Source organism: Prosopis cineraria, unplaced genomic scaffold (assembly GCF_029017545.1).
Source record: "Prosopis cineraria cultivar Desert tree isolate PC_DT_omini unplaced genomic scaffold, ASM2901754v1 PC4, whole genome shotgun sequence".
Lineage (NCBI taxonomy): Eukaryota > Viridiplantae > Streptophyta > Magnoliopsida > Fabales > Fabaceae > Prosopis > Prosopis cineraria.
In genome coordinates this window covers 1210740-1280885 of record NW_026555335.1, presented here as the reverse complement: position 1 = coordinate 1280885, position 70146 = coordinate 1210740, and the positions used below count along the sequence as shown (strand labels likewise).

The 70146-nt window shown below is 35.0% G+C and overlaps 9 protein-coding genes across 12 annotated transcripts in view; 5 read left to right on the top strand and 4 right to left on the bottom strand.

Annotated features, from left to right (window-relative positions):
- Nucleotides 1-4980, top strand: part of LOC129308749 (protein transport protein SEC23 E-like) — an 8673-nt gene extending 3693 nt beyond the window's left edge. Inside the window, exons 4-12 of one of the 2 annotated variants that reach the window (XM_054950091.1) lie at nt 773-915; nt 1410-1485; nt 1633-1805; nt 1926-2007; nt 2836-2913; nt 3392-3553; nt 3644-3907; nt 4147-4251; nt 4374-4980. In XM_054950091.1, the coding sequence (XP_054806066.1) occupies nt 773-915; nt 1410-1485; nt 1633-1805; nt 1926-2007; nt 2836-2913; nt 3392-3553; nt 3644-3907; nt 4147-4251; nt 4374-4520 (1230 nt within the window). In that variant the 3' untranslated portion in view covers nt 4521-4980. Of the gene's footprint in view, nt 1-772; nt 916-1409; nt 1486-1632; nt 1806-1925; nt 2008-2835; nt 2914-3391; nt 3555-3643; nt 3908-4146; nt 4252-4373 lie in introns of those variants that run through there. The other variant, XM_054950092.1, reaches the window with a different exon arrangement.
- Nucleotides 4981-6233: 1253 nt separating this feature from the next.
- LOC129308313 (F-box protein At5g65850-like) lies at nt 6234-7397 on the bottom strand. Its single transcript, XM_054949389.1, has one exon. The coding sequence runs from the start codon at nt 7395-7397 to the stop codon at nt 6234-6236; it is 1164 nt and encodes a 387-aa protein (XP_054805364.1).
- A 4431-nt stretch (nt 7398-11828) lies between these two features.
- On the top strand, nt 11829-19091 carry LOC129308312 (protein PUTATIVE RECOMBINATION INITIATION DEFECT 1). The gene is made up of 9 exons (XM_054949388.1): nt 11829-12293; nt 12979-13088; nt 13177-13352; nt 13866-14174; nt 14590-15553; nt 15635-16346; nt 17152-17432; nt 17506-18172; nt 18361-19091. The coding sequence occupies exons 1-9, from the start codon at nt 11829-11831 to the stop codon at nt 18595-18597; spliced, it is 3921 nt and encodes a 1306-aa protein (XP_054805363.1). The 3' UTR covers nt 18598-19091.
- Nucleotides 19092-19420: 329 nt separating this feature from the next.
- LOC129308770 (pentatricopeptide repeat-containing protein At4g14190, chloroplastic) lies at nt 19421-21846 on the bottom strand. Its single transcript, XM_054950122.1, has 2 exons — nt 21191-21846; nt 19421-20983 (listed from the first exon to the last, which is right to left on the bottom strand). The coding sequence occupies exons 1-2, from the start codon at nt 21566-21568 to the stop codon at nt 19817-19819; spliced, it is 1545 nt and encodes a 514-aa protein (XP_054806097.1). The 5' UTR covers nt 21569-21846; the 3' UTR covers nt 19421-19816.
- A 6464-nt stretch (nt 21847-28310) lies between these two features.
- LOC129308784 (uncharacterized) lies at nt 28311-34835 on the bottom strand. Its single transcript, XM_054950147.1, has 5 exons — nt 34518-34835; nt 34066-34257; nt 33667-33876; nt 30331-32769; nt 28311-29284 (listed from the first exon to the last, which is right to left on the bottom strand). Exons 1-5 carry the CDS (start codon nt 34552-34554, stop codon nt 28617-28619), a joined length of 3546 nt encoding a protein of 1181 aa, XP_054806122.1. The 5' UTR covers nt 34555-34835; the 3' UTR covers nt 28311-28616.
- Nucleotides 34836-39544: 4709 nt separating this feature from the next.
- LOC129309162 (protein TIC 22-like, chloroplastic) lies at nt 39545-50919 on the top strand. 2 transcript variants are annotated; one of them, XM_054950564.1, is made up of 7 exons: nt 39546-40243; nt 40338-40412; nt 46689-46745; nt 49906-49965; nt 50059-50139; nt 50354-50389; nt 50497-50919. In XM_054950564.1, exons 1-7 carry the CDS (start codon nt 39728-39730, stop codon nt 50569-50571), a joined length of 900 nt encoding a protein of 299 aa, XP_054806539.1. In that variant the 5' UTR covers nt 39546-39727; the 3' UTR covers nt 50572-50919. The 2 variants fall into 2 exon arrangements, with proteins under 2 accessions (XP_054806540.1, XP_054806539.1); XM_054950565.1 differs by lacking the exon at nt 49906-49965 and having other exon boundaries at nt 39545-40243.
- Nucleotides 50920-56143: 5224 nt separating this feature from the next.
- LOC129307816 (xyloglucan endotransglucosylase/hydrolase 2) lies at nt 56144-57998 on the top strand. The gene is made up of 3 exons (XM_054948723.1): nt 56144-56572; nt 57199-57392; nt 57473-57998. The coding sequence occupies exons 1-3, from the start codon at nt 56261-56263 to the stop codon at nt 57849-57851; spliced, it is 885 nt and encodes a 294-aa protein (XP_054804698.1). The 5' UTR covers nt 56144-56260; the 3' UTR covers nt 57852-57998.
- Nucleotides 57999-58433: 435 nt separating this feature from the next.
- LOC129308139 (uncharacterized) lies at nt 58434-62696 on the bottom strand. 2 transcript variants are annotated; one of them, XM_054949173.1, is made up of 7 exons: nt 61666-62696; nt 61311-61413; nt 60621-61219; nt 60213-60315; nt 59448-60112; nt 59049-59147; nt 58434-58893 (listed from the first exon to the last, which is right to left on the bottom strand). In XM_054949173.1, exons 1-7 carry the CDS (start codon nt 62614-62616, stop codon nt 58840-58842), a joined length of 2574 nt encoding a protein of 857 aa, XP_054805148.1. In that variant the 5' UTR covers nt 62617-62696; the 3' UTR covers nt 58434-58839. The 2 variants fall into 2 exon arrangements, with proteins under 2 accessions (XP_054805148.1, XP_054805147.1); XM_054949172.1 differs by having other exon boundaries at nt 58434-58954; nt 61666-62694.
- A 3198-nt stretch (nt 62697-65894) lies between these two features.
- LOC129308302 (UDP-glycosyltransferase 75C1-like) lies at nt 65895-66981 on the top strand. Its single transcript, XM_054949380.1, has one exon. It carries the CDS (start codon nt 66049-66051, stop codon nt 66979-66981), a length of 933 nt encoding a protein of 310 aa, XP_054805355.1. The 5' UTR covers nt 65895-66048.
- The last annotated feature ends 3165 nt before the right edge of the window (nt 66982-70146 follow it).

The following is a 70146-nucleotide window of genomic DNA, read 5'->3' as shown; positions in this document are numbered from 1 at the left end:
ATGATTTCCTGTCTAACTTGTTTGTAGATCTTCTGCTTACATTCTTGTGTATTGAAGGCAAAGAGAAGTTACATCCTTCTTGTCTTGAGCGTGTTTATCAGATTGCTTAATTCATGATTTGATTAATGCAGCTCATTGCTATTTTGAAATTTGAATGACTAAAATCAGTAGGTCAATTGTGGCATTCTGGAACTGATCTCAGAATTGCTGGATTGCTGGAATTGTTAGAATCCCAAATTTCAGCAATTCTGGTTGTTAAGATGTAACAATTGGGCTGCAAGAGACCAGGGTCAAGTCTGGCTCAATACTTGTAATTTTTTTATGATGAGCCATATGACCTTGCATGTTATTAAACGTGTCTTGTAATGTTTTATACTGAGATATGTCAGAATGCTTAGTTATTTAAAACATGCAAATTATTTTACATTTTATATTTATGGTTTGGGTAGTTCATAATTCAAAGACAAAATTAGACTTCCAAACACATATAGTTTGCTAAGCATACAATTTTGGTTTTTTGTCTTGGGCAGTACTAGTGATCACGTTGATACTTTTGCATTGTCAAGCATGTTTTACCTGCTTGAGTCATAGGGTCAAGGCTTTTCAATCTTGAATCCTTTTGTTGGCCTTTGTTATACTATTTTGACTATTATTCAGAAAACGCATGGATTGCATTTGATATTTTTGTCATTTATTTGAATGACCAATTGAAGGAATTGAGTATGTGTGTTTGCACTTTCTTCTTGTGCTAATTCTTTTATACATTGAATAGGTTGGAGTTGCAGAAATGAAAGTTGCAGTTGAAAGGACAGGTGGCCTTGTTGTTCTTGCTGAAAGTTTTGGTCATTCAGTTTTCAAGGACTCATTTAAGCGTGTTTTTGAGGACAGGGACAAGTCACTTGGTCTTTGTTTTAAGTGGGTATTCCTTTTTCCAAAATTTTTTGACACTTAGTTTTATATTCAAGTCCAGTCCCCTATGAAATAATTTGTTATGCTTTTTAGATTTTTCATTGATTCCATATTACTTCCCATGTCCGGATTCTGTGATAGTCAACTTTTGGGGTTCTAGGGAATGCCATAACATTATCAATTTGATTCGTGTAATTTTGAGTTTGAAATGAGTTGGGATCTTAGTTCAATGACATTTACCTGAAGCTGAGATAGAATTTTGTAATCCTAGAACTGAGTTTTTTCATAGTTTATGCATTACTAAGGAAGTAAGGATTGCTATTGATGTCATCTTTTAGTTGTTGTTAAGAGCTGATAAAAAGGTTCTCTACTTAATTAAAAGAAAGGCTTTCCCCGCACATACACTCTCTCTCTTTAAATTTCTATCTCTCTTTCTCTCTTCGTCCTGTGCTTTTCCTACATCAGACAAAAACTTACTGGCTAACTAATATTTGTTTTAGTGGAACCCTTGAGATCAACTGCTCCAAGGAAATAAAAATTCAAGGAATTATTGGACCTTGCACATCATTGGAAAAGGTTGGATCACTTGATGTTTGAAATTTTGTATTTCTTATGCTCAATAAGACACCAGATTTGGAGTTTGTGTTGGATCTTCAAAAGTAGGACTAAATTCAATTAAAACTTACAATTCTGGACTTTGATGGCGTCAACTGCATACTGCAGAAAGGGCCTTCAGTTGCTGATACTGTGATAGGAGAGGGGAATACAACAGCATGGAAGATTTGCGGCCTTGACAAGAGTACTTGCTTGACAGTGATGTTTGATCTTTCAACGAATGATCGTTCAAACAATCCAGGAACCATCAACCCACAGTTTTACCTACAGTTCCTTACAAGGTAAGATGGACAATCCTTTTCCCCACAAGAAAAAAGAGGGATTCAAGACAAAACAATTTTATACCTCTTTTATCTTCCTTGCTTGGTATCTAATATTATTCGGTGATGTCCGTATTGCAGTTACCAGGGTCCTGATGGTCAGTTAGCTCTTCGTGTAACAACAGTAACTAGAAGATGGGTAGATAATGCTGTTAACTCTGAGGTAGTTGTAGTTGCTTTATCTTTGTATATGAGCAGCAGCTGTTCATTTTTCAATACTTGAAAAATGGATTGATCTTATATGTTTATTCTAATTATAAAATGAAGTTTTTCCCCTCAATGCATTTTTCTCCCCGCCAAGTCATTTGCTCATTTTGCACTCAATTGGATATCTTAATGATTTTACATTTGGGCACATTCATTGTGTGAGACAAACTATATATTAGCTGAGTCCTTACATTGTTAGGACTATCTTCTCTTGACAAACAATCTAATAAGTTGATTAGTTTGGCTCTAATTACTCCCAATGTATAAAAGATGGTTTTTCTTGGTTTCTGCAATCTATGTGACTAATGCCGCATGTCCATTTATGCTGAGTTTCAGATGTCCAAAAATTGTATGGGATTTAACTGTATCAGGAGAGGTCATGTAGTTTAATCAAAATTTCTGCAAGCTTTGATTGACAAGTTTTGATTCTTTTGTTTTGTGTAGTTTGTAGATCCAATAGTCCTTGTTTAAACTAAATTACATGCATCCAAAGTGCATAGCATGGTGAGGAGCCTAGAAGGTTGATGTTAATGATTGGGGAGTAGATTTGCAAATGTGTTCTCACAGTTGGGATGTTATTATCTTCTGTCTTGCGTGCTTGAAGGAAGGATTTTTTGTGGTTTACTTTTTAAATTTTGCCATTTGTTTATTTATCATAAGAAAATAACAATGTTGGGTTTCTTTTGTATCTACCTTTCATTGGTGGACTACTGTCTTTTTGTCAACAAAATGCAATTCTTAATTTATAGCACTCTTGCTAAAAAATGGAAATACTTGGGTTCAGGAACTGGTAGAAGGATTTGATCAAGAAACAGCTGCAGTTGTAATGGCTAGATATGCTTCTCTGAAAATGGAGATGGAGGTATGTCTCAAATTATACTGTCATGTTGATCTCCTTGGTATTCCTAAACTATATCATACCATTTTTTGTTCCATGCTAGACAACTTTTTTCTTGAGTTTCTGTAGTGTTATGTTCTTTCAATCAGGGGAGGCCTAAAATTTGGAGAAACGTTTGATATTTTTATTGTGTAAATTTCACTTTTGGGACCATTTGTCGTATCTTCTGAGACCCTAGTTTTTAGCCCCTTTTGAGTTATAAATTTGAGTGAACGAGTTTTGAGCTACTTTTCTCTCACTTTTTCTTCTGTGATCATTATTTTTCTGTATTCAAAAACTGATTGTGTCATTATTCTACTGTATTGCTTATTTTTGTGCCACAAATAAATATTTTTAAACATGCCCTTGTTGGGCATATATTCTTGTTAAATTTAAGTTTTAATTTAACGTTTTTGACTTTCAACTGAATTGCTTTGCTAAGCATCCTTTTTTGTTTTCCCAGGAAGCATTTGATGCCACACGGTGGTTAGATCGACACCTCATTCGTCTCTGTTCAAAATTTGGAGACTACCGCAAGGATGACCCATCATCATTTACATTGAACCCATCATTTTCATTGTTCCCTCAGTTTATGTTCAATCTGCGACGATCACAGTTTGTACAGGTGCCATGTGTAGTGATTTTCCTCCTCGTCCAGCTTTTCAAACTTTTTTGTTGTTTAACTTTGGGACATGGGGGTGAACTGTGTTGGCAGGTTTTTAACAATAGTCCAGATGAGACTGCCTACTTCCGCATGCTGTTGAACAGGGAAAACATTAGTAATGCTGTTGTCATGATTCAGCCATCTTTAATATCATATTCATTCAATTCACTGCCTGCACCGGCATTGTTGGATGTATCTTCCATTGCTGCTGACAGGATTCTGTTACTAGATTCATATTTCAGTGTCGTTCTTTTTCATGGGATGACAATAGCTCAGTGGCGCAACTTAGGATACCAGAACCAACCAGAACATCAGGTATATGCTGGGACACGTTTAACAAACTAAATAATTGTCACCTGTCTATGCTGCTGTCAAATTGGTCTTGAATGCCTTTACAATATTCGAATTGGAAGCTTTATTAGCTTACTGTTTCCTTATGATGGAAGTTGGGGTTCTGATCAGAGCTTTATTGTATAGTTATGTACTCAGGTTCCGGGGTCTCATGTACCTCTGCTCTTTTTCTTCTTCCCTAACAGTTTTTAAACACATCGCAGGCATTTGCACAACTATTACAAGCTCCACGTGATGATGCTCAAGTCATCATCAGAGATCGTTTTCCTGTTCCCAGATTGGTAGTTTGTGATCAACATGGTTCCCAGGTCAGTAGATGAACTTGAACCAGAACCGGTTTCAATGTTCATCTCCCTGATCGTTGGTATGTTATTGGTCCATTCTGATTGGGTTACGAGAGTCTTACTGGGGTTTTATTGATGTGGAACAGGCTAGATTTTTATTAGCAAAGCTGAACCCCTCGGCAACATACAACAATGCACACGAGATGGCCGCTGGTTCAGATGTGATATTCACTGATGATGTGAACCTTCAAGTCTTCTTCGAGCATCTTCAAAAGCTGGCTGTCCAATCTTGAAGAGTTGATGGTAGAGACTGACAATGTTTCCAAGTCTTGGACTTTGATTGGAAAATTCACCCGGGATGTGTCCCGTCGCATTGTGAATTGTGATGTTACATTCAGTTATATTCCTTTCCCTGTTCCCAGAGGAAATTAGAGGCCCATGCCAATTGAAGAATAAGGAAAGTAAATCTGAAACGCGTGATTCTTATGGGGTTTCCGATCGGGTTGTTTGGGAAAATAAGGCTTCAAAAGTTTGTTGAGTTTCGGGTGAAAATGTGGAAAGAAAGGATCATGGGGAATGCCAGAGATAGCTTTGCAGCAACTAGATAGATGAGGCCATGAGGGGATATTTTTTGTCTTTATAGTTTTGATCCAATTATGAATTTTGGGTTTTTTTTCCCTTCGGATTTATTTTTATAATTTGCGCTTGCTTGCTCCCCAGGTTACAGAGTAGTGAAAATAGATCATTGTCTTATCATTGGAGTTTGATATCACGTCTTCTCTTCCCGATTTCATCATTCTTTCAGTCATGTGTCTGTTGAATTTAGCACGCGCGCAGCTCATCACCATTGTATTAAAAGAATGCGTGTGGAGGTACAGTATTTTATTTCAATGGGCTATTATGACGGCCTGGATTCTTGTGCATTTGATTTGATACAGATTAAGATGTGCAATAAATATATAAAATTATTAAACTTGTCACTCATTTATTTTTATAAAGTTACCACTTATTTTAAGGATAAATTCATAAATGTTATTTAAAGTTCTTAGAAAAAATTTCTAAAAATTTGTGGCATGTGCCATTTGTCCAAGTGCATCGTCAAGGCATCGCCATGCGCCTATATCCTTCACATCAATTAAGCTTTTTCTTCTCCAGCAAAAGGTTAAGTTGCCTGGGGCCCAAGAATGTTTCGTTTCTTTTAGATTTCATGGTTATGGAAAATTTGCCAGAAATATTTAAAAGTTATAACATATATTAAGAATCACTTGGGGCCAAAAAAAATATTTACATTAACTGTCAAGTCAAAGTGGAATGATGTTTCTGCAAATTCACTTTTATTGTTGTCTTTGTTGCATGTAATTCCATTTTTCAGGAATTAAAATAGAATCAGAATCACAGGAGTTGTCATTTTATATGAACACTCCTAATTTTTAATGACAGAAAATTAAAAGGTAAAAAAGAATCACGAGGGTGATTGTTGTAAAATTATGCATGTCTCATGAATTTTACATGAGAAAAGTATTGTTGACCGTACAAAGCATGCAATAGATTTGTATATTATAATTCCTCGTAAATCGTATCATACGAAAATAAAATAAGAGGTTATGTTAATGTGTAGTGACTGTTCACGGTTTTCTTGAAATTTTCTCGAAGATTTTCAATTCTAAAAATATAAAGAGGAATAAGAAAAAAACAAAACTATCTTTTAAATTATATATAAGATAAGGATTCTTTATTAACGTTTATCTTCCTCGTCAACTTTGTAAGTATCATTAGTGCAGAGTTGGTTCGCTAAACGCATCCTGTTGTTTCGTTCAAACTTTCAAATCGATAATAGTGATGACAAATATAATAAACAGAAAAAGAAAACATAAGAAATGAGGGATGAGATGTTACTGTGAAATCAAAAATTAATTTCTTCACGGCTTATAACTAGTACGGGCAGCGAGTTTCAACTACATACCCCTAAACAAAACAAACAACATGACACATTAAAGCAAAGAAGATCAATGTTGTTGCGGCAACGGTAATGTTGCAGCACCGTCACCACAAGAACAAAGCGTATCAGAGTAGGCAGTAAAGCGAGTCGTGTGGCATCCAAAGCCATGCTCACAAATTTCTTCAAGCTTCATATAATTCTCTCCTCTCAATCCATATCCATAAACCTTCTCTTTTGTTGCAAAAAACAATTGCTCGCCGTTCATAACCGTGAATCCTGTCACAGCGATAGGATCTTCTTCTTTCATACCCATTGCCTTCACTCTTATTTTCAAAATCTTTCTCCACTTGTTAGCCTCGTAATCAGTTAAAACCCATACAACAAAAACTTTCTTTCTTAATCTCACCAAACAAATTGACTGATTTGAACTTGCTGATTTCCCCCATTTGTATATTCTCATTTGGCAGGTCAAGTGCTGAGATCCAGCCTTAGCTTCTCTTGGGATTCTAAGCATTCTTGAACTTCCATCTTCAATGCTGTAAGCCATTATATATGGCTTCTCCCTAGAAAAACCATAACAAATGGACATGAAGTGAAGGGCTTTTTTATGATAAACGTGCGTGTCAAATATCAGGGGTCTATCACCAATAAAGAAGCTTGTTTCAATCCCTTTCCACATAGCCTCTTTTGCAGAGTAGAATTTCACGTCATGGTATTGAGAAGCCCAATCATCTTGAACTTCAAATAAAAAAAGCATGAAATCGTTTGAATCTTCAAGACTACACTCCAATACAATTTTCAAATCAGCACCAGGATATTTTTTCAGATAGTCTGGAGTGGGAATAGGAATCCATGACTGTGTTACCGGATTACAAATGAATAACTCTATATTACTCCGACCAAGAATCAAGCCATTACTTGAATCCACAATCCTACAAGCCGGGTATTGTTCTAAAAACTGTAAGAACTTATCAGAGACACCAGAGATCAGGTTCTTTGTAGATGAATGATGAAATTCATGTTTTGCACCATAGCTCTGACCCCATTTTGGTTGGAGAAAGAAACATGAATCATCATCCTTTGACAAGGAATTGTGAACCTGCTTCTGGACAAAATAAATCTCTTTTGAAGTGGAAGTGTTGAAGAACTTGTTGACACATCTAAACTTGCAGATAGACTTTGCAGGTAACCAAGAGAAGATTTCAAGCAACACATCATCTGGCATGTCCATAGCTGCTGAATCAACAAAATAACAAGTTAGCGAGTTTTGAAAAGGAAGGGTGGGAGGGAACCAGAATATGATGTCAACAAAAGTCTCTAACTTGATTCGGTATTATGATCTATCTTGATTTCTATTATAGTGGTGGGTATGTATGAACCATGATTCATACAACTGGTTGAGATAAGAAAAAGGAAATTACAGTAGTTTAACGTAATTGATCATTGATCCATCGGATCTAAGATAGATTAGGAATAGGAAATGCGTGATAAAAAAAGAATGGATTAGGAAACTTATTCAATAATATATATTAGAAAATTAAATCACCTTTTCTGCAAATATTAAATTAAAAAATAAATCCCATAAGATATTTGACAGGTTTGGCCTAACAAAAAAAATTAAGCTGAAAGGGAAAAATAGAATATTTAATTTTTAAAATTTAAAATATGCATCCTTGAGTGCACTATGTTTAAATCAATACGTGTATTCAGGGGGAAAAAATCTTGTGATAAAATATATTGGAGAACATGTTATTTACAAGTCATGAACAAATAATGCTCATATAACTTACCTGAGGAGAAAATATGATAGATGAGCCTTGCGATTGAAAACTCTCTGAGAAAATTTAGAAGCCTTCTTCAGTCGTAAGCCTCGACTTTGAATTGAATAGAGACTCGCAATAATCTTCTCACGTTTACTTACATTCACAAGTCAGGATATATTTATAGGCAAGAATTATTATTTATCTTGCTAATTTTCTAACTCAAAAATTACAATATCCGATAATAATTTTTTATCTTGACCAGAATCTGATAAGGATTGAACGCTAAGATCTTTATGACGAGAATATTTGAATTTAAACTAATAAATAAAAACGTATTGATCGTTATCTTTATTTAAATTTTAATTTAAAATATTAAAAAATGAAAATACAATTTAAATTAAATTATAATGTATAAACTAAAAACACTTGTTTCGCTACAAAAGTTCCATGCTCGCTGGCTCGCTGCTTTCCTCGTTCAAATAAAATTTTAAATATTTTTTATCGTAAATCTATCATTATATTTTTATCAATATATAGATTATCAAATTCATAATCAACTTCATTTTATTATCTATATTTTTATCATTGTTATTTAATTTTTTAAATGATTATATAGTTATTAAGACAATGATTAAACTTTTGTGCTTACAAAACAATTATGAGTGATTTTGTTATTAGATGTTTATTTTTATGTTTTTCTAAGACTGTTTGCTTGAATTAAATAGATTAAATTTAAGAGTTCAGTTGAAATATATTAAAGTTATAAGTTAAAGAGAAGAAAAATACTTAAATAAATCAAGTATATTACGTCATTTATAGTTTATCTAATAAAAATAAATTTTTTTAGGCTTCGCTTCTATGGTTCTCTCTTTCTCTTCACTTTTTTCTAAATCTTGGTTGATTTTCTTTCTTTCTTTCTTTTTTTTGGTGAATGATATTCTATGATTTTCTTGACAATAAAAAATCATATCAAACGAACAGGGGGTGGCAAGGGCCACATTCCCCTAACTTTTTTTTTTATTTTTTCTTAGTAAAATGAAGGAGTTATACACTTTTATTATAAAAGTTATGAAATATTAGATGAAATTTTTACTTCAATTCTATATGCAGTCTTTTATGTATGTATAAAGTAACTATTTTAGTAGTTCAAAAATTTGATTGTCATAAGATCTACTTATTTTTAATAAGATAATATTATACATGCTCTTAAAGTATTGGCGTCATCTTATTTTGCTTTCATTTTATATTTAATGAAATAAATTATAAGAATTATTGTAAACAAAATTTCTTAAGCATTGCAAGAAAAATACTAAAATATATTGAATGCTATATGCTTGATATCAATTATAAAATTACTTATCCAGAAATTAAGAAGTTTGGTGAAGATATTCTTTTAAAAAAAATACTTTTTTTTAAATAATTAAGCTATTAAAATTTATGATATAAATAATTTTTACTCTAATATAATTAAATTTCATTGACGTAAAGATTTTATAACAATTGAGCATTAATATTGAGTTAATATATTTATTTATTACAATTATCAATTAAAATAATTAAATAGTAAATTCAATAAGTAAGTAATAGAATTTATTATATTAAACAAAAATTTAAATTTCAATGATATATTTAAATCATTTAATGCTCATAGGGTCATAAGGATGATAAAATTTTTACCATTTTAATGACAATTTAAATTGAGAAGGAAATTGCTAAAATATTTATCTTAGACATAATAATTAATAATTTTTATCCCATAAAAAATTAATGAGCAAAACTTAATATATATATATATATATATATATGTATGTATGTATGTATGTATGTATGTTTATATTTATTGTTATATATATGTAAAATTGAATATAAATATAAATATATATATATATATATTAAAATATTTATATTATGTTAGTGATATATATACATATAACTTCCTTTTAATTATTATATATACTTTGTTATATCGACTTTCTTAATAAAAATTTTTGGCCCTGCCTTTGTAAATGAATTAAAGCTTTTCTGCTACCAAATAAAACAGTTTATTTTTAAAACTAAACAACTATTGTTATTATATTTTGAGAATGTTATCATGCGATGTCATCGTGAGATACTCTTGTTATACAATATTAATATATCAGTTTGTCTCTTTTATTGATTGGATAATTATTGTTGATAATATTTGTTGATAACTAGTTATAATTATTGTCCGCTAAGTTTCAATGTGAAGGAATAAGATCAATTGAGTTGAGATAAAATTATTTACAATCCAGCGACAGTGCAAGTTAGGCTTCAAAACAAGTGATGGCATTGATGCTCCTCTAGTTGTTTCTGACAAACCAGTTGCGAAATTATTGAAATGGATCTAGGGTTGAGTGGATAAACAGACAGATGAGAATCAGTGATGAGTGACAGTACACTATGATGCAAGCTTTACGTGAGGGTATTATTTAGCACCAAATCTCATTCTTTTATAGTTACTTGGGGTCGAAGAAACTACTTGCACTAATTATCAAGTCACAGGTAGAATAAATTTTTTGCAATTACACCTTCTTTTATAGTTATTTTCGTTGGAACTTGAAGGATTTGTTTAATTTACAGGACTACTTAAGCTAGCTTGATGTGATTTCGATTTAAAATAGAATCATAATTACGAGAAAAATCATTGTTGTACTAGCATCCTTGATTTAAATAGGAACGTAAAAAAAGTCAACTATTTTTTAACTAAATACAAATTTAAAATTCCTTATTAACTTTACTTTCTTAACATTCCTTCTAAACTTTGCAAGCACCATCGGTGCAGAGTAAATTCATAAAACATATATTGTTATAGCACAGGAAATAAAAGAAACCAGAATTAAAATATAAGGGATGATATTATAAAGTCAAATAATCAGACTAGCACCATGAATTGGGAATCAATGCTCAAGGTGGTTCATAGCTAGATCTACTCGTTGAGGTTTGAAGTAACGAACTTCCTCTTTTTAACCATAGCTAGCAATAAGTAAGAAAGTTAATTTAAAAATAAGAACATAAAATTGTGACGGTGTGAACATGAATCCCATTATCAATCAAAGAGAATGGGATTATATGATGGTGGAATATGGAAAGGAAGGGCCAAAAAGCTGCTTTGAAGAGGTCGGCATAGGCAGTAGTCATGTAAGCCTGTATTAAAAGAGGAGGAGGAAAGACAAAGGAGTAAGAAGAGAAAGAGATGTTGTTGATGGTTTAAAAGTTGTCGAATTTCGTGATGGAGATTAGAATTTGGAGGGAAGAGGGGAGAGAATTTGGTGAGGACATTTTGATTAATTTGAAGCTTAAAATTAATGCCACTGAAGGACCTCAATTTGTAATATGCCCTAAGTCCTTTTTAGCAAAATGAAATTTAGTCATGTTCTTTTTTGATAATTTTTTCTAAATTTAACATTAAATATTTAAATAATTTTTATAAATTGACTATTTAAATGTGCTTTTGGTAGTTTAAATTTAAAATTTTTAAGTTGCAACCCTTTTTAAATTTTTTTAAAGTTTTAGTTTGAAGATTATATTTATTTAGTTTTTTTAATATTATATTTATTAAAATAAAAATTTATAAATTTTTTTTAAAAAATTTTAATATTAAATTCAGATCATTTAAAATATATTTAAATAATTAATTCATAAAAAAATAAATATTCAATTGGATCGTCGAGATTGATAATAAAATATATTTATTAAAATTTTATAATTTTTATAATAAATATAAAATAAAAATATAAAAATAAAACTTTAAAATCTGGACAGATTGCTCATCATGTGCTCTTTTACAAGCAGAGTGGCGCCAATAGTTCAAAAGTACAAAATTCGGCTCTCTCCCCCTGTCTCTGCCCCCCGCGCTTGCCTGCTTGCTTGAAGAAAGCATGTACTTGAAGTGCAGGGACTCGCAGGACTTGGATCTGGATCCTGACTTCGACGACGATGGCCTCTCCTCCACGTCGTCTTCGTGCTCTCAAGGTCACCGATCTTCTCTCAACCTCCACACCCAACAAGGCGGCTCCATCTGCCTCCTCTGTTTCTCCAACCTCCTTTCCAATCCTCTCTCCCCTACCATCCACGTCTCCTACGCTCTCTCTCAGCTCTCCCGTGCCCTCTCCCAACCTCTTTTCCTTCATTCTCTTCTCACCTTTCATCCTCACTTCCTCACCTCCCCTCTCGTTAATGCCCTTTCCTCCTTCGACGATGAACCCATTGCCTCCCACCTCACCCAGCTCATTCTTTCTCTATCTTCCACCGATCATCCTTCTCTTTACGGTGATTTCCTCTCTAGGATTTCTGATCGCCTCTCTTCTGGTTCCTTGGCTTGGAGTTTCCGCCAATTACATATGGTAATTCTTTAATTTCTTCTTTCCTTCGTTCACTTGATTTTCATCATCGTTTTAGTTCCGCCATCGATGCCAGAAGCTATAGTAATCGGCGTACTGTGTTCTAATCAACTTCTCCATGACAATCGACGCAGTTAGTCACTGAATTTTTTCATGCATTATCTAAGGGAATAGTAGACGATAAATAGCGATCAAAGTAGTTTTTAGCAAGTTACGAAAGTTACATGACCTTGAATTCTTGTCTGATCCGTTCATTAATTATCATACTAACGTGACAGTTCAATATTTAATGCTTCCAACATTAGGCCGTGGTATAGCTGTAGTGTGCGCTATCGAGTAGTGAGATTTAAGAGTACACACAGGCATAGCAACAGAAGTTGTGCCTCTCGTTGCTGAAGTAGTTACGGAAAGAGCGTTTCATATTACATGGCGTCCACTTCAAAGTAAAATGTCAGGGCCTAGGGAGAGATGTTGAATTTAAATTCCGTTGCGGAATTCATCGTTTACGAGGAACCTATAATCTATACATGACTGAATAGTGTGTGAGGTTTAAAAGAGTTCAATGAATATAAATACATTTATTACAAGACACTCTGCTTACTGCAAAAATAAAACAATTTTTCCTTTAATTAATTTGAGACTACATAAACAATATTTTATGGACTGTTTTATTGTTCTAAATGTACAGCTCCACTGCTTAGGGGCTCTTCTGAATTGTCTGAAGGATGATCCTTATGCACACATCAAAGATATACATAGCCTCATCTCCAATCTTGCAGCAGGCCTTAAGTTGCCGAGGTGAAAAATATTCAATGCCGTCGACTTTTTGTTGCTTCTTATTTATTTTACATATTATTATTTATAGCCCTCGGCTTTATCGGTGCAGTGAGGACATCCGCGGGGAGATCGTTTTTGTCCTTTATAAATTATCTATTCTCCAGAGTACATCCGGAGGGGGAGATGGAATTGATACTTTAATTTCTTTTTGTCCCAAGCTCTTGTACTTGCTGGGAGAAGCCCTCATGAAGACTGAAAATGATGATGTTCGCTTGAATTGTGTTGGTCTGTTGTCGATTTCTCTTTCTTTTCTTTCTTCTTCTTCTTCTTCTTCTTCTTCTTCTTCTTCTGGTAACTTCTCTTTCTTTTCTTTATTGTGTACTATCAATTTCATTTTTGGTCGCTCGTCGTGCCATTTGGGTATCCTATTTGGATAGGTAGTAACTATTAAGATGTGGCAGAGGTTTTCTCCAAAATTAATTTCTTCCTCGTCTCATAGGTGCAAAGTTGATTTAATATAATAGACTTGTTATTTGGAGCCCGAGGTCCAGCATGTTGATAGCATCACTTTTTATGGCCATTTTGGCGCCATGAGTATTCATAGTAGTTAACAGTATCCCTCTACAGCCCATTTGCTAAGCATCTAGTTTATCGACCGAAGAATGGTAATTATGTTAGTCTAAAAGCCATAGGTAACAATCTTACGCCCCCTACCGGCACATTGGCTTCGATTATTTTCATCACTTTTGATTTTGTCTTTTTTCCCCCGTGACTAACAGTTTGATATATTTTTATTAGCACTTTTGACTGTGTTGGCTCGAAGACATTTGTTCACAGAAGCCTGTGCATATGATACTAGTAGCATGAATTTCTCTGGAGGACGTCACTCCTCAGAAACAGAAACCGGAACCAAGGGGTCATCTCTTTGTGCTCTCTTTGCTGAAGCCATCAAAGGTCCCCTGCTTTCATCGAACAGTCAAGTCCAAATCAACACGCTCGATTTACTGTTTCATTATCTGGCTTCAATGGGCACTTCAGGCGAACATATTCAAATCTTGGTTGAAGAAAATATTGCAGATTATGTTTTTGAAGTATTAAGATTGTCCGGTAAGAACAATCTCCAAAAAAATCGTAGAACCCAGCATATGGCTTTGGTGAAAACTTGCTTCCTTATCAGCATCATAATTTAGACATACTACAAATTGAAAACTTTGGCTTCTTTGTTTGGATTCACCGTTAATTGGTTGAGATTGGTGGTCTCATATCTGGAAAAGTTACCACTATTCTAGCTAGCTTTCTTTGCATATTACGCTTATAAATTTGAAATGTTAAACTTAATTTCAATCTTGCTGCTGGCTCAAGTTCTTACGTCATCTCATGGCACCATGACGGTGAATTCACTCAAAGAAGACCGTAGCTTTCATTGCAGTTATTAAGTTTCTTCGTAATATTATTTCCAAATCGTGAAAATTAGGCTCCATTGTTGCATAGTGTCATGGGCTAAATTTTCTCTCATGAACAGAATATAAGGATCCAGCAGTCAAGACTTGTCTTCGAGTGCTAGATCTATTATCAACTGCAGAGGAAGTCTTTAAACTAAGGCTTGTAGTTGGGTTTTCAACTCTGATTCCAGTACTACAATACATTGCTGAAGTTCCATTTCACGCAGTTCAATTTGAGACACTGAAACTCATCTTCAAGTGCGTTTCCGAGTGCCCTGGAACAGTGTCATCCTCTCAACTGGAGGAACTAGTTCTCGTCTTGACAAGGATGCTTAAAAAACATTCTGACGGGGAGATGGGGGTGCTTCCTGAGACGTTTATAATGGCCTGCTTAGTTTTTGTAGCTCTTATAAGATCTCCGTCTCGTCAAGGAGTTCTAGATCTGTCAAAATCAATGGAAGATGCAATAAAACATGCCACCTTAACTTGTCTTTTCATATCTGAAAGGAATACTGAGCAAACTTTGCATTTTTTGTACCTACTTAAAGAGGCACATGCATTCAGTCAAGAAGGAAACTCCACCAACTCAAATAAACTGGAACTTAAAAGCTGTATTCTAGATATATGCAAAACACATTTACTTCCTTGGCTCTTAACAGATGTTAACGAAATGGAAGAAGAAATAGTCCTGGGATTGCTGGAAACTTTTCATTCCATATTTCTTCTTCACGTTGATGCCGATGCCTTGGAAGTTGCGGACACCATGATATCATCTTCTTGGTTCAGCTTCTCATATGGATGTCTGGGCTTGTTTCCAGGACAAAAGATGAAATACAGAATATATTTACTATTCAGTTCTCTTGTGGATGTTCTTCTAGGTGACGATTCTGGGCACACAATAAGTGCTGCTGCTTTACATTTGCCTTCTGATCCTATTGATTTACTGTGTCTACTCGGTCAAAAGAGTACCAAAAGTTCAGAATTAGCGTCTTGTCAATCTGCTGCTTTGTTGATTTTATACACCAGTTCATTATATGATGAAAGGTAGTTAAGCCTCCTTTCTCTCGTTATCTGTTGACTAGCATATTTTTTTATTCCTAACCGCTTTTATGTTTGAATCGCCAGACTAGCAGATGAGAAGTTGGTGTTAGCTTCTCTTGAACAATATGTTCTTGTTAATAGCAGTGAACTTTTGGACGGGACTACTGATAATATGACAGTGATTCGACTGGTAAATCTTTACAGTTTATTCAGGGGCCTCGGCAGGACGAGCTATCACGTTCCCTATAGTCGAGAAGCCGAGGGGATTTTATTCCAACTCATAAACGAAGATGGATGGGATATACTTTCCGCAAGAATTCACTCTGTATCATTGAAGTGGTTGTTCCAACAAGAGAATCTGCTCAAATCATTGTGCCGTCAGATTTTGAAATTCTGCAGAAGCTATAGCTCAGAAGGGACTGGCATAATGATCTATGGAACTCATGAGCAAACTGTAAACGTACAGACGCTAGCTGAGTTAGTATCCTCTGGGGATAACTGTGGAGCAAGACTCTTTGTATGCCTGTTGGCACAACTCGTTGATGAAGGAGGATATGAGCATGACATAATATATGCTCTAAATCTTATAACAACTATTGTTCGCATCTGTCCAGCTGCTTCAGATCAATTGTGTTTGCATGGATTTGGAACAGCAATTAGGACTATTTGTTATTCAAGTCATACCTTCTCCATGGCAATTTTCATGCCTCTCTTGGTTCTGGTTTTCAACATTTTGAGTTCAGTGCACTCCGAAACAATTTCTACCGATCAATGTTGGGCTGGCGTGACCATGAAGGTGAGTGGCTAAACTTCTAATCGCACACATCACATGCAGTTTTGAAAAAACAAGATGTCTCGAGTATTATTTTAGTTGTAGCTTTCAATTCAGTCGCTTGACTGGTCAACTTGCCGCAGTGACAATGATGGTATAATAAACAGACTGCTTCCAATTTTGGAGAGCGAAATGCCTAATGTATTATCTTGGCCCCTTCAATTTACTGTAGCGTTCAATTCGGACGATCAGTTATTAGTTCTGCCAGTTGTTGTCCTTTGTTCTTTTTCTTTTTTTCATCAGATTTGAACTTGATGGACTCAGGAAACCCTCAGCAAGATGCCATTTGCTATCCCTGTGCAAATTAATTATACGGTCCCGCTGCTGATTCTTTTTTGCCAAAAATTGTACCAATCAAGTTGTAGTTGTTTGGGCCTCCCAATTTTCGCATTTTGCGATCCTCTGTTGAAATCCTAAACGGTATTAGTTTTTGCTTTCAGAGATTAGGAAAACTGGATTCATTAGTGGCAAAGCGTAACTGATACGTACATGCTCCGGTTTAGAAAAGCATGAACAATTGATGCTTCATTATCAATATAGCCAAAACATTACTAAAAATAATAAAGGTGAGTTATGTATCCTATTTAAAATATCAGGAATATACAGATTACCGAAAATGTAGGAATTAAAATGGAGCCAGATAAGCTGGAATAAAATTTTGATCTCATAACGATAGTTCTGTAACTACCAACTGCTCCAAAACTATAGTTATTGGAGAAGACGGGATTTTTGTCAGTGAATTGTTAATAGTTCATTACCACTTTTGCAGGTGACAGAGTACAGCACTACACTAGAAACTGGTGATATCTTAACAAGTGAAAGTCTCTTTGTACTTGGCATTCTTTCCTTAATTTTGCATCACTCCACTAACAAAGCACTTGAAGAAGCTTCGAAGTTCATACTTTTTAATACTTGTATAGTTTCTATGGTGAACACTGTAGTCCATGCAGCTTCTTCAAAGGGACCCGCTTTTCTTGACTCCGATGAGGAAACATGCGCCGGAGAAACTCTAACATCTGTTCTTTTACTTAATTACTTCTCACTTAGAAGGTATGTTGGTTTCCTTCAGTAGTTGCATCGATACAAATTGAAGTTGTTAATGCTAAATATTCTGTTATTCTAGTTTGCATGCTATCCTACCAGGGGTCGTAGATTGGCAGAACTTCCTCGTTACAACGAATCCAACAGAGTCTCTCGCCTTTATTAGCATCCGTTGCCATGAGCTGTGCAGACTTCTACATTTTGGTTCTTTGGTGGTCAAGATTGTTGCTTCCTATAGCCTGTTAGAGTTGTTTAACAGAATATCAGATCAGGTAAACAGTAAACATGAAGAGTTAAAATGTTCGATTGGGTATCTCATGTCTACAAGGATTATTTTGGAAGGCCTAGTTTCTTACAATGACCTGAGAGTGGCTACAAATTGTGCCCTCTGCCTGTCAATGATTATGGAATGGGAAAAGCAGGCAAAGGAAAAAATACCATTTGAAAAGAGCAATTGGTGTAGGTTTATTGTGGAAGAGATGACAGTGTCTTTGGCAGCTCCTTGTTTTACATCTCAATCATACATCGACAGTCAAAGGCCTTCTGTACTTGTGGCTATTGCATTGCTAAAACTGCATAAAGTTCCCGAGTGGATGAGATCTGTGTTCAATGATTCATGCATATCCGGCATACTGGAGAACCTTGGTGCTAGTACCTTGAGCACGGAGATAGTGGTTTTATTCCGAGAACTACTTAAATCCGACTTCTTGAATTCGGATCACCTCGCGACCATAAATCAAGTTCTCCAGGTACCTCTCGTGGCCACACTGCATCATCAAATAAGTATGTTGATACTTGGGGTGCTTTGGAATTTAAAATCTAATTAACAATAAACGGTGATTCTGGAAAGAAAAAAGATGATAAACATATGGGCCTGCGAACATATTTTTATGATATATAAATTCCGTAGTTATGTTACTTATTATGATATTTGCAGGGGTGCCGGCAGCGTTTGTCCGTTAATGATGGTCAAGATGGCCGGCCACTTGAACCAGGAAAGGCGCGCACAGCGTCATATGCCATGGAAGAAGTTTGTGGATATTTAATTGACTTAATGCCATCAGAAACATACCTAGAGACAGGTTCTATGGGATTTCATTTGGGCAATAACTCACTCCTAGAAGAAATTGAGCTGTTTTTCAGGACCTTAATTGCATATGATAGTAGGACATGATAACTAAACGTAAATAATGGCTAAGGTGTTTGATAATTTTACTTAATTTTAACGGAGGTGCATGTATATTCATCTACTACGAAAAAAAGCAGTGGCATAGGAACTCAGATATCATTAATGTTTGAAGACACAGCTAATAGGTGTGGTTGGGGAAAAATACATGACACAGGTATCAAGGAGTTGGCTCGTTACTTCATAGTCTGACAAGCAGGGTAGTCAAAGGCCAGAGGTGTCCTCAAGGCGCTAACTTGGGAAACATGCCTCTAGAATCTTGGTAATATGTTATTAAGGATATATGTATATGATACAAAAACACACCCATATTGAACCACTTTGCCAAGCCCTTTTTGTCTTGCCTTCTTTAACAATGGCATTATGCTTTCATATTTTTGCCCAAACTCCTTTTCATTTGAAATATGTTAACATTAATATATGAGTTGTCCCATGTTGCTATAAGTAGTTTTTTCACAGACGCCAAAAAATCCCCATATTGTAGAAGGTTAAACTGGAATACAAGTTGTGTTTCATAATTTCTAAATTTGGCTGTTTCATGAGTAAGACGCCAAAAGGTGTATGCCTTTCCTCGAATGTTATCCTCACAAATATTAGTAGATAATGAATGAATGTAACATGAATAACGATTCTATCGCCTCATTTTGGCAGGGTCAGAGTGCAGGTACCAGAAAGATGTTGATCAACCAACTTGAGATTTAAATCTAATTCCCAACTACCTGTCACCATCAACAGAAACCCACCGAATACAAAGCAATATGTAATTTAACAGAAAATTTGAGATTATCAAACCGCATGCAAGAAGACTGAATAGAGAGCAAATTGAATTATCTTTGTTCATAAGCTTTGTACATGTGTGCAAAAGTAACGCTTGATATTTCCTTTCATTGCTTCTGAGTTCATAAGCCAAGAATTCTCAGCTCACTGAAAGAAATTCCCTAGTTTCCTTAAACGCTAGATTTTCTTCACTCTAACATCACATCGTTTAAATTTTTATTCAACAATAATAACAAATCTTATCATATTAAGTGAGGTCATAGATCCCATAACGGATGCCATTGTGTTCTCTCAACAACTAAAACTTTGGATATACTCATTCCATAATTTATTTAAACTTTTATTCGTCACCGCTGAATAGTGGGAGGTAAGCCATTCCAAATATTCACACTTTGTTTCATTGCCTTTAATAAAAACCAAAAATGGGTCTTTATTTGTTTCTCCTATAGTGGATACTACCTTCAACATGTTCAGATACTAAATCAATGAGGCCACCATAAGTCCATCTTTTTCTTTCTCTATCCTCAGGGTGCAGAGAAGAGTACACTTCTTCGCAGGTTTTAAGAAAATTACCTTTCCCAAACGCATTAAGGACCAAAGAATCTGTTTCCATTTCTACAACTCTATGAAGATAGCCCATCCTTCTCCATCTTTCTAAAGTTGCACTGCCATCAAAACCCATTCTAGTTGCATCAAAGATAATTCCAATAGTGACTATGTCAGGCTTCACCCCATGGGTTGCCGATTGAGAGAGAAAAATTCTCAAGTGCTTGAAATCATTCATCTTCACATAAGCCAGCATAATGATATTTGCAAGTGTAACATTCAATTGAACTTTGGCTTCTTGCATTTCTCCAACAATGATATCCATGCCTTTTCGACTCAAAAGACAAGCATATGAAAGGAGGCGCAGACACCAAACAAGTTCAGTCCCACCCAAAGTCGAACGTAAATCAAGCCCCAAATCTTCTAATCTGGAATACATATAGTCCTCAATATAAACTTCTGCAAGTTTTCTTATTAAGTCATCCTTTAAAGGGGTTCCTGAGTTCAAAAGTTTTCTATAAACTTTTTCCATCTTTACAACTATCCCAAATCTGGCATAAGCCTCAAGCATTGCAACCAAAGTAGAAGAATGCAGACGCATTTTTTTGGAAAGCATTCTTTGATATACTGATTCCATTCTCTGAAGCAGTCCACCTTTTGAATATTCTCTTACAAGTATGTTATAAGTTGTGTGAACAAGAGAACATCCATCCAACTCCATCTTTTTCACACACTTGCCCATCTCATCATACATCTTAAACTTCCCATAGCCTTGAATTAAACTATCATAGGTTTCAGTGTCCGGCACTACACTGAATTCTTTCATCTCACTAAGAAAAAACAAAGCATCATTGAATTTGCCTGCCATGGAGAAGCCATGAATGATTGGATTATACGCACCTGAAGAAGGCTTGAGTCCATGATTTTTCATCTCCTGCAGTGCAGCCACTGCCTCTTTCAGCAGTCCTTCTTCAGTCAACACACATATTATCTTGTTATAGTTGAATTCATTAATCCGTGAACCCTCAATTTTCTTCCACATATCAAATACCTATTCAAATACTCAATAGTCAATCGCTGCAGAGATGCTAGGATAACTCTAAAAACTGTTATAGTTCAAGAATTTCACCCTAATCTTTCAGTTTCTGATAGAACAATAGTAGCACGATGCAAATTAAAGGTAATCATTTTAGCCTAATACAACTAAGACCTATCAGCGTCCTAATTTTCCAGAGAGCAGGTTCAAAGGAGAGAGAACCTGAAGGATTTCTTTGGATCTGGAGGCAAGTTTAAGAAACCTGACGACGGCCCAAAACTGGGCTTTGGACCAATCTCCGTCTTGTTCGAGTATCCAGAGAGGGCTTGAATGTTTCTTCTGAAGCTTTTGCAGTAAGGATTTGAGGGTGCGATGCTCATGGTAAATCTCAACGAGAAGGGTTTTGTGCTGTAGAGAAGCACTATCTGAAAACGTATCAGTTGGCGAGAAATGAACAGGCGTCGGACGGATTTGAGTCTTGAGATAAAGGAATTTGGGGAAATGTTTAAGGAAGAGGGGCTCGCAAGGTTTCGCAATTCTGCTGCACTCGAAGCGGAGATGCTGAATGGGACTTGGACTCACCATCACCAGAGTCTCCATTTTAGTCTGTAACTAAGCTCTCTCGCATTCCTCCTCCTTGGTCTTGTTGATCAGAGGTTATACTTCGACTCACAACATAAACATATGGTCAATGGCTCAAAGCTCACTATCCAATCGCATCTTGTCCGTCGCCAAATTTCCTCAATCGAATCGAATCAGTATGAACACAACTCAATGCAAACCCTGGAGTTCTGCTGCCGCAATTAAGATAAACCCCAGTTGTCTAGATTTTTTTTGGGCATAAAAGTATTGCATGAATCGTTGTGAGTACATGAACATAGTGGTTGTATAAATCATTAAATAAATCATTGTGTTATGTGGACTTAGGATGTGTTCGATTAAACAGTTAAAGGGTGGAGGGTTTAATCATCCATGGTTTGGTTCAAGAATGAAAGAAGTAGTAAATAATGCATCATCATATCCTTATATAAAAAATTTTATTTTTTTATTTTTTTTATATAAATTAATTTTACATCTCAATTCAAATTGTATAATTTTTAAAAAAATCACTTTAATATTAAATATTTATTTGTCATTATTTTTTCATTTTATTTGATGTTATCATCCCTTGGTTCAAAATTAATTAAACCTATACAAAAATTTACATGTGAGAACAAAAAATAAAAATAAACACCAATATAAAGTAATTGTTCTTGCGATAAAGATATTGATTAGTGATTTAAAATTTCAAAACACATCAAAACTAAATTTTAATGTAAGAATAATTCTCTTTTTTCTTAAAAAATCAAATAACATTATCATCCATACAAAATCTTATGACAAGTCATATTTAGTACATATCAACAAAAGTCATCAATCATCCTCATTATCACCAACAATTACATTTTGAGCATATAACAAAATAAACTGAATTTATCAACATTCTCATTATTAGTTGTTTCGGTGTTAGAACTGGACATTGAATTGTTGTTCTCAGCTTATCAACATCACCCATTCTTTTAGCACCACACCCACATTTTTCAAGCAATTTTCAAAGTTTTTCAAATGACAATCATGGACAGCATTGAAAAAGTGAGGATTCATATGGATAGCATTGATAATATGAACATCACTCAAATATATCAAACAAGGTAGAAGTTCCTCAAGTGACAGCCATGAGGTTTTCGAATGAATCTGTGGCATGTGGACTGCAGAGGAAGTTTATTAAAAGGTTCAATCATGCCATGCCTCACATGATTCAACAATCTGAATATTCATATGACCATCATGATCTAGAAGATCATATAACAATCTAAAGTACACAATGTGAATCATTCAATATCTGAATCATTCCTCATTCGATATGAATCATTCCTCAATCATTATGTTACTAACATGTTTAAGTTTGGCCAAAACTACCTGTGAAAATGCCATAACAGCATGCTCAACAATAATATTAGAGTATGATTTAACTAACAAAGCCTAAAATACATAAACTGACAAGATAGATCAAAACCACCATAGGACAAAAGGAAAAATGTAGACCCGTAAGAATTTTGCACATATTCGGGAATCATGGCCAATAGAAACTCTCAAGTGCTTAGAGGGATCAGCTTTCTTTTTATCCACTAACCATCCAGCAAAGGCTGCTTCTATTGCTTCAGCAACAGGTTTAGTGAGGTTAACTGGTTCACAGACCATTTTTCTGACATATGAGCCATATATACTTGTTCTTTCGTCAAGTCATCAAGCTTTTATCAAATTTCACACAAGATCTTTTGTTATCACTTATCAGCACTGTTTATTTCCGTGTTACTACCCATATCCATATTCCATACCAGTCTTCATCCATCCTAACTATAGGCCAAAGCTTCAGCCACGGTTAGTAATTACAGATGCTTTGTAAAACAAGAAATACTTTGCAGATAAGGACCATCTAGCAGCATGATTTTATTATCAGTCCAAGAAAATTCAGTGAATATTGTTCTTTGGTGAACTAATGTCCTGTGAGGAGGGCTTCAGAGTAAAAAAAGAAACGACAATAGCAAGAAGACGGAAAGCTCAGCATAAAAGAAGAAACGGGTATGTGAAACCAGAGCCATCAGGAAAATTAGATCCATAGACAACATTCAGATTCACACCCAGATGATGGAAAACATATAAGAATGACTCTCCAAAAATTTAGGTGTGACTAACACGGGATATACCAGCAAAACTCATATTCCTTAAGTCTTGATTAAAAAAATTCTTAAGTTAATACTTTGAACACATTAATAGGATGATTAAAATTTTTTACAATACTTTTCATATAAACTAGAAGTCACAAACTTCCTAAAGAAATTTCAACAAAGGCTACTCTGAGAATAAAACCTCTTGCAAATTTCTGCAATAGCAATTTACAATATCAAATCAAATATTCAATCTTAAAGGAAATATGACGGTCCTACCTATAATCTATATGGAGCACTTAGGACCAAACTCTTACAAAAATACAAGGTTCAAATTTACATCAAATTGAGATTTTTTTGAAATAATTCTTCTAATCTAGTTTAGCAATAAAACTTCTCAATGATCACCTCAAATACAAGTTCGGTTATATCATCTGAGGCCAAAAATATATTTTTTAGTGAATAACATCCCAATTTACAATTAAAGAAAATGAAAGAAACAATTATGAATGAAATAATTATGAGTTTAACTAAATTAATCATTTAGAACAATCAGAATGCATAATTCATAAATCAAATAATTTCATGTAAATATTTGATGCAAAAGCATCTTCATGCAGTGATAACATATCAACTAGATTTTACTTTCTAACTACCATATTCATATCAAATAAATAAAAGTTGCATAGCTCATTATATATATATATATATATATAACTATAACGCCCATTCATAAAAATCAACTTGTTTAAGAAAAATTAGTTTATAAACAATAATTTTTAAAATATTCTTTAACGAGATTTCATCAGAACGAATAATAAACATGAAAATATAGTCCACAAGAATAAATTACTAATTAATCATGGTTAAAAGTCATAAAATAAGTATGGATATACAATTCAAAAAGATAAATAACTAACAAGTATGGCTTAAAGTCATGAAATAATCAAATGCAGCTAAAAGGCATGACATAAGTATAGGTACGAAGCCCACGAATAACAAGTGTGAGTATATTACTCACAAATACCAAGCTAGTCACGATTTAATCATGGAGCACCAAAGATTAATAGAATTATTGTTAGCAACTAGCATTCTATATTCAATTCCACCGAAACATTTTTCAAAAATGCATGGAATCAAATAAAATTTTTGCTTTAGACTAAACTATAAATATCAATTAAAATGATATAATTCAAATAAAATTGCCTTACTAAAATCTGCCTTAAGGATAGTTTACTTTAAAAACATGGCAAATGGTAAAAATATCATCTTTAAAAGTAATTATTATGAATATTCATTTGAAATATAATTCCAACTCTTTCAATAAAATTTAATATAATGGAAGCATTTCCATATATAATAGTTAATAATAGAATTAAAACCATAATATCATAAATATATATATGTCTGAATATGCTCAATCAATATTTTTAAAAAAATAAATTTGCTATCAGTCATTGGGACGCTAGTCATTTAATATAATGAACGCCTTCGTTTTCATTTACCAAATGAGCAATCTGTCTTCTACTTCGATAGTGATCAACTTGATAATGTGATGCAAATGGAAAGTATTGATGAGTCAATAATGCTTTCATGGATGCAGTACAATGCTAATAACTCTAATGGTCTAGACTTGACATATGTTGAATTCCCTATAAAATTTGTTTATGATCATAGGAAAAGGGGATGGCATCCTGATAAGACAGGAGTTAAAATTGGTCCGTTGAGTCATGTGCACCCCAATGTCGATGAATTAAATTTCTTGCGTGTTTTGTTGAACAACGTTAAAGGCCCAAAATCATTAGAAGCAATTAGGACTGTGAATGATGTTGTCTATCCAACCCCTAGAGCTACCTGTTATGTGATGGGTCTATTAGATGATGACCAAGAATATGTAGATGCTATCAAAGAAGCAGCTATATGGGCATTTAGGCATTGTCTGCGTCGTTTATTTGCATAAATGCTTATGTCTCAATCACTATCCAGATCAGACTTTGTGTGGAAGGAAACTAAAACATTCTGTTAGAAGATATGTTACACATACCACACGGCAATGAACATTTATCTGGTTAATATTCCTTTTCTATCTTTCTTTTTTAGTAATCCATTTTTTATTCATACAATTTAACTGCTATAATTTTTTATTACAAAGGTTAATTTCTCATCAACTGAAAAGGAGATTGCAGTAATTGAAGAGATTGATAACCTTCTTAGCAAAAATGGTAGAACATTCAGTGATTCCATTAACCTTTCGCATTTCCTTACTGATTCTGATTATTTGATGGACCATTTATTTCTTGAGCATTTGAACATTGATCATGAAAGGTTGCAGGCAACATCAATTACCATGATACAATCATTGACGGTTGAACAAAAATCAATTTTTGATGAAATTATCAATAGCTTATTTGATAGTGGACCTATTTTTTTTTCTTCTATGGACATGGGGGAACAGGAAAAGCATTATTGTGGAATACTTTAAGCAGCCATATCCAATCAAAAGAACACATAGTCTTGACTGTAACATCAAGTGGTATTGCTGCGATTCTTTTACCAAACAGGCGAACTAGTCATTCAAGGTTCGCGATGCCAATCGACATTAAGGAGGACTCTACCTGCAACATAAAACAAAATTCCCCTCTTGCACATCTTATTCGTAAATCAAAATTGATAATTTGGGATGAAGCTCCTATGTTTAAACGACATTGTATTGAAGTTGTTGATCAGACGCTAAGAGATACATTGCATGTTGATGATCCGGACAGTTATCTTTATCCTTTTGGTGGCAAATGCTTTGTTTTAAGCAATGACTTTAAACAAATTTTGCTTATTGTTGCAAAAGGATCGCGAGCCGATGTTCTTAATTCATGCATCAATAAATCTGATTTTTGGGCTCATTACAAGGTGTTTAGACTAAATAAGAATATGTATTTGCAATCATCTTCATCAAACAATCAAATAGATACCGACTACTTTGCTAAATGGATCTTAGATGTTGGTGATGGGAAATTAGCGCAGCCTCATGATCGGTATGCAGAAATTGACATTCCTGCTGAATATCCAATCATAGCATATGAGAGTCCAGTTTATATTATAGTCAGTGCCATATATAATGATCTTTCGCATAATTTCTCTGAGCCTTCTTACTTCACATTTGGAGTTTTTTTGGCACCAACATATGAACACCAACATATGAAGTTGTTAACGGGTTAAATAATCACATATGTTCCATCTTCCCTGAAGATTCAATTGATTATTTGAGTTTGGATTCAATTGCCCCGTGCTCCTCTGAAAATGATTCTTTCAATCAATTATATACTCCAGAATTTCTTAATTGCATTGATTGTTCAGGTCATCTTAACCTTAAAAGTAGGTATGCCTGTGATGCATTAGAAATGTCGATCAATGCATGGGCCTCTGTAATGGGACAAGCTTATTATCGAACATCTAGCTAATCGTGTTATTGAAGCTAGAGTTCTTAACGAATCAAATGTTGGTGAAAAAGCTTTGATTCATAGAATAGATATGACTTCATCTGATTCAAAACTACCTTTCAGATTAAAGAGGAAACAGTTTCCAACAATCATATCTTTTGCCATGCGAATTAATAAAAGTCAAGTGCAATCATTGGATCATGTAGAATTATATTTGCCTAGCCCTGTTTTTACCCAAAGACAATTATATGTTGCCTTATCTAAAGTTAAGAACAAACACGGGCTAAAAATCCTTATACATGACTCTAAAGAGCAACCATTGACAACAACAAAAAATGTTGGCTTGTTCTTCTCTTGTAATATATACTGACGTGTCATGTAAATTATTTCATATTGCCTTATTCTTTATCTTACAATTATTAATTTTCCATATCAACTTTTATTTACTTGCATCATATTGTCATGCAGGCTCTTAAAGTAGCTTCTTCGAATGATGCTAATTTGGGAACTCCAACGCAGCCACATATACACATGCATGCTTACGAAAAAAAAAAAAACACGCATACATACATGTGGGAGGGGCTGCAAATGGACAAATCACAAATGGGGTATATGACATTTATCATTTTGAACCTAGTACTCTTAACATTATAGTAATCAATCTATGAACATGTTTCTAATTATATATAACTTGTTTCTTATTTTGAAATTATGATTTATCTTATGTGCTCCTTTGGTTATTTAGGGATTTGTAATTATATATAATTATGATTTATCTTAAGGAAGACATAAGATAAATCATAATTTTAAACAACTAAATACTAGCCAGTGTCGTGCAATAAACACAAATGCCTTTCATTAATCGTTATTATTGATCTTTGTCCTTGATGATTAAAAATTCTTGTGCTTAACCAACGCCTGTTTAATTTAAAACACAAAACTATCGACTCCTCTCACATCCAAAACTTTACCTCCTTTCACCACACCTTCTCATTGTTTAACTCTCTCAATTATTTTTCAATGGTACTTTATGTTCTCTATTCCTTAATAGTGGCTGCAAATATCATTTTCCACAGTCCCTATTGCCGTTCACTTTCAAAGGCAGAAAATGCAAAGCATATTCCTACACGTAATCTCATCATATGATCACATTTTATGAACTTGTACTCAAAGCACGCGCCAGAGTTTTGACAAGAAACATTTGAAAGGCAAAGCGGGATCATCTGTACCATCAAATTGAGGCTGCAGCAAAGTGAACCAAACCATGATATGAAATGTTCAAGTTTCGTAGCAGAAAAATATGACTGTAGATCCACAAAATATACAACCATCTTCCTAGGATCCTAGGAAGACAGATACATTAACCAAAATATGTACCTTAAATCTAAAGTGAACCTTACTTTAAACCAACTATAACACCACGACCAGAACTAATAAGCAGATCATATCATCAGGTGGAGAGGATTAGAATAATTTCACCACTTATGTCAATCTTCTACTTCACATTCACCGAGGATCCACAGAAGAGCAGCATACAAACTGTACCCAATATGGTCTGCTCTTGATTTTCCTCTTTTCCCTCTTGATGTCAGCAGGATATCTTGCCGGGGAGTTCCATTCTTTTCCAGCCTTGTCTCTCGCAGCCTGTGCAGCAGGGGATTCGGGACCAAGAATGGAGTTAACAGTTGTCAATCCAGAGTCATTATCTGTTGCAACTTCACCATTTTTGGAAGACGCTAGATTTCCGTCCAACTTCGGAGACTTAGGCTTGTTGCTATTGGCAGCCTCGCCCAGGAGGCTCTTCAAAGGTGTGCTGCTCTGTTTACTGGTGCTCCAGTTAGTTACCTTGGCTATAATTTCTTCATTCTTCTTTCTCCCTTGAGACTCATTAACAACATGAGTAAGGGTGGGAAACCAGCCAGCCTGCGAAGACATAGGATTTGGTTGTTGTGGGTTCTGTCCTTTCTGACCTTCTGAAGCAGCAGCTTTTGGGCCAACCATGTGTTCATGTTCGACCAGAGTCATGAAAGATGGTGGTTCAAATATATCTGATTTTTCAGATTGCAGTCCCTGAGCTGCAGCTTTAGAACTGTTCAAGTTGGATTTCCCTGTTTCTGCTGATGGTAAAGCTTCACCATCCGTAATAGCTGGCGCATCAGATTGGACAGAGAGAACTGATTGACATATCATGAAAGAGCAAATCAATTGGTACATCCCCCTCCCAAAAAAGTGCAAAAAATTATTTAAGCTTTGTATAGAAAATGCAAGTTGCGAAGGAGAAATAAGATCTCTTTCCCATTTCCCCAAAGATTCTAAAAGAGCAAACTTAGAATAAAGAAACTTCTGATATGCAACCGATTAAACCAAGTAGTAGTGATATTTAGCAGTCAACGTGTGAGATATGACAAATGGAGAGAAAATAAACGGCACACATTAGTTCGAAGTAGACAGAGTTCATAAAGATTGAAACTGTACAAGTGTGCTATGTACTCTATAGATCTACACCATTATAAACAAAAATATAATTTGCAGTAACAGTCAATTAATTATCCTGATATATATATGAATAATAATCAGTGTCATGCAAAATGAAATGATGATAAAGTACTTATACAGGGGACTAATCACTTGTTTCGCCATAGTTCTAACATACATCATCGTTGGGTAAGGACCACCAAATGAGACTTGAAATTCTATACCAAAGATATGACGAACACAACTAAACTATCTATGTGCTGATTAAAATCATTATTATAATATTTGACTTCTCATCAAAACTAAAGTTCATTAAAGTTATGCACTTTCCATCCTTTAACTTAGTATGAAGTTTCACCAAGTCCCTCAAATTTTGTCTGTTCCAAATATATGTATCTCTTAAGCTGAAAATTAAAAAATCAGAGACACGAAAATAGAACTGAGAAAATGTTAATTTAGGTTTAGCCTAATTTATACTGAAAACAGTAACTGGTAACAGCAAACAGCAAGTTAAGGCACTTTCTTTCCCTTTTATCTTCTCACTTAAAATATGTTACGTGATACTATCTAATGTTGAGTTGAGCACACAAAAAGCTACAAAAACTCGAATGACATTAATCTCTAATTTAATAAGCACAACATATAGGAAGATTTCATTGACCATTCAAGCACGTTGTAAATCCACCAACAGTCAACTCTTTATGGTGCAGGAGGCTTTCTATTGTAAAGCAACAAACATATATACCTGAAACAGAACCCCAGTTTCCTTCCAAACTGTCACAGCGACTACCAGAGTCAACTGAAGCATCAATAACAGATGAACCAAATTTAACCAAGTTATTTCCATTTCGATCTGAAGCAGTCACAATACTAGTTCCAGAGTCATCCCCACTAGGTTCAACAGCTGTATTATCTTCAACAGCAGGAACAGATTGAGCAGATTGATCAGTGTCCAAATGAGAATGTGGAGGAAGTTCCTTAGCATGTTTTTCCACAGCCTTCGATGGCTCTGTATCCTGTGCTTGAGGTAAATTAGAATAAGTATTGCTAACTGTATTACATTCTTCTTTTACTTTGCTATTGTTAATGATTTCATCTACTTGTCTGTCTTCCTTAATACCTGGTACTGCATTTACAACTGTGCTGTCAATACCTGTTGGCTTCCTTGCTTGCCCATCCCTTACATCCTCTGAAACAATTTGGGATTCAAATGGGATGCTACCAGAATTGGGTGACAACGTATCTTTTACAGGGGAGGCTCCCATAACCTGAGTATCATATTTATCACATTTCTCTGTTTTGCCTGTTTCACTAGCATCACTACTCTTAAATAAATCACTTGATGTCTCCCCTTCCAATTGCAAGAGATCACTAGGCTGAAAAGTTCCCACCTCAAATCCAATATCACTTTCCTCATCGCCTCCTTTGCATTTGCTGTCTACAACTACATCATCCAAATCATTTCTTTTTTTCTCATGATGACTTGTTCCGTCTCTGCTAAGTATACTAGTTTGACTGGGTAAGAAGTCAATTGATACATTTCTGAGATTCTCCTTAGATGAGGCCAGGATACCATCTTCCAGTAAACTTTTCTCTTGCAAAGTTTTACAGGCATCATCGAGCTTATGTGCTACTGAGAAGCCAACTGCATGGCTTTCATTCTTCTCAGTGTTCACAGTATTCACTGAGCCTCTAATTTCATCTGATCTTTGAATACTTTCAGCTGTCAGTGTGACTGGATAAACTACAGCTTGCTCTTCAGCAAGTGCATCTTCAACCTGAGACTCATCGTGGACCAGCTCCTGCTTAATGATATCATCTGAAACACGCACATCTGGAGAAATAATCTCCCTTTCTTTGCTCAATTGGCTCAACTTGAAATCAGAACGGTTTTCCTCATTAATGGTATCCTTCAAGTCACCTTCTTTAACTTTAAATGCTTCAGTTGAGTGTAGATTGTTGAAAGATTTTCGTGAAACTTCTTCCTCACAATCTTTAAAATCTTCCAAATCATCAGATGAGACCATAACACTACCTTCCAATAAATTTCTGTGCTGTAGATTTTTACCAACATCATCAGATCCCAGTTCTTCAGAAGAGCCAACAGTACAAGTCTTACTAATCTCAGACTTCATAGAATCCTCAGAGGCTCCAACTTCTATTGATCTTTGATCACCATAAAAAATGTGCTTCACAGGAGAAACTTCAGCATGCTCTACAGCAGTCACTTCAACCAAGGGGTCACTGTTAATACACCCCTGCTTAATGCTATTATCTAAAGCATGCATATCAGGAAAGAGAACCTCTTTTTCTTCAGTCAGTTGGTTTGAGTTGTAATCGGAATGGGGCTCCTCAGTCACAGACAAAGTTATCTTTAAGTCATCCTCCTCATGCTTCAATGGTTCAGATAAGTGTAAGCTTAGAGGATTTTGTACTGCCACTCCACCTTCCTGACCCACACAATTTTCAAACTCACTCTGAGAATGAGCTAAATCAGGATTAGACAGTGTAAAGACATTAACATCTCCTTCTCCCTTTTCCTGAAAATCGTTGACTGGATTACTAGAGGCAGCAAACTGTGGCATATGTTTTGATTCCATCTGAACAACAATAGCAAAAGCATTTGTGACAGAAACAGAATCTGCATCAGAAGGAAGAACATTGTCTTGAGACACCACAGAAGATAAATTGGCATTGTATTTTTGGTCAAGTGCAGCAGCTCCTTCAGCCATTTCACCACTTGAGGTTTCCTCATCACCAACCTCTATTTTAGAAGATTTCTCACTTGTTTCATCTACAGCATTACTGAAAGATTTTGCAATCTCAACCATGTCTCTGTCTGATTCAATCCCATCCAGTCCTTTCAAATTAGTCTCTGCAACAGAAGTCAAATTGCTACCTGTCACATGTATACCCATTTCTGGAATTACATCTGACATGGCTTCAGCTTTGCTAAGATGTGAGTTACTTGGAATACCAAAGGAATCATCACTATCTACAACAGTTGATGCCTTAGTCGTCAAATCTGAATCAGAAAATGAAGATGGCTCCACAACAAAGCCTGATGGTTGACCCAGCAACTCTGGTGTTTTTGCTACCTCAACCTCTTCACTTTTCAAAGCTCCAGGACTTTGAACTTGGAAGCCCTCACCCGACTTGACAATTAACTGGCTCACACTTGCAGCTGTGAAAGCAATTATTAGTACAGAGATGCGACATGGAAGAAACAAATCTAACATTAAAAAAATAAAGATAAGAAGAATGTGTAATAGACTCAGGTGGCTTAGTGCAAAACAGAATCTATTACTGAATAGTTAATAAACTCTAAGATGTTAACATGCTGATTGAACATCAAAGTTTTATTTTTTACTGGCACTTCCGCATTGGACAGCTGATCATCTAGATGCGATACGTAAAATGAAGAATCCTCCTATATGAATGTGCTCACTACGACTGAATGATGACAAGAAAAAAAAAATGAAGTCAAGAAACTTCTCTGCAGAGATTCTGCAGTCATTGTTCTTGAATCTTGATAATCATGCATCAAGCAAATTTATTTTCCGCAATTTCAACTCTTTTCAGACACAAATATTACACCCTTTCAAAAGTATTGACTCTTGACACACCAAGCACAGTTTCCAATTAACGATAATTATCATCAATACGCATAAAAAACATGTCAAGAAATACCCACAATTATCGTTGAATTCCTTACCGTAAGAACTTTATAAATAAACTCTTAGAAGTAGTTTTAGTATTCCGTACAATAAAGAATCAGTATACCACGACAGTGATGAATCTTAATTAACATGAAATAGTCCACACCCAACTTAACATTGCTACTTAAAAGCGTGATACTATTAAGACGAAACAGAGAAAGAAAAGTAAGTGCGTAATTCCCTTGCAAATCATAGCTGCATGCTGGAAAAAAATGAGAAATCATGAAAAACCAGATATTAAGTTCTTAATTGAACTAACAAATCAGCTAAATCAGAAATAACTTAAAAAATTTATCTGTTGATGAGAGGGGGAAAAACTGCAGACACGTCGATCGAGTATTCCAATTAATGTTGAAACTTACCATCAAAACATTTATTTTCAGATAGCTCTGAAAGTTTTGGAACCTTTCGGTCCATTTTTTCCACACTAATGGCTGAATCCGAACTTAATCCACCATCTGAAAAGTCTGCAACGGCATCTGAAAAAACCTCATCTTCTGATCTAATTAATTTTTCTCCAATCCCACCAACACCCTTCAAATTTTTACTCATTTCCATGGCGGGTTTTGGACCTGACACATCAAATTCCACACACATCAAAATATTAGTGAACTTGTTTCTCCCAGAGAATACAAAATTCAACAGAAATCGACACAAGATTAATTTATTTGGCGAGAGGGAGTCAAGCTCACTTAAGAACAAAAAATAGTTCAGTCACAGGTATTTCAAAGTAAACATATAAAATATATTGTTAGACTGACTTGGCATCTTGTGATCATCGTCAGAATCATCTGAAGCGTTGGAATGGGGCTGTCCCTCTGAGTCGAACAGTTGATAACCTTCAATGGTTCCACAGATCTTCTTGTGAGCACGCCTGTGTTTGGCACTTGGATGCGGATTTGGAAAGGGCCATCCACATTTGTGGCATACATAGACTCCATGACTCTCGTGCCCTTCAAAATCAACCAAGCACCATCAAAATTTCCAATTCCAGAAACTCATAAAACTGCCCAGACACAAGGTTCTCTTTCAAAAAGAAAGTAAAAGCGAGAGACAAAGACTTTCCCTTTAGAAAAACCAGAAAGACAGAGACTTCTCCGTAAAAGAAAGCAGAAAGAGATATAATATAAAAAGAGAGAAAGAAACTGCAAGATTGAGAAAAACAAGACAGGCTCAGAGACTCGTTAAAATAAATGGAAATAGCTAAAGGCACCTGGAGTGTGAATTCGTCTATGATCTTGGTTATCCATGTACAGGAAGACTAGAGCAACGGATCAGATAAAGGCGACCCAACAGCAGGGGAGAAGTAAGAGAAGGAATGGAGCAGACTGTGATGAAGCAGATGGAAGAGGACTTGTTGGTAGAAGAAGGGACACCAGAGTGGGGAGAGAGACCACACCACCAGGCCAGCGAGAGTAGAAGGGCACACTGATACGGTAAGCTTCAGACAAAAGGAAGGGCCGCCCATGTGGACTCTCTTGTCATTACACACGCCCGAAACAAGCACGATTGACCTACTCCCTCTTCTTCAATGGAGTATCTCCGAGACTTTGCAGTGATATCATGCAGTTACGACTCAGTGATGCGTGGGACACGATAAGCAAGTTGGAGCGGAGCACAGAGGATAGAAAACTTTCCCAAGCACGTGCGTGGTGCCCGTGACAACATTTCCGCCACCGCTGCGGATGTATTGCAATCAAACCCCTTTCCAGCCTTGATCCGTTCTCATCGCAAATGCTAAAACCACGAGACTGTGACATTTCATATGATGACGGCCAATGAATGCCTTAAAGCTGAACTGGGCCGGGAGTGTGAAAATGAAATAGTGTAAATTTGGTTTATAATAGACAGTAACATGTTTTGTATTTAGTAGTGAGCTTCCCAGTTCCAACCAAGATTGTACTCTCTCCGGGAATAGCAAATGTCCCACCCACCATATACACATACTATACATATCCCCTTTTTCATATGACAGCTCAGTCCAAACGCTATAAATACTTCGAACTTGTTTGATTGACAGTGTCTGTTTATTTTTCTATTTCTTAAAAAAAATAAACGCATGATTGTTTTGATAATTTAAATAACCTCCATTCCCACTTTTTTGCCAGGATACTTCTCAGTATATATCAAGCACTGCGTGAGTGATTTAATACTTCTGTTACTTTTCATTTTCGTCTACTTAATTAAACATGCATATCTTGAAATGAATCCAGTATACTCCTTCCTGTTTCTATGACCGCTGGTTTCATCTTAAAAAAAAAAAAAAAGGTTATCAGTGCTTGATATGAGTAGAGATTTTTAATTAGTATTTTTTATTTTACCCATGTCAAAATTATTAAATAGAGAAATTACTTTTAATTTAATGTTTTTATTTGGCCATCTAATGTTGTATTTCTCCCTCTTTTCCTCAAAAACTTTGTTTTACAGGAGATACTCCCTTTATCAAAATATATATATATATATAAGGCACTTTTTCTGATATAGTTTGTTCAAAAAAATAAGGTATTTTGGACCTTTTAGACTTTAGTATGCAATTAATGAGATTTTTATTAAAATACTCTTAATTAAATATGTCTTTAATAAAAAAATTTATCAAAACACCTTATTAAATTGAGGTCAACGTGAAAAAAATGCATAATTTTAAAAATAATTAACTAACATATTGAGGATATGATTCCTTAAAAATAACTTATAATATTAAACAGGTAACATTGGGAGTTTTTATTCTTTTAAATCTAAATAGGAGTAAAATTGGGAGTTTTTAAATTTTAAGACCAATTTAGCGAGTTACCTGTTATAACAAGGATAGGGGGTGCCATGTTATTTGTAACCCAAGAAAAAAATAAAAAAACAGGTAACATTGGCATTTTTCTCATACACAAGCGCCCATACAAACAGGTAACAGGTAACTTTATGAATGTCTGAGAAAATATAAAAAGTGTACGACACATGTTGAAAATAAAATGATTATAAAACAAATACCCAGATACAGTTTTGCTTGGATATAAATTGTATTACATTGCTTGGTGTTTTTGAACAGGTGGAGACTTGATTTTGTCATTTTCTACTCAAAGTTACAAATACATGTTGAATAAATTAAATAATTGCAGGGTCGTCAAAGGAGATGGGGCAATCAAAATCAAGATTAGAGAGTAGAATATAAAAATGTAAATATAATATAAGTATAGTCAGACGGCTGCTATTTAATTGTTAATTGTGTTTGATAATAATACGTGTGGCGAACTGGCGATGAAGTACTTACGTACGTCAACATGGACAACGCTACTGTGTCGGCGACAACACTTGACTAACATATCAAGATGGAGTCCAAAGTCCAGGCATGCCGGACAAGACCGGAAACCAGCAAGCTCGCTCCTTTTTTTTCCCCGTATTGTCAAAACCAAAGTACTCCTCATGTGTGCAGCAAATGTTCATGTATTTGTTTAAATATTTCACTTGTTTATTGCATCAAATTTACAGTAATCGCTGCTTAAAAAAAGCAAAAGAAAGTTATCAGAGTTCAGAAGATGAAGGAAAAAGGGGGGCAGAAATAAATAGGGGGAGGCCACAAGCCAGCACGGTTGTTGACCTGTTGTCGTCCACGTGGAGAGGAAATGGAACACCACCAACAGCATTAATGATAATAATAAATAATAATGGTAAATTAAGTACAATTGAGGTGGGTAGGCTGGCGGTGGGGGAGCGTGACTTTGAAGATAAAACAAGTGAAGGAGTTAAATATGGTTATTAGCTTTAACTTATAAGCTGCATCACAAGTCATTCCATGAATGGAATGATTGGACCATGTTTGTCTCCTTCCACAATAACTGGGCTTCTCACTTTCTACTACCTTTTCCCCCATGCCCCTCACTCCCCTATTATTATCATTGTTTATTGATTTGTTGGTAAAGTTACTCGTCAAGCCTTTTCATTTTCCGTCTGGGTCCCCGCATCTTTTGCTCCTTGCCTCTCTCATTCAATTTCAATTCTTTTATCGTCGGAGAAGCATCATAACGTAATGATAAATATTTGAATTTTTATTGTAAAATATACTTACATTTAATGTTTAACAGTGTCTTAAATAAAATTGCCTCACTGCAGGTGAAAAAGAAAGAAAAAAAAAAAAGATCAATCCATCATTTGCTTTACTCTCAAGGGATATCTGATTGTTACAATATTTTAATTTCAAGAAATATGGAAACATGTGAACTTTTTATGACTTTCTCTTCACTCTCTTACCTTGCCACTAATCCACATTATAAGTCCTGCGCATTACTCAGCGTTTAAAAAACAGGATGCATCATTCATCGCATATGAACAGTATGACTTTTTATAGATTATACTTTTTTATGCTAGATTTTTTTTTTTTTGGGAATTAGCGGTATCCTCCACCTACAAAAAGAAACTAATATGCTAGGATGATAATTTCAGTAGCGTTCAGGTTTTTACTGCTAGTGTTGAGACCATTAATATGATTACTAGACGTGATTCTAATAAACATCCCTCTAAAGACATTATTAACAAGGCTAGATTACTTTTGCATAAGAATTAGAATGTTAGCTTGGATTTCATGTGCAGACAGGCTAACACATGTATCCATTGTTAGCCACACAAACCCTTTCATGGCTGATGGTATTTTATTACCCCTGATCAACCCCAAGTTATTGCATCGATGTAGTGGACGATGAAGGATAAATGACTGAGAGGCTTGCTTAAGCATCCATAGTTAGCCACACAAGCCCTTTCATGGCTGATGGTATTTTATTACCTCTGATCAACCCCACGTTATTACATCAATGTGGTGGACGATGAAGGAGAAATGACTGAGAGGCTTGCTTAATTTATACTTTTTATGTTGTAAAAAATTGATTGTTTCCTCCGATAATTGGGAAAAGAGTTCGCGAGTCGTGATGCTTTGCCGGTCCAGGCCCATTTAACCTTCCTGGGCTTTTTAACATGGCCCACAATTCTTACTTCACGTTGCTTGGGCTGATCGGATAGGCTGGATTTGTTCTCTCTCAACGCAGACGCGGTCTGGGTCCGTTCGTACAAATTCATTTCCGCGCATGCTTCAGGTGACGTTTCCTCATATATCATTATTTTCTTTATCAGTATTAGTGTGAATTTCATTACACCGTCCCACAGGATTCAACAAACGTGTTGAACCGTTGGTGAATTATAAGCAATGTGATTTTTAGAATTTTTTATACGGTAAATAGATTAACGTAGATGTTTTCTCTTGAACCGGCCACAGTAAAAATAATAAATACATCACAAGTGACACTTTCCCCCCTTTATTCATACATCAATATATTAACTATGATAAATATATGTAACGAGTTTTATAAAACACCATGATATTTGTAGATAATGTACGACATGACTTGTTTATTAAACTTATCATATTATGACACTATATTCAGCTGATATATGTTATTTGTGATGTAATATTTTTGTTGGGAACTGCCTGCTGTGATTTAATGATTTCCTTTCTTTAAAAGAAAAGTATAGCTTATTGGGTGTATGGGGGAAAAGGCTTAGGGGAAATCTTTCCATAATTAATACATTTAATCTCTAACTAGATCTTACATAATAATTTAGATTTATGTTTTGGTAATATATAATTTTAGAATTAGAATCTATCAAGTGATGGCAACTTAAATTAAACGAGGAATACTCTTTACTTCTCTCCCAATTATCTCTCCCCACATTGTTCATGCTATTCACTTTAAATATCTTTTGCATTCTCTTAGCTTCATGACATGAAATGAAAATTATGGATGAATTAAATATTAATTAATCAATGAATAGTTCTTCACCTTTTTTTTTTAAAAAAAAAGTTTAAATAAGTTTAAAAAATTTTAGGATTTAGGAGTTTAGATTTTTTTTTCTCTAATTTTGTTCAAGTTGTTTGAATAAACTCAAAGAAATTTGGATCAAGTTCAAGTTCAAATGGATTAGTCCAAATACATAATTTCCTTTTTTATTATCAATAAAATAATATTAAAATAAAATAAAAACTAAAATTATTAATTTTTTAAATAAAAATTAAAATTAAATAAAAAATAAAATAATATCTAATAACTTAAATATTCAGACTAATTTGAAGAAGCCTAAAAATTTGAGAAGTTATAATTAAATTTAATTATATAAATTTTTTTATATGTTAAATTATTTTGAGTTCAATTTAAATAAGCAGAGCCTAAATTTAACCCAATACGAATAAGCCGCCACGCTTGATTACACGGTGAGAAATGCCTTGTTGTGGCCTGATTGTCTCGTGTTGGGGCATTTTTGCTTTCGTCTTCCCAACAACTGACTTTTTTCTTCGCTTCAAGGCACTTCTCAGTGTCTCACACTCCACTCACATTCTTGGCTTCTCTCTCCACCATAATTCCCTCACCTTTCTGAGTTTCTCACACTATGAACTCCGGCAACTCCGATAGACCCAAAGTTTTTTCACTATCAGAGCAACCCCAGCTCCTCCTGCGCAATGTTTTCGCCGACCTTCAATGGCGCTGTTCTTCTCTGGCCCACAACCTTACCCAGCTCCCGTTTCTCGACCTCCGAAACACCCTCTCCAACCTTCAATTTCATGCAAAGCATGCCTTAGATGCCGGGATGACCAACTTTTGTCTCACTTGTTCTCCCGGCAGAAGCCCCGCTTGGGCGTCTCTGGCCCAAAACAAAACTGAGTTTCGCCGCCCTGTGAGGGCATTGTCGACCGAAGCCATCGAAGAACGTTTGGCGGGCGTGCCTGTCTATGCACTCAGCAATGCTGCCGAGGAATTCGTGTTGGTTTCGGGCACTTCGACCGGCAAGAATCTTGGGTTGTTTTGCTTTAAGAAAGAGGATGCTGAGGCTCTTCTTGAGCAAGTTAGAAGTATTGACCCGGAAATGCGAAGCGGGTCCAAAGTGGTGCCTGTTGCTTTAAATAAGGTTGACGCTTGCTGCTATTTTTGACGTTGTGATGACTTTTTTTTTTTTTGAAAAAAAAAGTGGACTCTATATGTCACTCTTGAGTCTTGTGCAGGTCTTTCAGCTCAAGGTGGATGGAGTAGCCTTCAGATTGATTCCAGAGTCTTCTCAAGTAAAGAACGCTCTGAGAGTGAGTGGTTCATAGCTTTGTCATGTTTTCTTTCCAGTACATTGTTATGTGTAGGATTCGACTTTGCTCTAGAAAAGATAAAGGCAACAATAGAAAAACACTGCTCAATCTTATTATTCGGAAGGACTGTACAATCTGTCTTTTATAGGCAGAAATGGGTAAAGAGAAATAAATGCACCTCACCTACCCTTGCAATATTCTAGAGCCAATATTTAAATAATAAATAAAGATTAAACAAATGTAATAATAACATTAACTCCCTCCTTTACTTTTGACCTCTTGCAATATTCTAGAGCCAATATTTAAATAATAAATAAAGATTAAACAAATGCAATAATAACATTAACTCCCTCCTTTACTTTTGACCTCCCTCTTCTTCTTCATTACAGAAATAGTAAGTTCTTGGAGTTTCTTCTTGGATGGGGTGATTGTAACTCCAAGTTTGTCTTGTAGGCTCCAGAATTTTGAGTGATGTAGAGGTTTGGTAAGAAAATCAGCAATTTGCAAGTCAGATGATGCATATTGAACTGAAATGATCTTCGAGAGAACTTGATCTCTTGCAAAATGAGCATCTATTTTGATGTGCTTTGTTCTAGCATGATGAACCAGATTTGAGGCCAAAGCTGCTGCACTTGTGTTGTCACGCCATATCATGGGAACACGCTTGATTTTGAACTTCATCTCATCTAATCCAGCATACTTCAGTAGATATATCAGCTAATGGCCTGTATTCAGATTCAATATTGAATCTAGCTACCACTTTCTGTATCTTAGATGACCAAGTGACAAGAGAATCCCCTAGAAAAACATAATAGCCTCCAACTTAGCGTCTATCATCTAGGCAAGAGGCCCAATTTGCATCTGAATAAGCAATCACATCTAAGACACTTGAAGGTTTAATGTGAATGCCATAGTTCATAATTCCTTTTAGATATCTCAATACTCTCTTTACTGCCTTCCAATGTTCTGATGTGGGGTTTGACAGAAACTAACTCAATTTACCAACACTAAAACTAATGTCTGGATGTGTGTTTCACAGATATTGCAATGCACCTACCACATTTCGATATTTATAGGAGTCTGAGAGTGGTTCACTAGAATGCACAGATAATGATTTGTGAGCGGCCATAGGGGTTTGACAAGGTGAGGCAAAACTCATTTCAAACCTTGATAGCAAATTAGAAATATATTTCCCTTGGCTGAGATACAATCCTGTCTTATCTCTATGAACTTCTTTTCCCAAGAGATAATGTACAGGACCCAAATCTTTCAAAAAAAATGCTGTGCAATTTTTTGGTGAAAAGCTTTAAACTTTGAGGGTTACTCCCAATCACAAGGATATCATCCACATAGATTAGAATCAACATGATTTGAGTTTTATCAGTATATATAAATAAAGAGGTGTCACTCTTTGAGTTTGTAAAACCCCATTTTAACAGAGCATCTCTGAGCTTGTCAAAAAGCTCATGGAGCTTGTTTTAATCCACACAAAGCCTTGGAGAGTTTGCAAACATAGTGAGGTCTCAAAGGATCCAAAAAACCTTTTGGTTGTTCCATGCATACAGGTTCAGACAAAGCTCCATTAAGAAAGGCATTGTTTATGTCAAGTGGATTTATATCCCAGTTAAAATAAACAGCCAGAGAAAGAACAATCCTGATGGTAGAAAATTTGACAATTGGCCTGAAAGTTTCATAGAAGTCAATACCTACTGTTTGTTGGAAACCTTTAGCCACCAATCTAGCCTTTCTTTTGCAAGATATTGATTTGCATGATACTTGGGTTTGAAAATCCATTTGTTTCAACCACATTCTGATGTTATCTCCAAGGCACTAGTGTCCAGGTTGCATTTCGTTTGAGGGCTTCAAATTCTTCAACCATTGCCTGTTTCCAAAGAGGAGAGTTGAGAGCGGCTGTTACAGATGTTGGCTCAGTTTCTGTCGAAACAGTGCCATTTGCAAGTCCAACATAAGGGACTTTAGGCTTGGAAATGCCTGATCTGCTTTTGGTTTGCATAGAACGAACATTTTGAGCTGTCACAACGGGTTGAACAGGAGCTAAAATGCCATTAGATAAGTCTGTTTCAGCATTGGTAGCCTCAAAATGAGGTGATTCAGAAGGTATATCCATGTACTCAGATTCAGATTGAGATGTTGGGGTGGCTGGATCTGACTTTATAACAGAAAAAGGATGAGGTTCAGATGATGTGACATTTGTTTGGGAGATTGTACCTGATTTATGGTAGGAAAACCCTGAGTCTGATTAGAACACTCTCTTGTAGACTGAATAGTAGGAGAAACTGTAGAAAATGCCTCAACTTGTGTAGGAAAAGGACTTGATGAAGTCAATGCTTCATTTTTCTGAGGTTGTTTCAGATTGATAAAACCAGCAGAAAAAGGGAACTCTGCCTCATTAAAGATCACATATCTTGAAATATAAACTCTTCTAGTAGAGCTAAGGCATTTATAACCATTATGTGACCCATGATATCCCAAGAAGACACATTTGACATTATGAAATTGAAATTTATTCTGGTTGTAAGGCTTCAAGCAAGGAAAACTAGCACAACTGAAAGTTTTAAAACCTGTATAATTAGGTTTCTTCTCATACAACATCTAATAAGGAGAAAAATCATCTAGCACAGCAGTGGGAAGTCTATTTATCAGAAAAACAGCAGTTGAAAATGCTTCCCACCAATAAAACCGAGGCATGGTTGGGCTAGCAAAGTTGTCTCAACAATATGTCTGTGTTCTCTTTCTATTCTACCATTTTGGGGAGATGTGTGAGAACAAGGATGTCTAAAAATAATTCCATTAGAATCAAGCAAAGGCTTAAAAGATCTGATCTCTCCTCCCCAATCACTTTGAAGAATTTTTATCTTTTTGTCAAATTGGTTTTCTACCATTTTCTTAAAATGAGTAAAAGCATAAAGAGCTTTATCTTTTGTTTTTAAGGGATATACCCAAGTATATCTGAAGTCATCCAAGAAACTAATATAATACCTGTGCCTCCCAGTAGAAACAATTGGAGATGGTCCGCAAAGATTAGTGTGAACAAGCTCAAGAGGTTTTGAGGCATGAGATTGTGATACTAGGAAAGGTAACTTGTGAGATTTGCCCAATTGATGAGAGTCATAGAAATGAAGATTCTCATTAGATTGAAAAGAAATATTACAATCTTTAAGCACTCTATGCAACACTTTATTGCTTGGGTGGCCAAGTTTCCTATGCTAGGACTCCAAAACAGAAACAAAAGCTCTAGAAAGACATTTTTGATCTAAGTCAGACTGGCTTTTAGCAAAAATAAAATTCGTAGCATTAAAACAACTTGCAGGTAACACTTCATTGTCTATCTTGTAAAGCCCTTACGTTGGTCTTCCATGCAGCAACACTTCATGCGTTCCCTTGTGCTTCACAAAACACTTCTGTGAGTGAATTTCAACAAAGATATTCTTATTATTAGTTATGAGTTTGTAGGGTCTAATTAGCTTCTTAGTTATTTTGGGGACCATTAAAACATCATTAATAGCCCTATTTTTAGCATTGGAGTCACATAACAGCATAGAATTCCCAGTCTTAGTCACATGTAAAGGCTTTCCATCACCAATGATGAGAGAGTCAATACTTGAGACATTACCATTCCCAGTTGTTAACATTTTCAGCATTGTCTATCACATGATGAGTGGCACCACTATCTAAATACCATTCTGGATTAGTCAGTCTTGGGAGTAGCAACATAAGTAGAAGTAGAGAAATTTTCTTGCTGAGACTGTGAAGGTCCCATATAGTTCCTATTGTAGCAATGGTAACATTGCTTCGTGTCATGACCAAACTTATGACACAACTGACATTCCTTGTCTAAGTGGCCATGACTGGTATAATTTCTACCTCCTCGTCCCCTACCTCTTGAGCCATGATCTCTCCTTCCATGCCAATTGTTGTTGCTGAAACCTTGTTGACGAGTGGAGCGAATAGAGAGATTGGCAAAAGGCAGAGGTAATGTTTTGTTGTGTATTAGAATGAATTTGCTCTAAGTGAGCCTCATAGGTTAGTAACTTCAATTGAAGAACAACCCAAGATATGTCCTCCTTTTCTGTAAGATAAACAAAAATGGGAGTGTATTTAGTGTCCAAACCAGCAAGAATTTGAGTTACTAGATCACTTTGAGAGATTGAGCGGCCGGCAAGTGTCAGATTGTCATAGATGTTTTTCATCTTGGTCAAATACTCCTCCCTCTTGAGTAGTCCTTTTAGTGTGCATTGGAATTCACCTTTTAGGATGGTGATTCAGGATTTGCTACTAATTCCAACAAGATCCTTGATGCCTATAGTTCAATGGAAGTCTTGCAATGAGCAATTTAGGATGCAATCTCAATAGTCATCGTACTATAGAGCCATCCAAGGATCAGTTGATTAGTATCTTGCCATTCCTCATATTCAGGATTTGGAATGACCTCCAAAATGAACATAAGGAGAGAAAGGAGCAAAGAGTGGTCCATTCAGGTTGAGGGGAAGCACGGTTTTTGTGGAGGAAGGAATAGAGGTTTGGGAAAAAGACGGAGAGGGAGCAAAAGTTGTGGATGCCGCAAGCAACTGAGGAGGAACGTTAGGATGTGAAGGGGTGAAGGTAAAAAGGGCAAACAAATAAGGGAATGGAGTACAAGGGAAGTGACTAGGGTTAATTAAAACAGGAGTGAAAATAGATACAGATTCACACGGTGTTGAGATGGACGAAAACGGAACAGCGTTGTTGAAGGTTAAAGAGGAGGTTATGGCAGTAGAGGGATTAGATCTTTCGAGATTGGAAGTCATGGTTGAAGGCTTTGGTTCTGGTACCAAGAAAAGATAAAGGCAACAATAGACAAATACTGCTCAATCTTAGTTTAGGAAGGATTGTACAATCTGTCTTTTATAGGCAGAAATGGGTAAAGAAAAATAAATGCACCTCACCTATCGTTGCAGTATTCTAGAGCCAATATTTAAATAATAAGTAAAGAATAAACAAATATAATAATAATATTAACTGCTCTAACTTGACTTGATTGTATGTTATTGTGAGAACTGAGATAACAATGATTCATGTTTCATTTTTGTATCAGTTGTAAAAAAATGATTTAACATGTATTTGTTTATCATCTTATCATGCTTTACTATTATTTCTCATCATCACCATTGTTGCTGCTGCTGCTATTCTTATTACCATTATATGTTCGGCGATAGATAAAATTGAATTTACTAAAATTTATGCTTAAATGATTCTCAAGGTGCATTCTGCAGTTTTCATAAGGTTAATTATTTTTCAAGCATTCAGATTAGATTCTATATAAAACATGCATTTTGATACTTGTGGTGCTCTGGTGATTGGAAATTAAAATCAAGCCATAAATTATCTGCTTGAAATTGAAAATCTAACAGTCAAAAGTTTACTTTCCTGTGGTGCCTCTAAATAAATCTGCCTGTGATCCTTCTGGTACTTGAAAAAAACATCTAGAATATACCAAATCAAAGGACACCATTTATAGTGATGAATATGTCTGCTGAAGAATGCTTGTGTGGAAATCAGTTGATAGTTTTGCAGTCAAAATTACATATGTCATAGACATGAGCTTGGGTACTTATGCATACTCCATTGCAAATTGTCTTCTGTTGCTTCTTTCCTTCTTGTTCTCTAAACGCCATTGCAAATTTTTAACTTATTTGTGTTTAATTTTTGGAATGGTCTTGGTCCAAAAAGAAAATCTTGGAATGGAGTCAAATCATCAGATGATGTACAGTGTTCGGCCATGTCTATGCAATGCTTTCTATTCCCATCTGTGTGAATTAGTGGGAGCAAACTAAGTAAAAACTTTAGGTTTTCACCAATTCTGGCAACTTGGGGGGGGGGGGGTACCACTCACAAAGCCCTGAGAAGTCCTTTTAAAAAGCACATTTTCTAAAAGCTTGTTCGGGTAGAAGAAAGATTGTTTTGAAAGTCCATTCACAAACCCTAAAAGCTCTGGAAAAGTCAGTTTGGCAAGTGCAAACAAGAGTTACTTTTTATTATTTTGAAGGTCAGTTTGGCAAATTTACTTTTAACTTTTGAAAATCAAACACACACTAGTTGTTGACTGGACAGGTTGGCAGGTCATATCTTTCTTAGTTAAACTGGTCAGTGTGGTCCATTTTTCACAACATTGATCTTGCTTGCTGAAAATGTGATGGTTGTAAACCGGTAAAGTTAGCTGGATAACCCAATACTTGAGCTATACAGTGATGGTTATGACTGCGTTGTGATTTACAGGAGAGGGAGAAGTCTGGCTTTTCGTCCAACAGCTTTTCTGGAGTTCCAGTTTTCCAGGTTTTGTTTTTAATCTGGATATGTTATTTGCGTCTTACTTTCTATGCCGCAATCTATTGGCAGGATTCATGAATGTTTTGAAATAGGCTTTCTGTCTTGGATCAAAACGCTTTGCAGCATGTTAACGTTATATAATTGAGTAAAGGACATATATAGTTTTGAGGACGTAAATAGTTGAAGGTATAAAGAAAGGATTGGATAATAGAGAGAGAAGAGTCCATCCTTGAAGTTCAGGTTCTTGTTGTATCAATAACAGTCTGAATTCTGGATAATTCTTTTATAGCATAGCTTCTGTTCTTACCCCTTAAATGGCAGAAATTGAGGATGACGTGCATAATTGAGTGAATGATTATGGTATGTGTAAAGACATATATGCATACAAGAAGTACAACAATTATTAGGTGAACCTTTAAAATCTATGATGTGTATCTGTTGATAAACAGCAGGGAATGGTGTGCAAAATTGGATGAAAAATTAATGACATGGATGGGGGCATTCACGCATATAAATATGTTGATGGAACATATTTGCATGGATGATGATCATTAAAAGGAAAAATTGTCGAATCTATGTCTCTTGGAAGCTAGGTTGCTTATCTATTGATAGAGATAGGCTGGGAAGGTTGTGCAAAATTGGGTGGATGATTAAGGACATGCATATAGACGTGTGCATACAAGAAGGATGGCAATCCTTAAATTGGTTTGGTGTACCTTTGATGTACTAGCTTGTTACAAGGAAATCCCATAAGCTTTAGAATTATCTATATGTTTCAACAGTCTACGATTGTGGTAAGTCATACACCAATGAACGCATAATTCGAAATCACTGTACTAATAAATGTATTTTTGCCTGTACTTTAAGTGGTATGTCTGAGTCTATGTACTAGAAGGGGGAAAATCTGGGAATATGTGCCTCTTTCCCTTGCCTTCACGCTCAAGTTAAAGGAGAAATTTAGTGATATTGAAATCTGCAGTATTTAAAAGAAACACTTTGGTCTATTAGTATTGACATTTGCAAGAAAGTAATCATTCCTTTGTCAACTTATATATGAGACATTCTATTTACTTGTACGTACAACACTTTTGGTTTTAATGCTATGCCAATCTAGTAGCTTGGTTGTGGAATAAGTAGTAACTGCTCCATTCTGAATTGACGACCTTTCCAGAATATACTGATTGTACGTGGAATGAGATTGAATGAGGTGCACAAAAAAATTTTCAGATGTGAAAGTTGAAACTCTTGCAAATATTACCTTTTTTCAGGAAAGATAACAACTGAAGAAGCTGAGTTTCAATGTGATTGCAGTTATGCGATGTGTTATTTAAAAGTTGTACATTTTGACCTTGGAGTGCATTCTCAAACCTTCAATAAGTGTGTTGATTTGGGTTTCTTACTAATCTTTGAGTACACTAGTTAGGTTTCAAAGTCTCTAGTCTCATTCCTTGCCTCTATGGCTCTATTCTTATTCTCCTTCTTATTTTATTTTTTTCCTTTTTTAAGGAAGGGTGTTGTGAATGAAGTTGGGGTGCCTTTGGACTCCAGTTATTATTGATCATGCTGTTTGTTGAATTTCAAGTTTTTTTTTTTCTCAATTGGCTGCCATAATAAAGGATAGATAGCTCATATTCTGGAATTTGAGTGCTTCTTAATGTGTTATAATTTTGATAGTCATGAAAATTGCTATTCATCCTATAATCTGCTGTATTCTACATTTAAGAACATATTATGCTCTCAGTAGTTCCAATTTGCCAGTGCGTTCATGCAGCATATGAGTTTATTAAACAAATTTGACAGCGTTGGAAACTGAAGGGTAGCTTTAAATTATGAAGGTTTCCAATCTCAGTTGGACTGGTTTTGCTTGTTGGTTCATGTGCTTAATTTGCTTATTTATTTGAGAATCTTATCGTCTTTTTTTTTTGGAGTTTATTCCTGAATTAAATCTTATTTAGTTAAGGAAGCGTAGTTATCAAAGTAAATAGGGTTGAGAACTGCGTTTACATTATTTGAGTTGATGAGATTTGTAAGTGTAAGTCAGGAATATGGGTCGGATTATGTGGGTTGGCTCAAATAACCGGTCACAAAGATCGGGTCGGGTTGGAAAATTGACTCAAATGAAAATGAGTTTTTTCTAACTCAAACCATATAACCTGTGAACTATATAGGTTAACCCTGATGGGTTAGGGTTGGCTCGTTTAACCCATATTATTTAAAAAGAAAAAAGAAAAAAGGAGAAAATTTTGTGGATGTAAACCATATTAGTCATGACTTACTTAGCTGTATCAATTTATATATTTTGTACAAATATTATAAATTAATATTTTGGTATATTTAGAATAAATCATGAAAAAAATATCAAATTGGAACTTATTATTTAGGTGCATTTTTAAAAAAAATAAATAAAGGGATTAGCGGGTTTGCCCATTTAACTTGCCAACCCTTAAGGCTTGGGTTGAGTTGGGATTTCTTCAACCTTCCAACCCATATAAAAACGGGTTGAACCTAACCCAACTCATATTTCTCTAAACTCATATGAGCCAACCCATATGGGCCGGGTTGGCTCATATTCTCACCTCTACTTGTGAGCCAAGCTTTCTTACTTTCCCCTGTCATCTCCCTAGCTATTATTTCTTGCTGCCGTTTCCAATATATGCATGAGCGTGACATCCTGGAATTCCTTATGTTATTGCTTGCTGACAGCCTAATAATAAAGTCTCTCAAAGTATGCAAGCATAAAATTCTTCAAATGTTTTGTCCATAAAACCCTAAATCTAGGCCATCTGAAATTCTGTTTATTTACTGCCTCTATCTGATTCCCCTAAATCATGATCCATGTCTTCTGCAATTATGGTTACGACTCTTTTAGAAGCTGTAAACACATCTTCAATCCAGGATAGACAGATTCCCTGTTTCTGTCTTGCATCTATTCTCTTTATGAGGTGTGAACAGTGAATTTAAAAAGAAGCTAAGTCTACTCTCATTGTCCTTGTGGAAACTTAAAATCCCTGAAATAGCACTAGTGACATGAGAGCGACCACACATGCATTTACAGTAAGCGATACTTGCTGAGTATGGTGGCTTGGATGTACCCTTGTTTAGTGTTTGAGGGTGCAGGAATTTCTGAATCTGGTGTTCTGAATTGTATCCTTGGTTGGTTTTTCAGTCCAGAAGTCTGATATTAAAGAGTGAAAAGAAGAGATATCGTCCATTTTTCTTTAGAAAGGTGTGGTTGAAGTACCTGTCTTGAATTACCTTCTGTAAGGCAGTAGTATTCCAACTGAAAATTATGTAGTTCTCATCTTCTGGAATTTTGCAGGAGGATTTGGAAAATTCGCTTCAAAGGGCTTCCAATCAGCAGAATCAATTAAATCCTATCTTCAGACCAGGAGAAATCCAGGTACAGGCTACATTAACAGTGGTAAATAGACACAATGCTCATTAAGAGTTCCCATTGAAACCAAGAAAAAATAGGCCAGTCTACCATCTAGACCAGGATAAATTAAGTTTTCTTAAAGACCTGCTCGTGGAGAAAGGCCTTACAAGGACGAAACAGTCCCCTAAATGGCTGCCTTGCTGATCTAGTAGATTAATCTGTGATTTATATTTTCCAGGTTGCTGTACTCGAGGAAGTAATAAAGGGAATGAAGGTGAGCTTGAATTCCACTTAAGAAGATAATATAAAAGAAAAGATCATCATAGTCTGAATTGTTATTCTCTATTCTAAATTGGCAATAACAATTAAATGACTTTGCAGGAAAGTTCTACATGGGAGGATGTTGTTTTTATACCTCCTGGATTCGATGTCTCTACTGAATCCAGCGAACGATGAGGCATGATCTGGGAATGAAATTGATTATTCTTATTTTTCGCATTCTCTTACTTCTGGTATAGCCTCAAATACACCAAAGGATTGCTTAGAGTAGGATTTGTCCATATAACTTGTTCTTACTTCGAAGTTGCAACTCTTAAATAATGCAAGTAATGAGATATGTTATTGCATTATATGAGAGATAGATTGGATTTTTTGTTCTCAATTGGATCAGAACTGAGTCCTTATTTTTCTTCGGATTCATGCGAAAACTCTCATATTGTGCAAATGTACACCCACTGAAAGTGAGATGTGATGATTGACTGATTAAATCTGAGAACATGGATGGTGGATGCACTATTGTTTTCATTTTTGTTTTTTTTTTTTCCTTGGACATAGGGTTCATGTGAGATGCTATGCCAGTATGATTTGGATGTTATGACGCGTAAGAATTAAGATGTGACAATTTTGGGTATTTCATTGTCAACAAATCCTAGAAATATCACACGGCATCCTTTTTTTTTTTTTTTTTAAGTTTCAGGCGAATAAAAGGAATAGTTTTGAAGGTGGTTTTTCCCGGTTCAATAAAGACATGAAAGGGTCTGTGAATTGGAAGTGAAAAGATGTGTGAATAATGGTAAGTTACTGGGCTTTCTATTGAAAACGGTCCTGCTCTTGAAAGTGTTAATAGCGTGGATGGGAGGGCAAAGGAGAGCAAGTCACGGAAGCATTGATATGGAAATTTGGAGTTTAGCTTGGACAGCTTTTTAAAAATTGATACATGGCAGATGCCCCTACATGCCCATTCTTTGGAAGGAAGTAGTCTTGTGATGAGCGATTGAGCGTGAAATTGAACTCAGAATGTGGTGCTCACTATAAAGATTATTAGTCATATTAGTAACTGTTAATACTACGGATTGGGTTCATACGATTCAAATGTTCTATGAATGAAATATTTATTTATATGTAATTTATAAATATTTTTATAATTACTTTTTTAGATGTGAGGCTTGTCTCTGATATGTTTTTAATTTGTTAAGGTGAAAAGGGGGATGTCATGTAGTATAATCCCCCCATTCAATATTATATGATTTTTTTAAAAGTATTGTGTTAAAAAATATAAGATTTTTTTGGATCTTTTAATATATAATTAATAAATTAATTTCAAAAATATCGTTAATTATGGGTATAATTATTTTAATTTTTTAATTGAGGCATTTTATCAAATAAAAATAAACAATGAAAGAGTATAATTTTAAAGATATAAAGTGTAATTGTTTAAATATATTAGCAGTCATAAAAGGCAATGATTACTGATTGGCGGGCCATTCAACCTGCCCTCATGCCATTTTTATTTTAATAAATATATATTATTTAGGCATTCATCAATCACCTTCATCAAGCACCGCCTCTTTAATTATGGTTTCGGCGCCTTCTACGCTTTTTTCCTTTCCGTTATATTTATAATTTTCTCTTCCTCCCTCCATTTACTCGGCCCCCCTTTGAAGAAGTTTCCTTGGATTTGTCATCTTCCATTTATTATTTAAACCCATTATTATTATTCCCTCGTGTTTGTAATTAACTATTTTTTTTCATGATTTTTATTATTATTCCATGGTTTTTTTATTGATACTGATTGAAACCTGTCTTCAATTTATTTGCTTATTTATCAATCTTTTGATTTATGTACTCATCGAATATACATGAACATCTTTGTTCCAAGTTTCAACTATTATGTGTTGAATTGAGTCAAAAAAAAAAAAGAAAAGAAAATGTTATATGTTCAATGCACTCTCAACAACTCAGCAATAAATAAATTAATGTAGACCCACCACCTCTTCTCCTCTTCCTTGTGATCTCTTAATTGCTTTCCTTTATTCGGTTTCATGGCCTTTCACTTTTTTCAAATTCTAAAATATCTTCTCTTCAATGAATACCATTAAAAAAATAAATAATAAATTGACTTTTAAATTATAGGTTCAAGAATGTTATAAATTTTAAAATAAATTATTTCTTTTTAATTTTTAAAAATGATGCAATATGCCTCTATCATTAATAAAATTTAATTTTAACCATTAGTTACAAAAAAAAACAAAAAAGATCTCAAACATTACAAAAAAAAATCACAGAAAAGGATAAAAAATCACAGATAGAGACCTAAAAAAATTACATAAAAGGACAAGAAAATTTAGGTTGGATCTGATAGCTACATATTTTGTTAATTTTATTAGTGTTTTTTTATGTAATTATTGAGATCCTTTTATGTCATTTTCTGATCAATTAATAATATTGCATTATTTTTAAAAATTAAAAAAATAAATTTCAAATTTCAAATATTTATGAATTTATAATTTAGGAGCCAATTTGTTTTATAACCCAAAAACAATAAGATCCCTGATACATTTAAAAAACAAGAGATTGATGGGAACCATGGCATGCATGTTCTTACGTAGACAGAAAATCTATTTACTTTTCTTGAGTGTAGTTCTGCACTACAAATTGAAATTTTGAAAAGAAAAATAAATATTAGAAAGAATAACAATTAAGTTTCAAAATATTGAATTAATATCAGTTAAATCCTAGATAATTTTTTTAAATAAGTTAAAAATATCAATATAAATTATTACAAATCTAGGAAATTCAATTGCAAATAAGTATTTAAATATCAAATGTAACTTTTAGATTGTAGTAAAAAATTTTGTTTGTAATTGTTTGAATTGATATTTGTAATTCATTCAACAACAACAACAAGCTCTATCCCACTAGGTGGCATCAGCTACATGAATTATATAACGTCACTAGGTGGCATCAGCTACATGAATTATATAACGTCATTGTGCTCTATCATTTATTAAGTTTTTAAAAATATTGTTAATTAAAAGGTCTCGCTCAATAACCTCTAAAAGTATTCTCTTCTATCTTCCTTTCCCTTTTTTGATAGGGCTCAAAGTCATCCATTTCACTTTTCTCATAGGTGCATCTCGTGGTCTTATTTATACATGTCCAAACCACCTCAAACGATTTTCTACCATTTTTTTTAATAAATGCCACACCCACAATAATATTTATAATTCATTATTGTAAAAAATTTTATCAAAAATTTAACTGTCATTGATTCATTCTTTTAAAATTTAACTGTCATTTATTTACCCTCTTTTTCTGTAAAGCAGAAAAAAAAAATCATTTCCCATGATGAATAATCGTACACAGAGGGAAAAGGTGAGCAAATTTTTGACGAGAGAAGCCGATATTAATGTTCATTTCGTAGGAACGCTTAATGGTGCCAAATAGCTGTCATAAACCTAATTAGACAAGCATCATCCCTAGTAATTTTATATCACGTTTTAGTTGTTAGACCATATTATAGCTTAAATTTTTGAACCAACGTGGGGTCTGATTTGTCTAAACCTCCTGTCTTATTATCATACTCGAATTAAAATCCATGTTCTATTATGTTGATTGTGACCTCAAAATGTCACAACGTTATCTGGTTCTGTTTGGAGATATCTGCCATCGGTGAAATCATATCCAGGTTCAGGAAAACTACAATTCTTGCTAATTAAACAATGGTGCATTTCTGAAATATGATTGCACCATTTAGTTCATCATTATCACTATAATTAAGCAGAATGTGACCACTTTAATCTTCATTAATTAAATCTCAAATGCCATGAGTCTCGTCACTGAGCTCTGGGGATATAAATCACACATTTTATTTTATTTTATTTTTTTAATAATGTCTTCGTCCTCACTTTGAACACAAAGCTGTGATTAAATTAATGCAACAAACAATGAGGCCAATCTCATTCCCCAACCATCCAATCGTTATCATCATTGTCAGTTTAGTTGTATCCAGCAATTACATTTCACTATCCGTTTATTCCATATTCACATTCATCTCGTTCATTTGTCCTTTCATTATTCTTCAGTCCAACCCACCAGACTTTGAAAGAAATGTGAACATATAATTAACAGGAATCAGTATCTGAATACAACTATTGTATTTGCAACGCAATTAAAAAAAAAAAAGGAGTGATATTAGTGTCTGTATTTTTAAAAATTTGCACAATTCTCTACGAAAAGATTAAGATAACCATAGTATATATTATTGGATTTTACTAAATTTGCACAAACTTCGCTCTTATTTTTAGAATTCATATTGGCTTCATTCTCCAAGGATAAAAAAATAGACCCGACCCCCAAAGCTTCTTTAAATAAAAAGGAAAAGAGGACATATATAATGGCCGAAAGCATCAATCATATGAAGTGGCTTGGTACTATACCATCACCACCATGCTTCTTGTTTTCTTTGCCAAAAGAGTCATAAGAAAAGAAATGAAGAAAGCATGCTTCCTGTTTCATGGATGTGAAATAAATTAAAAGGAAAAAAAAAATTAAACCCCAATATTAGCCATATATACATAAAAATCAGGTCCAATAACTTAAAAAGTCCTCACATGGTTTTATTAAATTAGGTGTCATCATTTCATTTGAGATGTCTTTTGCAGCAAAGGTTGGAGATTCTGTCTAGTTTTGCTAGCTGGTGATTCCCACTCACTTATACTATGAATCTCTCATTAGGTTAGAAGCCACTCTCCATGGTGGTTTCACTATATTATAATCATAATAATGAAGCTGTTTCCTGCATAATTCAGCATAAACACACAATTAATAAAGCTTCATGTTGCCATATTTCAGAAAAGATTTTTAAGATAAACTCAGCTCTCAGCCTAGCAAAAAGCTGCATGCTTTAGTAAATTTACTGTCATTATTAGTCCAGCTGACATATCCCTCATTCCAAGGTCTTGCTTTTAGAGCACTTCCCCATCAGTATCTGGACCATCCATGTGAAGGATATCCCTTGGCTTCTGTAGAATTCAATTGGCACAGTGAGATATAGTTTCAGGTTTCTGGGTTTCGTTTGCTGTTTGATCTTCTCAAAAAATGATGGCTAGTGGATGCTGATGATACAACTGTGATTTTTTCTGATTAATAAGCTGTCTTGATCTCATACACTAATCGCAGCAGGAGATTCATATGAGAAACTGTGTTGTGTAATTCAAATCCAAGAAGTTTTGTTTTTATTCAAAGTGATGCTGATGCAACAGCCAGAGACAAAGGGAGCAAAGGGGTTATCAGTTCTCAGTATCACACAACTCAACTGGATAGCTATGCCACCCCATATCTCTGCCACTCTCGTGACTGTGTTTTTAAACTGAATATTATAATCAACATGTTTGAATTCCTTACAGTTGAAGAAATTGGAGGAGGATGCTGACTCGGAATTCACCCTCACACGTGGCATCAACTTAGTGGATCCACACTTCATGATTGATGGTCCCTGTGAAACATGTAACACATAATATGCCTCGGTGGCTTTATTCTCCTTCTTCTTCTTCCCCTTGTCTACGTATGGGCATAAGAGCCTTAAATAAACAGAGCCATTGTGCATAGCATAGCATCCTCTGAATGAACCCAAAAGAACCTAATAAAAGTGTGTAACCAATGCCCAAACAAAAGCTTCCAGCTTTTTTCAAAACTCTGCTAAGCTGGCACCAGCTTCATCCATCCATCCATCTCTATCTCTCTGTTATTGCTCCCTCACGCGTCCCAACCCCACCCATTCTCCTTCATCCCTTATATATACCCACCTCTCTCTCACACACACTTGTTCACATCACAACTCACAATCTTCTTCTTCTCTACAAAAATGGCTTCTTCTTCTTCTTCTTCTTCTTCTTCTTCTTCTTCTTCTGTGAATAGGTTTTTCGTGCCATTACTTGTTGGCATAGTGGTTAGTTCAATGGTGGTTGCCTGTGCTGGTAACTTCAACCAAGATTTTGATCTATCATGGGGTAGTAACAGAGCTAAGATCTTCAATGGAGGCCAGCTTCTATCTCTGTCTCTAGACAGAGTCTCTGGCTCTGGCTTTCAGTCCAAGAAAGAATACCTTTTTGGGAGGATTGATATGCAGCTTAAGCTCGTTGCTGGCAATTCTGCAGGAACAGTCACTGCTTACTATGTATGTTTACTTGTTATGATAATGATCTTTGCATTCCAAGCAACACTTCCTCCACTTCCATTATACATATTCCTTTCTTCACATTTCATTATACTTTTTTTGTTTGAAATAAAAGCAGCTTTATTCTTCTTCATTATTGGATTGCTTTATCAAGGCACATCAACCTTTTTAAAGGAACCGTACATTCACGAGAACTTCTATTTTACTGTTGCTATCCCACCGAAACAAGTTATGTTACAGGATTTTTATTTTGCGTTTTTTTCTCGGTGTTGTTAAACTTGAGAATTTGTCAACTTGTCCCTATTCATGCTACGTTTGTGACTTCAATATTCTTGACACCGATAGTTTAATATATATATATATATATATATATAAGTTTATAAGTGGTATAGTAATTTATTTAGCAACTAAAATAGCTGGCTGACAGAAAAGAAAAAAGGACTTGTGCTTCAAAAGGCTCTCTGTTTCTGAATTAATTTCTTGTGGCGGAAGTTATATATATATATATATATATATTAAACAAATTCACACTTTACAAGAAAGCTTCTGTATTTGTGATCCTTGTCTCATGCTGTGACAAGAAGAGCAATCAAAGTAACAATAAATATTTGCATGTTTTGGTGCAGTTGTCATCCCAAGGGCCAACCCACGATGAGATCGATTTTGAATTTTTGGGAAACTTAAGCGGTGACCCTTACATTCTTCACACCAATGTCTACACTCAAGGCCAAGGCAACAGGGAGCAACAGTTCTATCTCTGGTTCGACCCCACCAGAAACTTCCACACTTACTCCATCATCTGGAAGCCCCAACACATCATGTAAGCAAAAAAATAACATAGAACGTCTCAAAAATGGTGTCGTTCATGAATGCTAATCTTGGGATGTTGGGCTTTTGCAGATTCTTGGTGGATAACATCCCCATCAGGGTTTTCAAGAATGCAGAGTCTCTGGGTGTTCCTTTCCCGAAGAACCAGCCGATGAGGATCTATTCAAGCTTGTGGAATGCTGATGACTGGGCCACAAGAGGAGGATTGGTGAAGACTGATTGGTCCAAAGCACCCTTCACAGCTTATTATCGCAATTTCAAGGCCACAGAGTTCTCATCCAAGTCTGCAAGCTCGTTCTCTGACGCAGCATGGCAGAGCAATGAGCTTGATGCATATGGAAGAAGAAGGCTGAGATGGGTTCAGAAGTACTTCATGATCTATAACTACTGCAATGATCTCAAGCGATTCCCACAGGGTCTCCCCACAGAGTGTAGGCATCCGAGGTTCTGATGAGAGGTGAAGAATGTTTATTATGGCTTTCAGTCGGGCTTTGTAAAATATTATATGGCTATCTTATCGCTATTCTTTTATTTTAAGTTTCGCTTATATAGTTATTTACTTATTAAGAGGTTCTGAATAAATTAATTCTTCGTACCACTTTCTCTTTTTCAAGTCCTTCATGTTGGAATGAGTCTGTTAATAAATTTAGTTGAGCTTAATAGTCTTACAGCATGTTGGCATTGACAATTAGATCTATATAGATTTTAATATTCATGCTAACTTTGTAAAAATGGGATGAAAATCAGATATATGGAAGATAATTTTAATTGCCTTTAGAAAGTCAAACGTTGATTATTGAAATTGAAGCCGATACGTGACACAAAGTTTCTTTCTTTCTTTTGGAATGGAAAAAGTTTCTTTATTTCAAATTGAACATAAACATGCCAAGAGCGCCGTTTATTTTCCATGAAGAGGGCTCCAAGCTTTGTGTGGAACCTTGTTGCTATTGATTTATTAGAGCTTGGGATGCAGTAACATGTAAAACGCTATTCATTTTTTCTTGCTTCAATGTCAACATATTAGTTTCTTGACTTTCTTCAGATAACTTTGGACATTAATTAACAGTTTACAGCATTTGAAACAAATAATAACGTCCAGAAGCATATTTCAGCCTTAATAAGCTCATGGAATTCAAACTCGCCTAAATTTGAGTATAACAAATGACAACATGACCTTCAGGTGTCTCCTCCGCCCGTCAATAGTTCCTCTATGTCACTACATCCAAACAAAATGAATAAATACAACATTTAAAGAGTCCGATCTGTAACCCTGAAGATCTTTTTTTTTTTTTTTAAGAATATGCTTCATAGCTCCGGCCTCCGGACACTGAACAGAACTCTGATATTTTGGTTTCTTCAAATACCAATCATAATCCACTCCCATGTACAAGGCATTTCCGTACAACTTGGAAAGGTTACAGTGCGCCATATACAAGTCATTACTTGTTACTTGCTTGGAAGTCGTACTTGCTACTTTTGCATGGACAACCTGCCTGGTGAAATGACTTTTTCTTCAATGTAATTTGCGAATTTAACCCTTGGTTGATGAAAGCTCTGATTATTAAAAAAAAGAAACTCTTTTTAAGAGTTTTTTTTTTTGTGCACAATCTATTGAAAATGACGCTTAAGTATACAAGTAAGGGCATACCGTGATTCTACTATGGATGTTGAGATCATCGTTCATCTGGCTAAGGCGTTCCTTGGCTGATTGTTCTGCCGCAAATGCTTTCAAGCAAGCTTCCTTTACCTAAATCAGATAGCAGAAGAAACTGAGCCAATATTTCCATTCCACAAATGCCATTTCCAGAGATTAGAGAACAAGACATGGTGAAATTGAATACGATAGCAAACCTTAATGAAAAAAAGGGGACAAAACGCACTATACTATTGGTGGGGGAAACAAAAATGAGATACCGTATTCAGAAAAGCAGAAACGCAGAGTACGTAAAGGCAAAAAAATATTTTAAAAATTAACATAAAAGGGGTGATCTTGATCCATTAGTCTTGTCCAAAATAAGATACCATATTCAGATCATATAGAACTTACCTGATTTTCATCAAGAACAGAGTAATTATTAGCACCATCATTCCGCCTTTCTAACATGTTTCTTAAATGAGACAGTTCCTTCATAAGGTCTAGGGCAACCTCTTCGGCATCTAAGAACTGATTTCTCGAGAATTCAAATGCTCTCTCTGCATGAAGACGAAAAGAAGCACAGTTCAAACATGTGCAGAGTCCTCTACATCCTCTCGGATTTCTTTTAAGAATCCCCTTTTTCAGACCAACAGCGGGGATTGTGTGTTTGTCTAAGGCTTTCATTTGCAACTCCTGACTCTGCAGATTTGTATTGAGTGGCATCTCTCCATTTGAAGAATCTCTTTTGGCTTCACCGTATACTGATAACTGAAGTGAGGCAGATGTAGAATGTTCTCCGGGCATAACATTCATAATTGGAATTGAGGGCAAAAATAGAGAATCTATTTTAGCAACAGAATTTGGCAAGTTAGGAGAACACTCCAAATTGCAATCTCCATTGAATAGAGTATCTACCGTTGTAGTATCTTGGATAGCATTTACTTCAACAGTATCATGTATGGGGCATCTGTCTGTTTTAAGTTCATCTATAGTGGACTCTTGGCTTTGAAGCAGCAAAGGAAGTTGGGGTCTCATACCCCTCTCGTCTTTCTGGTCATGACCCAATTTCGGTGCACCTGTAAAATTATTAGGCCGATCAGCTTCGTAATTCAAATTTAGTCAAAACATCGAAAGAAGCTTATTTTTTACGAGGGCCTGATAACAAAGGTTAGTTACCACAATCATCCTTGGCAATATCCTTTAGAAACGGAAGCAACCTTTTGTAGCTTACTGAACCTGGTGTTTTGAAGAGCTTCCTCTGCAAACATGGTTTGAGCACCTGCGAAAAACTCAAATCAAGTCCATATGGGCATTGATTGTAATAGCATATTGGCAAGTTCGATCATGGCATACTGTAATAGCAGAAAAGTGTAATAGCATATGGCAAGTTCAAACATTGTAATAGCATATTGTAATAGCAGAAAAGTGTAAAGAAAAAGGGTACTCTATAGTTACAAGTTAAGGTCAACATATGGCACAATCATGGCATTCTTCATGAGCTATGGTTTTAAGCTAACTATTCGGCGCAATCATAATTCAGCTAAAGATAAGTGAATAAAATCTGAAAGGTCGACTGATTCTTACAGATTTACTCCTTAGAACATCATCTTTTCCCTTCGTAGCATGTGAGCAAAATCCCTCTCCAGCATTTGCCTGAGTACTTGGGGTCAAATCCAAAGTATTGACAACATCTGTGCTGCAGGGAATATTCTTATTTTCACCACATATATCAGCATCAGGGAGACTTGAACATTGTTGGTTCATAGCACAGTGTTCATCTGAAGTATCTACACCTTCAATAGCCTCTGCTTTGCAGCCATGAACCTTGCTGGGAACAGCATTTGCAACATTCTTGTCATAGTGAACATCTACGACTTCCTCAGCCTTTATGCTGCTCGAGCATTCGAGACTTATCACAACATTCTTGATGTGTTCATTCACAGAAGGCACAGATGAACAATCACAAACCACTTCTTTAGCGCTCGATTGCTTTGGCGATTCAGGCAAGTCTTGGTAAGACGACAGTTTTGATTCATTACCATCATTATTATCATTCCTGGGCCGACTGTTTGCCCTAAGTTGATTTGTCGAAGCTTCTTGGCTTGGAGATGGCGAAGGAAATTGGAATTGCTTTGCATCATTAACCTTTTCATCGTTTTGGCGACGACCCAATATTGTAGTACCTACAAAATTATTAGGCCATTGAGCTTTTTAATTATACACGCCTACATGCACATATGGCATCACAAGGACCTAGTGGCTTGAAATAGTTACCAGAATCATCTTTAATCATATTCATTATAAATGGAAGCAGCCTTCTGTAACTGACTGAACCTGGACTTTTGAACAGTTTCCTCTGCATGCGTGGTCTGAGCACCTGCATAATATCTCGTATCAAAATTGGATTCCCACTGGTTTTAAAATTGTATTGTCAAGATAACGAAACAAAACAAAGAAAAGAAAAGTGCTAGAACGTTGACAACAGTTTGTCAATATATATCCCCAATAATAAATTATTCATCATCCATAGGTTCAACGTAATTGAATAATTCATCATAAAGAGCAGCGACTAAATGCCTCTTCCAAAACTGATCGGAAACTAAAATTTAAAGGGGTTAGAGATTCTTACATATTTGTTCTTTAGAGAATCGTTTTTGATGTCAGCGTTTGGACAAAGAGATTCTTCCGCCTTTCCATCAGTATTTCTGGTCAACTGTGTATCTTTGATATGAAAAGCCTCTACTTGTTTTCCTCTATCTTTATCAAACTTTACCGTACCACACGTCTCGATATCATCAGGAGGAGTCCTTAGTTTAGGTACTTCGTTTGCATTGTCAAGTCTCTCGAAAGCACCTGTACCATCATGATAACTGTTGAAATGTTTGCTCTCGCCCACCGATTCATGATCTGCATGGTCCATTTTCTGAGCTTTGTGGGGGAAGCCCACAGCAGGGCTTTCGGTTTCTCTGTTCGTCGTATTAAAGGCGCAGTCAGAATAGAGATCATCATCCTTCTCAGATCGATATTCTTTTGCGACTGAAAACAAAATAGAATTTATTCCATCCTTACTCCGACCTTCTGAAGGCAATCTTTCATCCAGGCCAGCAATCTCGCCATCCCTCTTCGAAACTTCCCCTGCACGGCCATTATTTTCTTCGGTCGAAGCAGATCCGGAACCAGAATCAACCATTTCCAGATATCCGCAACTAGATCTGACCTTTGATTCCACATTATCGACATTTGGACTCGAGTAAGAAAAAGACACGCCAACGGATTGTGGGGAATAGACTCTCCTGGCACGAAGGTCCTTTATCAGAATGTGAGGCGGATCACCATCGTCTTTGACGGAACTATCTTGACTCAGCTTCGCTTTCTTCCAAAGATCACTGACTAGCATGCGGTCGTCATCGTCATCCGAAGAGTAGATGACCGAATCGCTTTGACAGTCTGCGCTCGACGACTGAAAATGACCGGTGGGGTTACGATGGCGGAGATGATATTTGCTACGAGTACTGACTCCCGAGAGGGTAAGAGATGGCGGTGGTATCGGCTCAGTGGAGCTTCTTCTAGTCGTATCCATGGCGGTCGCGAGGCGCTCTGGCAAGGGAGTAGGAGTAATTGGGATAATTGGCGGGAAGGTCGGGAAAATGATGTCCAGTACTCAACACTTGGTGGCGGGAACATTCGGCCATCCTTGGCGGGAAACTAGGTCGCGTCTTTCTTTCTCCCTTTCTTTTGTCTTTTTCTTTTCCTTTTCTTTTTATTAAAAGACAGAGACAATAATTTATCATTCGAAGAGGCCATTTTGGCCAGATGGAAATGTTTCTCTCCCATTTTTTCCCCGAACTTTCCCATTTTCACAATTCATATTATTTTATTAAATAATTTTTAATTATAAATTTAATGAATGATGAGAATCGAGAAAGTGGAAAAAAGATGAGAGGGAAAAGAAAGAGGAGAGACCCCTTCCCAATCTGAAATACCGACCTGAGTCCGTTGACCGAAAAAATCATGTCAAAGCAATTTTTTATTCTTTAAAATAAAAGAATTCAAAGTGAGAAAATGTTGCAAAGATGACAACACAATTTACATAATACGTCTCAAATATGGCATCATTTTAGCAACATTCTAACAAAATTCAATCTTATATTTTTAAACGATATTTTAAAGACCTTGTTTGGAACAATGTTAATTCGAGAGTTAATTATATTGTTTAGGCTTTTTATATATTTTAATATTATTAATTTTTTTGTGATTAGATCCAAATTTTATTATTAAATTAATTTATAGGTATAATAAAATATTAATTAATATAAACATTATGCTCATATTAATTATGGAAAACAAGCTTTTTTATTTTTTATTCTTAACCCATGTTCTGGTAGCAATTTAATAAGCAAGTTTTTATATGTCTTGCTGTTAGGTATAATTTTTTAAAATAAATATTTAATTAATTTTTTTTTAAATATGTTTTATAGAGTACTAATCTCTAAATAATAAAATAAAAATAGTTTCAACCTACCTTTTTTTTTTTTGTTTTTCTAAAAGCAAAGATAACGTCGACCTTTTGAGACTGATGAATGGGAATTGGGAACATGGTGTTTAATTAGGCCCCGTGTTATTGGGCTAGAAAGTCACAATTGTGTCCAGTCCACCAGGATCAGAATATCAAGCCCAGTATTTGTTAACTTTGGTTTTGTGGGAATTGAAGGGTGCATTTGCCTCTCCTCAAGTACATGTAGTCATCTGGATGCACAAGAGTATATGGGAATCTGGATTACATTGCTATTATACTGAACTCAGCCAAGTACCAGGAATCACTAAAATGAATCAGGATTACATGCCAAAACCACAATCATGATTTACTAATGTGCTCCAACCGTTTCTTTTTAATTATTATTTATTTTAATAAATAGTATAAATTTAGATTTAAAAATCTAAATTTAAGATGAAAATTGAAATCTTCATCATCATTGTAAAGCAATTGAAAAGTAGCTTGGAATTTTAAGCAAGACAACATTACAAATTAAGTTTCAGGACCCCCACAATTAATCTTAAGATCAAAATCCACCCCACATTAAAAATACAAATTGGACAAACTTAAAATGATAATAACACTACCAAGAGATCACTATTAAATCGCTCCCTCTCATAAACAATTCAAGATACAATGACTAAGAAGGGGACGATATAGTGACTTTGTGTGAAAGCAAAAACCAAAAATTTCAAAAGACCATAAGTTCAATTTCCTACTCTGACCAACTTGCTTCCCCTTCCTAATTCAACTACAAATGAAATATCAAGGAGAATCAGAATAAATATGTCAGAACACATGAAATTTTACCTTCAAAGCAACCTCCAAGCCTCTCCAATTTATCTCCCTAATTTGTTCTAGCAAGATCGCTTTATCACCACAATATATCCCGTAAGTCACTGAAAGAGAAGTTTTTTTTCTTTTTACTTTGTAGGAGTAGAATCAGCTTTCACAAATGCAAGAGGTGAGAAGGATAGTGGAATTGAGTCCGTCAAAGAGACAAGATGCAAGGCGTGGATGAGATGCAAGACGGTGAGGGACAGACAAGGAATGAGAGGTGCGAGGTTGAATGGTTGATTGCCTATGGCTGAGGGTGTGAGGCAGGGGGAGACAAGTAAGGACAAGCAAGAGGCAATTGCAACGTCCAACAGGGTTCAGAAAGTTGATTGATTAGAATTCAACAACAGGGTTCCTTTTTTAAACCAATCAAACGTGCATTCCACAAGAATTTTTAAAAAAATGGTAATAAAATAATAAGGCCTGAAAGGCTGTCCGAGCTCTTTTTTTATAGGGATTATTAGAGTTAGGCTCTCAAGCTTAATTACTTTAAAAAATATAAATTTTAAAGTCCAAAACTTTATTTAAATAAGGCCTTTAAATTCGACCCTTATTCTAACTCTAACAGTTCCTTATTTGTTCATCCCCGCAAATAATTCACACAATTTCCCCACACGAGACTGGAAAACACTCATCCCTCTCTTATAATTTCTTGCCTATCGTTGTCTTAGTATCGCTCAGTTTCACTCAACTACACCGTCCCCACAAAATCCTATTCTTTGTACTTATATGTGTCATCTCATTCTTTACTAGTGACTGATTGGTCTAATTATTAATTCCTTCCCATGAGCCTCCGTTGCCATGGTTCAACACCACTTTCTTCTCGTCATGTTCCCAACTCAAGGCTACCTCATTCTCACGCTCCAGCTCGTCCACAAACTTATTGGCACGGGCGTCCTCATCACTCTCACCGCCACAGTCCATATGCTCTGTCACATGGACAAGACCTCGACTATTCCTAGCCTCTTCGTCGCTCCCTTCTCTAATGGCTATGATGACAGTTTTAAACCCGATCGATGAAGGTAATGACAATACTGTTTCTAGCATGGAACACTACTTTTCGTAGCTTTGGTGTTACATTTCAAAATTTCTCACCAACTTGGTAGCCTCCATCATGTATAATGGTGGTCATCCTTTCACCTACATAGTGCACACCATGCTTCTTCCTCGAGCGACAAAGCTTGCACGCCAACGTCATGTTTCATCAGCCCTATTGTGGCTCTAACAGGTTAGGAGTCTTTAATATGCCTTTCTTTAATGTCCCTTATAATGTCCCAACGTCCCAATTTCATTTGTCGTCTTTCTTTGGATCATTAGTTTCTACATAAAATAAGAGACATTTGAATATCTTGATGTTTCAAAATGATGAAGATTTGTATTTTTTATGATTTTTTAAAGAAAGATATCACAAATGCACCCTTTATTTTTAAAAAATAATAAAAAATATAAATCTTCATCATTTTTGAACATCAAGATATCCAAATGTCTCTTATTTTATGTAAAAGTCAATGATATAAAAAAATAAAAAATAAAATTAGGACGTTGAAATATTATAAAAGATATTAGAAAAGGGCACTTTAAAAACCCTAACTCGGCTCCAACCTGCCACGGTATTCCACATCTACTATTACTACTTGGAGGATGACAACGAACAAACTTTCATCGATTTCCAGTTTAATAGAGCTACTGGGGCTGCCACCTCTGGAACCGCGGGACCTCCCGTCATTGATGAAATCCCTGTTCGGCGTTTGTGCTTTTCTCCTTTCATCGTTCAGAGAGGATCTCCAAAACCTGCTACAAGAGCCCGATGCAATAGTGCCAGTGAACAAGTTCGAGGAGCTAGAAGTTGATGCTTTGAGAGCCGTCGCTGACAGTTTCAAAATGATGGCAATCGGCCCATTAGTGCCGTCAGTTTTATTACACGGAAAAGACTCGGCGGACAGTTGCAATTATGACTACACGGAATGGTTAGATTCAAGACCAGAGTCGTCAGTGATTTACGTATCGTTTGGAAGCCTATGCGTGCTATCCAAGAGACAGATGGAGGAAATAGCACGCGGGTTGATAGACAGCGAGCGTCCATTCTTGTGGCCAATTAGAGAAGAGAAGGAGCAAGAGAAGGTGAGCGAGTATATGGAGGAAATGGAGGGAAAAGGGAAGATAGTGAGGTGGTGCGAACAGGCGGAGATACTTTCACACAGGTCGTTGGGGTGTTTCGTGTCGCATTGCAGATGGAATTCGAGCTTGGAGATTTTGGCGGCAGGGGTGCCGGTACTGGGAGTGCCTCAGTGGGGAGATCAGACCACAAACTCCATGTTGATGGAGCAAGTGTGGAAAACAGGGGTGAGGGAAAGGGTGACGGACGACGGCGAAATTGTAGGCGCGGATGAGATAAGGAGGTGCGTGGAGAAGGTGATAAGGAATCCAGAGAAAGAGAGAGACATGAGGAAAAACATGGCGAGATGGAGATGGAGGGAAGTGTCCAGAGAAGCTATGAAGGAAGGTGGTTCCTCTAATAGTAATATCAGAGCCTTCTTGGATGGGATCAGCTTGGTGGCCGCACCTCATAGTTAGTTTTACTTTACTATTAAGAATAGGAATGATTTATTAATTGAATAAGAATGATTACTTACCCAAAAAAGAAAAAGAATGATTAATTTGGTCTTTCTCTTCATTAGGTGTCTCCGTTTAAGGCTTTATAGACTTTGGAGCCTTTTTGTCTGTTATACAAACCGTCAATTGTATGGCAGGCACGGGCGAGCGGTCCACCTTCAGTGCTCCAACATTGTCGTTGGCGTGATGAGATTTCAACAATTTATATTTTACTTATAATCCAGATTTAAAGAATCATTATATATTTTTATTTTATATTTATTATAATAAATTTTATAAAATAATATTAATAATTTTCTTATTCCTAATCCGATCTAAATTTAATTTAAATAATCGAATTCAATAATAAAATTTTTATAATTATTATATCCTAAAAGTACTCTATATAATTTAGATTTAAAATTTTTAATTTAAATTTTTTAAAAAATATTTTTAAGAAATGCAAGTTTTATATATTTTATATTTTCAATATTATATTTGTTAAAATAAATAATATAAAAAATTAATATTAAATTTGGACTATACAAAATGTAGGGTACATAAAGATAGTAAATATATAAAAATTATAAAAATCTTGATATTAAAATAGACCTTTTAAATTAAATTTAGATCAAACTAATGATAAAAAATTTATTAATTTATTAATAATTTTTATAATTTTTTTATTTTAATAAATATAAAATAATACTTTAAATTTAGACTATTTAAATCAAAATCTAAATAATTTAAATGGTACTCATTAATGTGATAAGCACTGAAATTGAGTTTGTACTTAGCAAGTTGGGGTTAGCCTAGCCACAGATTCTCTGTTATATTTTTCATGGCTTTTTTTTCAATTATTCTATTCAAAATCAATCACAATTAACTTAAGACATATCTTATTTTGCAAAGCATATAGTCTCAAATCTTTGATTTGTCACATCTATATGGTCAAAAAGATTCTGTTAGTCCCTCTTAGTTATTGAATTTATTTGAAAGTTATGCTATGAGAATTTTGTTTGTCTCTCTTAGATGTAAAATATTATGCTTGACTATGGAATCCTATTTATCCCTCATAGTCCAAAAAAATTAAGGTATTATTGATATAACTAAATTCACTTATAGGTGTTGATTAGTTAGTAAAAATTTGTTTATGATGTGGACAGTCCTATAATATTTTTTTATTAAGGATGAGTGTTAAATTGTGATGAACATATGTTGAAACTATTTTGGATATTGTTAAACAAGCATTTGTTTGGAAAATGCTCTTACTTAAACAAGATTCGTTTTATATTGAGTTGGATGTACATTTGGGTCATATAGTTATGTCAAAAATTTGTATTTAAAAATTGTTTGGAATTTTGTCACTTTGAGTTAAGCTTTTGTGCTAAATTTTAATTTCAAAACTATTTTTTCTTGATTTTTGACACTACTGTCGAATAGCACCAAAATTAATAAAAACTAGATTTTGCAGTAAAGTGCAACCTAGGTCGTCTCCCTAAGAGTCAATAGAGTAACTATTTAAATTATGATTATGAAAAGGTAAATAATGGGGGGGTTTTTTTATGATGAAATTAAAAACTAAATTATAAATAAATAAATAGAGGAAATTCAATTAAGAAAATTACCGACAACAAGCAGCGCAATCAATCACAACCCAATCACCTAAATTTAACCTTCCTCGTCTACAAAATAAATTAATTTTATTCAACTTTATTATTCTGGTTTCATTATAATATTTCTCAAATTATCATTCAAGAATTAAACAAGAAGTTAAGTTATAGATTAATTGAAATCTCCTTTAACCCACAACCTAACAATTGTTTTATAGTCACACCAAAAACAAAGCATGGATAATCACCCAAGCCAAGCCAAATTACTCTTACAATGCTATATCAATCGATTATAGCAATTAAAACCTCAGATAAAATTTATAACTCAAAAATTATGCAATAAAGCTACTCTAATCAGTAATAGTAATTAAAGCATAAAATTTAGAGGTAGAGAGAAGAAGAGAAAATTGGAATAAAGCTAAAATAAAATCTTTCCTGAATATTAAAGACTCTGATTAAAATTTAGGATCATGGTTTGTGATTGATCACACCAAAAAAAAATTAGCTCTTCATAGAATTAAAAATCAAACAACATGAAATGAAAAATTGAGAAGCCATCACCCAAGAAATTGGAAGAAGGAAAGACGAATGGCGATCGCTGCTCTGTTTCCCTTCTTTCCTTTTTTTTTTTCCCAGATCGTGCTTCCTCTCCGTCCCCCATCTATTCATATATATATATATATATATATGAAAAGTGGACCCTAATTAAAAATTACACTAAATAATCCAAAATAAATTCAAATAAAATTTTAAAGATTTGATTCTTGATTTGATCTCCAAGCATGCCCATATTCTTCTTATCCAAAATATTCTTCATCAATATCTTTCAAATTGAATCTAGAAAATCTGCACAAATAAAATAAAATTAAATAGCACCTGTGCAAAAATATTAAAGATATTATTTATATTTTAAAATCAAAGATTTAGTTAGTTAAAATTCCAAAACTGAATATTAGCTAATAAAATCAAATAATATCTAATTAAACTCAATTAGCCTTAAATAAATAATTAAAAGTCTAAATTAAAAGAATAAAAATATATAAAATTATCATTTATCAATTCCCCCACACTTAGACTTTTGCACTCCTGGGCAAAACTTAAATCTCAAATTTAAGAAAAGAACTGTGGAAGCAACAAAGAATAAGAAATAATTATAGCTCTTCAACATTTTAACACTTTAATCAATATCTCTTATATTGAGAATAACAAGTATCATGGCAATTTCATTTGGTAAGAATAAATTAAGCAATAACCCCTCACAAAGGTCAAGTGTTTAACTCTCAACTCTCAAATGTATATAGGTAAGTGTTTCACTCAAGTTCCCCTATTAAAACCTCACTACCATAGGCTTGTTTATCATCTAGGTCTCCACTATTTATGTCATATGCAATGTAAGAATCAATAGGACTTTAGTTTAGGTTGTAATGGGGCTTAGGTAAAGGTATGATATAGGAAAATGAAGGTTAATAAACTTTAGGATAATGAAAAGTATATTTGAAACGAAATATATAGAATGAAAGAAACAAAATAAATT

Coding starts and splice junctions, on each gene's coding strand:
- LOC129308313 (XM_054949389.1), bottom strand. CDS start 7,397: ATGGACATGCCAGATGATGTGTTGCTTGAAATCTTCTCTTGGTTACCT.
- LOC129308312 (XM_054949388.1), top strand. CDS start 11,829: ATGTACTTGAAGTGCAGGGACTCGCAGGACTTGGATCTGGATCCTGAC. Junction 13,089..13,176: donor GCAGGCCTTAAGTTGCCGAG/GTGAAAAATATT, acceptor TTATCGGTGCAG/TGAGGACATCCGCGGGGAGA. Junction 18,173..18,360: donor CCATAAATCAAGTTCTCCAG/GTACCTCTCGTG, acceptor TGATATTTGCAG/GGGTGCCGGCAGCGTTTGTC.
- LOC129308770 (XM_054950122.1), bottom strand. CDS start 21,568: ATGGAGACTCTGGTGATGGTGAGTCCAAGTCCCATTCAGCATCTCCGC. Junction 20,984..21,190: donor GATCCAAAGAAATCCTTCAG/GTTCTCTCTCCT, acceptor GTATTTGAATAG/GTATTTGATATGTGGAAGAA.
- LOC129308784 (XM_054950147.1), bottom strand. CDS start 34,554: ATGGATAACCAAGATCATAGACGAATTCACACTCCAG. Junction 32,770..33,666: donor TGAAAATAAATGTTTTGATG/GTAAGTTTCAAC, acceptor TTGCTTTCACAG/CTGCAAGTGTGAGCCAGTTA. Junction 29,285..30,330: donor AAACTGGGGTTCTGTTTCAG/GTATATATGTTT, acceptor TATGTCAATCAG/TTCTCTCTGTCCAATCTGAT.
- LOC129309162 (XM_054950564.1), top strand. CDS start 39,728: ATGAACTCCGGCAACTCCGATAGACCCAAAGTTTTTTCACTATCAGAG. Junction 40,244..40,337: donor TGCCTGTTGCTTTAAATAAG/GTTGACGCTTGC, acceptor AGTCTTGTGCAG/GTCTTTCAGCTCAAGGTGGA. Junction 40,413..46,688: donor AAGTAAAGAACGCTCTGAGA/GTGAGTGGTTCA, acceptor TGTGATTTACAG/GAGAGGGAGAAGTCTGGCTT.
- LOC129307816 (XM_054948723.1), top strand. CDS start 56,261: ATGGCTTCTTCTTCTTCTTCTTCTTCTTCTTCTTCTTCTTCTTCTGTG. Junction 56,573..57,198: donor GAACAGTCACTGCTTACTAT/GTATGTTTACTT, acceptor GTTTTGGTGCAG/TTGTCATCCCAAGGGCCAAC. Junction 57,393..57,472: donor TGGAAGCCCCAACACATCAT/GTAAGCAAAAAA, acceptor GGGCTTTTGCAG/ATTCTTGGTGGATAACATCC.
- LOC129308139 (XM_054949172.1), bottom strand. CDS start 62,616: ATGGATACGACTAGAAGAAGCTCCACTGAGCCGATACCACCGCCATCT. Junction 61,414..61,665: donor ATTCTCTAAAGAACAAATAT/GTAAGAATCTCT, acceptor GATATTATGCAG/GTGCTCAGACCACGCATGCA. Junction 60,316..60,620: donor ATGTTCTAAGGAGTAAATCT/GTAAGAATCAGT, acceptor AGTTTTTCGCAG/GTGCTCAAACCATGTTTGCA.
- LOC129308302 (XM_054949380.1), top strand. CDS start 66,049: ATGACAACGAACAAACTTTCATCGATTTCCAGTTTAATAGAGCTACTG.